Source organism: Zophobas morio, unplaced genomic scaffold (assembly GCF_036711695.1).
Source record: "Zophobas morio isolate AGI-343-1 ecotype UQ-CSIRO unplaced genomic scaffold, CSIRO_AGI_Zmor_V1 ptg000155l, whole genome shotgun sequence".
In the NCBI taxonomy this organism is placed as follows: Eukaryota; Metazoa; Arthropoda; class Insecta; order Coleoptera; family Tenebrionidae; genus Zophobas; species Zophobas morio.
In genome coordinates, this window is record NW_026972259.1 from 39878 (window position 1) to 110699 (window position 70822).

The 70822-nt window shown below is 30.5% G+C and overlaps 5 protein-coding genes and 3 long non-coding RNA genes across 13 annotated transcripts; 3 read left to right on the plus strand and 5 right to left on the minus strand.

Moving 5' to 3' along the window:
- Positions 1-5574: 5574 nt before the first annotated feature.
- On the minus strand, positions 5575-9921 carry LOC135145495 (uncharacterized). Of its 2 annotated transcripts, XR_010283463.1 has the most exons (10): positions 9769-9921; positions 9613-9703; positions 9475-9557; positions 8572-8698; positions 8082-8183; positions 7791-7864; positions 7292-7380; positions 6482-6593; positions 5889-5967; positions 5575-5805 (listed from the first exon to the last, which is right to left on the minus strand). It is a non-coding gene; the product is annotated as an uncharacterized LOC135145495 (long non-coding RNA). The 2 variants fall into 2 exon arrangements; XR_010283462.1 differs by having other exon boundaries at positions 9613-9921.
- A 14766-nt stretch (positions 9922-24687) lies between these two features.
- Positions 24688-27427, plus strand: LOC135145462 (sentrin-specific protease 1-like). Its single transcript, XM_064077567.1, has 8 exons — positions 24688-24709; positions 25291-25410; positions 25648-25713; positions 25843-25956; positions 26315-26452; positions 26731-26842; positions 26981-27096; positions 27254-27427. The coding sequence occupies exons 5-8, from the start codon at positions 26384-26386 to the stop codon at positions 27425-27427; spliced, it is 471 nt and encodes a 156-aa protein (XP_063933637.1). The 5' UTR covers positions 24688-24709; positions 25291-25410; positions 25648-25713; positions 25843-25956; positions 26315-26383.
- A 4571-nt stretch (positions 27428-31998) lies between these two features.
- Positions 31999-41291, plus strand: LOC135145504 (glucose-6-phosphate isomerase-like). Of its 3 annotated transcripts, XM_064077623.1 has the most exons (19): positions 31999-32140; positions 32408-32502; positions 32584-32653; positions 32715-32768; positions 32850-32932; positions 32986-33058; positions 33452-33500; positions 33825-33943; positions 33995-34095; positions 34177-34265; positions 34320-34382; positions 35620-35657; positions 36006-36071; positions 36690-36790; positions 38450-38546; positions 38600-38671; positions 38886-38991; positions 39158-39336; positions 41205-41291. In XM_064077623.1, exons 1-18 carry the CDS (start codon positions 32083-32085, stop codon positions 39333-39335), a joined length of 1512 nt encoding a protein of 503 aa, XP_063933693.1. In that variant the 5' UTR covers positions 31999-32082; the 3' UTR covers position 39336; positions 41205-41291. The 3 variants fall into 3 exon arrangements, with proteins under 3 accessions (XP_063933693.1, XP_063933694.1, XP_063933695.1); XM_064077624.1 differs by lacking the exon at positions 41205-41291 and having other exon boundaries at positions 38886-38986; positions 39158-39244; XM_064077625.1 differs by lacking the exons at positions 39158-39336; positions 41205-41291 and having other exon boundaries at positions 38753-38893.
- Positions 41292-43506: 2215 nt separating this feature from the next.
- Positions 43507-44611, minus strand: LOC135145512 (uncharacterized). The gene is made up of 3 exons (XR_010283472.1): positions 44520-44611; positions 44076-44468; positions 43507-43568 (listed from the first exon to the last, which is right to left on the minus strand). It is a non-coding gene; the product is annotated as an uncharacterized LOC135145512 (long non-coding RNA).
- Positions 44612-49767: 5156 nt separating this feature from the next.
- LOC135145463 (uncharacterized) lies at positions 49768-52822 on the minus strand. Its single transcript, XM_064077568.1, has 7 exons — positions 52619-52822; positions 52407-52564; positions 51529-51605; positions 50600-50634; positions 50448-50496; positions 50109-50210; positions 49768-49889 (listed from the first exon to the last, which is right to left on the minus strand). The coding sequence occupies exons 1-7, from the start codon at positions 52820-52822 to the stop codon at positions 49768-49770; spliced, it is 747 nt and encodes a 248-aa protein (XP_063933638.1).
- A 3477-nt stretch (positions 52823-56299) lies between these two features.
- Positions 56300-58756, plus strand: LOC135145498 (uncharacterized). Of its 3 annotated transcripts, none has more exons than XR_010283465.1 (6): positions 56300-56369; positions 56903-57000; positions 57169-57475; positions 57554-57698; positions 58448-58560; positions 58628-58756. It is a non-coding gene; the product is annotated as an uncharacterized LOC135145498 (long non-coding RNA). The 3 variants fall into 3 exon arrangements; XR_010283466.1 differs by having other exon boundaries at positions 57169-57453; XR_010283464.1 differs by having other exon boundaries at positions 57169-57698.
- A 163-nt stretch (positions 58757-58919) lies between these two features.
- Positions 58920-62924, minus strand: LOC135145492 (nuclear exosome regulator NRDE2-like). Its single transcript, XM_064077608.1, has 18 exons — positions 62887-62924; positions 62723-62805; positions 62533-62637; positions 62402-62477; positions 62217-62345; positions 61872-62163; positions 61698-61818; positions 61541-61643; positions 61430-61483; positions 61018-61354; positions 60844-60969; positions 60403-60788; positions 60209-60333; positions 59971-60084; positions 59802-59895; positions 59350-59414; positions 59089-59171; positions 58920-59031 (listed from the first exon to the last, which is right to left on the minus strand). The coding sequence occupies exons 3-18, from the start codon at positions 62575-62577 to the stop codon at positions 58920-58922; spliced, it is 2262 nt and encodes a 753-aa protein (XP_063933678.1). The 5' UTR covers positions 62578-62637; positions 62723-62805; positions 62887-62924.
- A 788-nt stretch (positions 62925-63712) lies between these two features.
- Positions 63713-64974, minus strand: LOC135145464 (uncharacterized). Its single transcript, XM_064077569.1, has 5 exons — positions 64899-64974; positions 64577-64805; positions 64408-64512; positions 64240-64354; positions 63713-64181 (listed from the first exon to the last, which is right to left on the minus strand). The coding sequence occupies exons 4-5, from the start codon at positions 64329-64331 to the stop codon at positions 63713-63715; spliced, it is 561 nt and encodes a 186-aa protein (XP_063933639.1). The 5' UTR covers positions 64332-64354; positions 64408-64512; positions 64577-64805; positions 64899-64974.
- Between the last annotated feature and the right edge of the window lie 5848 nt (positions 64975-70822).

The following is a 70822-nucleotide window of genomic DNA, read 5'->3' on the forward strand; positions in this document are numbered from 1 at the left end:
TATATACTTTCAATTGTACTTTCGATGCTATTAAAGTTTTTGTGCTCGTCATTAAATAATTTATGAACTACTAATAAGAAATTGTTCTTTTCGGATTCCGTAGCACATCCCTTATTGTTTTTAGGCTCTGAATTAAAATGCCCAAACTCTAAACGTTTTCGACGTCGTTCCATGATTTCCATTTTCCCAGACTTGACCATATCGCCCATAATAAGACCCAATTCCAATGGAATTAGCTCTGGAAATAATATAAGAATAGGAAGAAATGCAATATTAAACATTTCAAGTCCCAAAAAAGGTTCTGAACTAAGTCTGTTGGACTTAATCATAGCTGGCAGCTCCTTGAGGCTCTTTTCCCGGATTCCATTAGTTAATGTTTTAACCATATCCTTACTTGGTAAAGGCTCTCCAAAGTGTAATATGTTATTAGTATTTGCATTTTTCTTAGTAGAGTACTTTATTAAGTCATATTCGAGATCATTAGAATACCAGTTGCCTTCAATATCACTAGACAAAAAATGTGAAAGTAATTTCTTCCTTTTAGTGTCGTTTTTAGTTACATTAATAAACCATTTACTTAACTCAGACATATCTTTAAACTCGTGAAAAGGGGAGGAGTTACCGTTAAAGTAAAGGATAACATGGTTACTAGATGTACTTCTTATACAAAAGATATCTATAGCGAAGACTTCTTTGCTAGCATGGAATATTGAAATAAAGTTTCTGGGTTTACTTTTATATAGACCCAAAGGATAAACTTGAACGTCTTTAGATCCTAAAATAGCACTTATTGCTATTATCGCTCCTTTTTCGCTTAAACTTTTTTCTTTTACTTGATGGATTACAGCCTCTAAAGCAGCCTGACCCATGTAATGAGTATAATTTTCTGAATTTTTGTTCCAGTATTCCTGCATATATTCTAGATATACGGCGTGGAAGTCGATGGCATCAGCTATTGCTTTTATTCTCTCTACAGGGACATCCCACCAAGTTTTTGGTGTGAATTTTTTGGCATTGTTGGCTTTAAAAATTCCGGAATAAACGTAAATAGGGCTGTACGAAGAAATATTCTTACATGACGACAGGTCTGCAGATGACATTCTATCGAAATCAAAAGAAGGGGCCATATTTTTCATATAATTTAGGTGCATAAGAGGAAATGTAGGTCTACAAGCCCTATTTAACGCCTCAAATAAGTGGTGTCTGTTCCAACTATTTCTTAAAAGGCAGTGGGCTAAGTTTTCTGAATATGTAGTAATGTGTTTGAAAGATAGTTCAAAGGGGTCCGTTGCATAAATAATGCTCGAAAACTTGGCTTCGTAAGCGTCTATAGTTATATTTAGGAATTGTTTGATTTTTCCTTCTAATACATCCTTTGCTTTATCCAGTGGAGTCTTAAATAATTCAAATAGTGATACTATATATATAAAATACTTTAAAAACGACAATCCTGGTAATTGAATAACTTACCTCCCTGAGTACAAAGTAAAATACAGAGTGCTGCCTTCAGGTGTAATTTTAAGTGCTCTAAGTTAAATAAATAAGTAATGGTGCTAAAGCTAAAGATATTTTACAAGGTACTCATAGTGATGGTCTCCTGAAATAATTTATGGCTCGAGAAGTAAGCACTTTATGGGAGTGGCTAAACTCTTAAATACTACTTTATCTAAAAAAAATTTAATTGCATAATTATTAACTAACTTTATTCTATATATTTATAGGTGTGGCGGGAAAGTCTTTTATTAACTCTTGGCTGAAAAACAACTTTATTAATGATAACGGTTCAATAGTTATTAAAAATTCTTTAAGAGTAGCAAATTATAGTATGTGATAAAGTTTTAACTAGTATAGTATAGTGTTAAAGATTTATCTAATAAATTAGACACGTAATTCTTAACTTACTTAGTAATAACTAATTATGATTAAAAATAGGTTTTTTATAAGTGCATACCCTTTTTACTCTTCTAGATTTAAGATATGAACGAAACTTGGTAAAAGAACAAGAACATGCCACTTACCTTTGTATGAGCTACTCAGATCGTTGTACAGATTTTTACTTGGTTAAGATTTAAAAATAAGGTACTGCTGTGCACCTCAAATAAAATCACTTTTTAAATAGTTCATAACTTTGTGTATTTATGTCATAATAATAAAAACTAAAACATTGGGCAATGGAGAACCAAAATGGGTATAGTTAAATTTTTTAAATTGAAAAGGACCACCAAGGTATGTGCATATCTTAATATATTTATAATACATTATCGAAATGTCGAAAACATTTTCCTATTTAAACATTTGCAAAATCTACGTAATTATCTATTAGTGAATTTGGTTTGCCATTTTTTTGGGGCTGAGTACTGGCTTATACGATCGGTACGATAAACGCTCTTAACCAATTTTATTATCTTTATTTTTCCTCTTCAAGTTGAATTCACGGAAGCAGCCAATATTATTCTTCCTGAACGTGGATATTAGGATTTATGCCTGCCCGAAAAAAAAATATATTGGGGCTCGAACCTTCGCTATTTGGTCACGTTTGTGAAAACCAGTCTCCACGTGATACAAAAATTACAGCAAACTAATCTCTCACCACCCAATTATATTTTCATGTACCATAAACTGATTGAACTTGAAATTTTTATAAAAAGAAGGTACGAGCTTAGTAAATCCCCCTACGACAGACGCTTTTAAACCAAAAGAATTATGGGGTTAAAAGAGATCTTAATTTTTTCAACAAAACCTGGGAATACAAGCTTAAAAAAATTTAAAAACCTACATTTCTTTAAGGAAATTAGCAAAGGGTTGAAGAACAAAAATAAACCCTACCTAAACGCATGCATAATCCACTAAGTCACTCGTTATACTATGTCAGCGGCTACAATTCTCGCTGATGTGGTCAAAGGGACCTCTCCCAGCAAAGAGCAAGGCGCTTCTTATAACGAAAAAATGCTGTGCATCACATAACACCGTTAACTTATGACATCATCAACCCTTAAGAGCAGTGGTGCTCTCAGGTAAAATACCGGTTCACTACAATTTCTTAGCTGTCTTGGAGTCTAATTACGTGGTAGCGAATATTAAGGCCGCCATCCGGATGCTATGCTCCCCATTGTGAAGCAAAGTACAATTTCTTAGCGCAATGAGTGAAGGCTTTATGTGCTGTGCATTCAGCCGGTTATGACGTATACATCTCTTGCCTAAGTTTACGACTTATTGGAAATAATGTGGTCGCTTCAAGTGCTGTAAAATAAACTTCTACTCCTTTTAACAAACGTGCCGTGGTTTGTGCGTAATGACACTCCACCAAGAACTACAGCTTGAGTCGCTGGCCACAAACTTCAAGAAAGGATAACTGGACACTTTATCGTCTTTTAGAGGAAGGACTTATTTAAAATTGGGGACACCGCCCAATACCGCCGTCCTCTCGACGCAGTTTTAGCGTGAAGAACACACGTTAAGATAAAAATCACATACTCGTGGACAACTAAAAAACTGTTTGAGTGTATTCGAAGTTGTTAACTCGATCGAGCACTAAGAAACGCCAATTACAAATATATGAAAGGTAACAAGTCTTCCCTCATTTTTTGTTTGCTTCTTTTATTGCTTAATTCTACTGCTTTCGCTTACCTTATTACAATGAGGTACCGACTAGCATTACTTCCAGGTAAACCATTTGGCTTCCAGCTCCCTATTTGAAGTGGAGAGATCTAATCTTTCCATATTTGATTACAATTATTTTATACTATCACAGAAACGCAATTAGATCTAGCGTGCGTTTATTATATTTTCACTACCGCGATACAAATGAGGACTACGCAGACAGTGGAGCTTTTAAACCATACCGACGAATACAATTTCAAAATATAAACTTAAAGCGATATTTAATGAAAACTTAGATTATAATAAAACCTGGAGAAGAACAAATAAAAGTAGTTAACCTCCTCAGTATATCAAATACTAATAAATTCACCTATAACGATGGAAGTACAATACAATGATAACCTTACAGAAATTGTTGACCCATTAAGCAAGAACGATAATGATGAAAAATATGAAAAAATGCGTACCAATTTTTTAATTTCACGGACAGTATTAAACGAAGAAATAATTTAAATTAAAACATCAACTCACTCTGACATGAATAAGCTAAAAACAATTAAATATTTATTTGCGAATTCTTAATTAATTTCAAAGAGGTAAAACACACCAACGACAGAATATACAGTACTTGCCGACAGCCAGAAAGGAACTTAAAACATAGGATTTATTATAATTTCTCTTTTTGTTAAAAGTTAGGCCTTTGGTAATTAATAAAGTAAGAAGAACTGCACAAACTGGCGTATTAACCTAAAGGATCTAGTGCAATCCCTTTTTTTTTTAAGTATTTTTTGCACTCTTTAAATTAGTTTGCGGAGCGGACTTAAAGCGCTTTTCTTTGTACACTGCTTATAAACCAAAAGGCGTTAGTAAACCTTCTAGAATAGTTACTCTGATTACGCTGAATTTTTCTGATTTACTTTTAGTCTGAAGAGTCAAAGCTAAAATTTGGTGAATAAATGATTGTCCAGTTGAAAACTAACTTTTACGCATTAGACAAAAGTAACAGAAACCAAGGCCCTTTCGGTTTTTTGATAACTTAAGCATCGTGTTCGTAACAATTTTTTGGTTTGCGTGGCTCCTAATGTTTCTATATATTTCAAAACCATGGACGATGTCTTTTTCCCTTTGGTTTAAATAGTAATTAGCCTACATATGCATAAGTTTAACATTGATTAGATAGACGGTACCAGTTTATATAGATTGTAGCAAGTGACTTGATCCCTTCGTAATGCTTTTTTTAAAAACTTTATTTATCAATGAACTTGTTATATGCCCAAACAATTTAGAAACTTATAAACTTACTTTTGTGTTTTTATTGGAAACCAAAGGAAATGATTAATGGTTTCTTTATATTATTTATTAAGAGTCTAGAGCAATTACATTAAAAAATTTATTTGTACGGGCCTGTGACACAGATAAGGGTTAGGTTTTATAATTTTATCCATTAAATTAAACCTAAACCCTCCTAACTAATGAAACTTCGCCTATAAACTGGGATGATAAGCTTTTAAAGATTATTCTTAAACTAATAATTTTAACTTCAGAGCGAAATGACGATTCAAGAATAGGTTGTTTATAGTTAGGAAGGATGGCTGATTATAAAGGTCCTCGTAGTATTAATAATCTGCTTCAACAACTTAATATGAAATAGCTCCGTTTTAGTATTAACTGGTTAATCCCAACCCTTCTGCTTACTAGAAACAAAAGGTAATGTCATTAGTAGTTAGATATTCAAGTCCATTCTTAAAAGGAATACTAGAAAGGTTTTATATACAAGCTTAAATCTTTTGAACTGTTAATACATGCCTTTAATACAAGCATTACCGCCTAAAAAAAAAAGACATTAGTTTAGAGAACTAAGACCTGAATAAAAAAGTTTTTTAATTTGATAACAGGAGAGTCCTCCATTCACGTAACCATAGTAAAATTATCAGAGCTTTTTCTAAACTCCTTAAAGAATCTGTTAGGGCCTTTTTTTGATTCTGGACAATATTTAATGTAGAAAGTAGAGTAACAAGATTGAGGGGCAGGTAAACGCTTCCTTGAAAAAAACCCTTGTGAGTGTCTTCAAACTTTTAAGTCAAAAGCAAGGTCTATGTCCTCTACTAAGTAGATTTGATTCAACAGGTCAAATATTTTTTAACATATCAATGTATGAAGGTCTTAGCATTTTTTATTCTCTGGAGACAAGATAGTTAGCCCGTTCTACCAAAAAATAGGTTAGCAAACCATCAAGATGAGGCCCACTAAGTCTTATAGACAGAGGAGGGCCACAATGAATTTTTTACAAGGTTTACTTAGTCCCGTCTGTGCTGTTCGTAGTTCAGCACAATTTACAGGGATACGAGAAGAGTGAAAATCCTTGATCTGGTGTTCAGTTTTATTTTAAGAGTCACAACAACAGAGTTGAATATCTTGCATAGTTTGTCACACAACTCTACAGTAGATGGTGACAGTAAAAAGTCACCCCCAAAATTAGTCACTATACTCAAAGTATTAGCTATGGAAAAAAAAAATTAGAATTGGTAAATTTTTCAACGTACAGGCCACAGTAACAGTGCAACCCCATTACAAAAAAATAAGTAAATTACGAATACGTTATACGAGTGAATGTTTTAAGCGAAAAATTGACTAAACAGAGACAAGCAAAACAGATACTATGAACTGTGCAAACACAAATATTCAAAAAGAAAACACCTAGGACAGCAAATACTCATACACACACAAAAATTTAATAAACAAACGAACCAGTAATACCCTGTATAAGAGCCTCACCTTAAACACAAATGCCCTAAATTAAAAAACTCATCTACATATTTTTTGTGGAATTACGGGGCATATAGAAAAAGCTTGTATACTTAAACAAAAAGAGTTAAAAAACCTTAAGTACAACACGCAACTCTCTGAGGAAAACCACTTCAGAAACGAACACATTGAACTAATCCTCGATACCGCGGCGTATCTTCACTATGTGAACGACAAACAGTTCCTAACTATTGTATCACAGAGGAATAATAAAATTAATACAATAAATGACAACTTTAAAACTTATCACTCCGGCAATCTAGTTATACTAGACAAGGTAGAACCGTACTTAACACACAAATTAACATATGCTAACATCAGCAGGTAATATCAGTAGGTAAGTTAGATGAGCAAGGTTATACTGTTATTTCCTGGAACGACGAAGCAGTTATAAGAAAAAATAAGAAATTTATATTCAGAGCTAAGAAATAAGATGATCTTTACACCACCTTATACACAAGATATCACTATCTTAAAAAGCGCTTCACATTAACAACGAAGAGCATATCATCTACGGACGTAATAGTTATAAAAAACTTAAATGTATGTTCCCTAATATACAATCCTTCACGATTAAACGATAATTAAGTATACATGAAACTTGAAATGCATAAAAAACACACTAAACACTAGGAAGATTCAAACCCGGACAGTTACTTTAGATTCAAACATTAGAATAAAATATACATTCTCCCAAGGTTTACAAACACATCAACGCCGGCACAAACGCAAAATTCAAGTACGTAGCTATATCCACAAGGACAAAAGACGAAATCAAAAATAAGTTAATCGAAGGACCGGAAACCACAATTATTATTTTAAAACTAAAGCTTAACTTAATACAATAAATGAGACTCTCAAACAGAAAAGTAATTATTATAATTACCGTAATAAAGACGCCACAACACATGCTTAGCCAGAGAAGCATACCACGCCACGTAACAAGACCCCGATTCCAGTTTTCAACTGTCCAATCTGCATGCAGAATACGGGAGTGGAGCTAACGGAGATTCAGTACAAACAACTTCCATAAAGGTATAAAACGCAAACTCCTCACGAAATATATGGCACAAAAAAACAATCAGATCTAAGAAAGTACAAATCTCTGGGTTGCAGCGCACTAATACATAACTCTGAGCAACCTATATATCAGAAGGCCGGGCTTTTGAGGAGGTACTCCTATCAAAACCAATGGACTCTACAGAAGATGAACGCACATACTAAAACTTAAACAATTCATGAAATTAGATCGAAATAAAGTCATTTTTTAATGACACCTTTCCATTTAACAAAAATAAAATAGATCAAAACATATCCTCAATGAATCAATGTACTAAAAAGCGAAACGTCCAGAACAAAATGTACCAACATAAACCTGTGTATACCTATTATTGAAGAAACGCAAACTAAAAAAAGACTTTTCAGAGAAACACCGCAGGAGAACCGACAAAAAAGCAACCTGACGAAGACATTATTTTAGAGAAACTGATAGTAAAAAATACTTTTATTCTCCCTAAAGCTAAGACGATATCAGAATTTAAAAAAATATAAAATAATCAAGAATAGCAGAATGAATAACAGGAAATTACTACTAAATGTATAATACAAACCAAACTAAACAAAAAATTACCACTCCCCTAACATAAGAAATGAAAAAATTATTAAACAAAACAAACCTTTAAGATAAACACGAAGAAACAGATTGTTCCAGCGAAAGAACCTAAACACAGTAATCGCCTTGCCAACTGGACATAAAGAGAGAAGAAAACCAGGTATAGCTATTTAATAGAGACCATTATAAATATGAACAGCAACAAAAATTACGTTGAAGGCAACACGCAAAACCTTACCAACATAAGACAATATACATTTCAAACGTCATAACTGGAGTGCTTTAAGCAAACAAGTAAACAATAAACAATTTCAAATCATATTAAAGACATTTTAATGTAACTAATATAAAAGGAACTAATGATCCTACTCACTTTAATGAAAACAATAACATTTTAATAAACTCAGATAGAAAATTAACGTACGAACTCACAGACCTTCTAATAAACGAGAAGAATTTAAAACCAAAAACACAAGCAGCAAATGTTAAACAATTTATTGGAATCGAATTATGAAACAAACAAACAAATCAAAAGCAATTGAAATATTACCTACCATTACTTATTTAACACTCAAAGAAGCCAAAATCGCAGACAACGAGACAGATTACAAGCCGCCCAAAATGATTTAACCTCCATACTTCAACACAAAGTATTTATAATACAAAGAACCACGGACATACCTAAGCATAAAATTATTAATACTATATTATGGAAACTATACATTAAAAGTTAAAATTTATACAAAGCAAGTTTGACTGCTAGAGAATTTCAGCAGACCCAAGAAATAGACTATGAGTAAACTTATTCACCAGTGCTATCCTAGGACCCCTTATGATTACTACTAGCAAATATCAGAGGTTTACCAGTCAGGGCTGTTGATATTACAACAGCCTTTCTACACATAAACCTTTCCAAGTCGGTTTTCGTTTGTATATCTTAAGGACTCTACTTAATTAAGGATTACCTTGACGATAAACAGCGAAAACTACTAAGTTAGCTTTACGGAAAGAACACAAAGCGCGTTTTAAGACTCAGCTCGTCTTCTTAAAAGGAATTTATAGGAAATTTAGAATACAAAGTAAAATTGACGAACGTATATTTTACTAAATTGGAAAACATTGTGGTATAGACGTTAAAGTGGAAATCATAATTGATAGTCTTCTAAAAAACAACATAACAAAAGAATATAACATTAAAGATGACTTTGACACTTAAACTATACTCGAAATAATAATTTACCTTTAACAGAATAAAACTTTAAATAAATAATAAAAACTAAGTGAACAACTAACTCAATTATACAGCATAGATACCAACAAGAAATACAAAATTCCACAACCCACTAGGGTAAGTTACAACCAACATCAAGAAAAAAAATTATATAAACTAGGAATACTACAAACTCATCGACTTTAAAAAATTTAGCAGATAGCACAGGACCGGATATTTAGTATACCGCAACTATAATTGGGAGATTCGTGCGCAACAACAACGATGAACACCTAATAGTGACCAAAAAAAAGTCCTTGGTCACTTAATCTAAGCAAGAATACATTTTGAACCTTAAACAGCCCAAAAACTTTGACGGATGTACCTTAGTTGAAAGCTAAACAGAAGCCTCATGGGCAGACAACAATGACTTCCGTACACCAGGGAACACAGTTATTCACGTCAACAAATGTAGTCTTATACACGGGAATCAAACAAAGACAAAAGCTAAGCATACAAATCTTCATGCAAGGTAGCTTACAAGGCGTTAAAAGGTGAAAGTGGTTTTCGTTAACGGAAGTGAGATATCTTCGCTCTTTAAACCATAAAATTCAAGTAGAAACTCTATTTCTTTAGAAGGATTTCCATTAACTTACCCATGCTTGCAAATACACTCGGTTATATTGAAGCTATGAGAAAAACTTTACACAGCTATGCTAACACGGATGTATTAGGATTCACTTAGCCAAAGACATTACGAACTCGTTTTAAGGTAAAACCTTAAGTAAAAGACCCTTTTCAAGATTTGAAATCAGTTCAACAACGTCCAGTCTATTTAAGGATAAATTTTTAATCCTATCTCTCTCGATGGAACGAACAAACTCGTCTTTATGATAAAAGACAAGATACTGCAGAAACGGTATTAGGGTACATAATGAATAATAGTTCCTTTGCTATAGCTACGTTAGAATTAGTAAGAGAATACTACCACGCTGTACCTTGCTCATGGTTATAGAGATAGAAAGATCCCCCAGGGAAAGCACTATAAAAGAAGTAAATGGAAACAAACCTCTATGAAACAGTAATAAAGCTCTATCAGGGGTTCAAGGAAGCGATGCAAGGCAATAAATTGGCAGATGCTGTCCATTTTCTTAACCAAGCTTGACTAACTTTAAAATGAAAAGACTCTAGGCCTTTTAAGAGTAATTTTTTTAAGCAAATACTTAATGAAAGAAAGAAACCTAGTCTTCCTTTTTTTATGCTAAAAACATTTTCTTCAAATATGTGGCAATTTTCTCAAAATCTTGAACGACATTAGAATCAGTTCCATTCGCCCAAAATGGGATTAGAAGCAGAAATTATATGCACCTGTTAAGCTCTCTTTTCGTAGACTATAAAAACATTAATACAACAACGTTGCTTAGCGAGCCAATATATTTTAGGCTGGCTTAAGTGGATTCGGGCCTTATCCAGATCGGTTCTTATTAACTGAGCTCCTGATTACTGCTTATCGTGGAACGAGATTTTATTTTGCAGATTTACCTACATTGTTGGGGTTTTTGCGATATAGTATAGCATCATGTGCCTCTTACTTAGGATAAACAAGTTTCCAAGGGAGAGTCTTTTTAGATAAGTACACTTCAGGCGAGCTATGTCTTTTTACCATAAGACTAGGATTTAAAACCCAAAGCCGTTGACCTTGTCCACCTTTTATTTATTCTTATTTCGGGCTAACTTATTCCTATTCTCCTGTTAAAGTTTCCGAACTGGGAGAAACCTTTATAAATTAATCTGACCTAGGAACTCGCTTAGAATCCTTATTAAAATTCAATTCTAGAAGTCGAGATAACAACCTGGAGCCTATATGAATTGAAATTACCGGAAAAAGGAAAATTTTTCTAAACACCCCTGAGCTAAAGCCAAAAAACCAGTAAAAAATTATAAAATTAATATGGACTTACCTATAAATACGCCTCAATCAACTTTCACCTGAACAGATTTAGCATTTTACTATAATCACATTTCTAAAAAAGGATCGACTGATAAACCTTATCTAGATCCGTGCGTAAGCACCAGACATGTATCTCACCGTGTGGAATAAATGAAAAAGTCGGTAATAACAGCAAAACATAAATTTTTACTAGTAAATAACTTATTCCATATTAGATTTAGTAATATTTAATGAAGAAAATTTTAAAATCAAAAAAGGGTTCCTTTCCTTACTACAAATATTAAAAATTTTATTCCCCAGATAGATACCCAACAAAAAATATAAATTCTTAACAAAAGCTTTTTCGAAGTCTTCGCCGAAAGAGGAAAGCTGGTTACCTTCTAAATTTCTGTAGAATAAAAAAGGAATGGAAAATTTCTTATCGATGCAACACTGAAAACAAACTATAGTACCTTTGCTTGGGTTTCATAGAGATCCGGCTGATCTTTATACTAAGTATCGTTGTCTTCTTCTAAGTTACTCAGGAGGGGACTATAATCCAAAGCTATCCTAAAACTCACCAGAACAATTCTAGTGTCCTTTACGGGGTACAGCTCAGTTTAATGACACTATTTTATATATAATTAAACTATTGAAAATACATGTATATGAGATACGCGATTTTACGCTCGTCTCTATGAACAACCTTTTATGTGATCACAGTACTTCTATCTTAGCTTAGTGCGGGTGTGCTCGGCGCGCTGCGACCACAGCGATGTTGGCTAATTGGGTCCTCATTTAAAGCTTCCTTAGCTGCCTAGGTGCTACATAGCGTATTGTGATGCTGATGGTTTATACCTTGAGGACCTCGCGATAGTTTGGTACCCATTTTAGTAAAGTAAAGCAAAAGTAAGCGTATTTATCCTAGGCTACTATCGTAAAGAGTCCGAAAAAGATCGGACTATAAATAAATCCAAGCTTTAGCACGGTAGTTTCAGCGACTGCATGGAGGGGCCCTGGCACTACCTGCTTTCATGGTCTTGTTCCAACACAAAACAGGAGGAGTAGTTTCTACGTATAAAGTAGGAACTAACAAACATTGTACTAGTTAACAACCCTCTCCTTTTCTTAAGGTCTTTTGTGTCCAGCTAAAACATCAACTGTGCTTTAGTTTGCTTCATTTAAGAAAAGCACTACAAATCAAGCTTTTGTGGTTATGGTTCTTGCGCTTTGAATGAAGGATTCCGTGTTAACTTAGATCTAGGAGAGCTTAAAATTGTCTAGTGGCCGGGTCGAAAGACCTGTTCTTAATAATGGAATGGTATAACCGGAAGTAAACAGTGGACCTTTGTTGGGCTCTACCTATGGTCTTTACAGGTAGTTTTATGGCTACAGTTTAGAGTTGTATTCTGTAAGGACGCCGGTGGGGAATTGTTCCTCTGCTATTGATTATATACTAGTTTATGCTGTCTACTAAATCGTATTCTTCTTGGACAACAGCTAGTTAGTTCTTTTGACTTTGGGGAGTACTAGGCTAAGTTAGGCAAATCTGTGTATTATTTTGTTAATAGTTTTGCGGTAAAAGCGAGGAATGTGGCCCTTACATCAGTCCAGTTAAGAGGCTTGCATAAGGAGTGACACAGCAAGCAATGCTATTTGCAGCGATTCTAAATGCTTCCGAACTAACTTGACAGTGATTCTAAAATATTAATGCTATCTTACTATATTTGAGAGGTGCTCTCGGAGTTGGAGAGATTAAGCTTAGTTTTGACTAAAACTTCCTGGGCGTCTCGTTATGGCTATCTGAAGAGTACTTACTTCTTATATATGGTAGCTTCTTAGTATAGTACAGGTAAATAATAGTAGTATATAGTGTGGTTTCCTAGTAAATATATATAAAAGTCATTAGCCACCTTCCGCGTAGAGGTTTGTTAAGTTTTATAACTTTTTGTTGGTAAGCCTTAATACAATAATTTAAAGAATCAATTTTTTATTAACATAGGCCTTCAAAAGCCAAACTGCAATGGTGATATGCTGCCCTAATTAAATGAGTAAAAGTTAAGCAAAGCTGCGGGGCGCAAAAACCTTATAATGATAATTTTCCTTTGATAAAACCGTTTACCGGTTATGGCATTCACTCCACGAATTTTTTGTACTAAATTTTTATTTCCTTAGCATTTTTTTTTAATTTTTTTAGCGTGTTGTTTATAAAAATTGTGTAAGGGTTTAAAAAAAATAATAAAATTTAAATTTCACACACGTATATGAGATAAAATTCCACTAAGCTAATTTTTTAAAAAAGCAACACCTAAAAATTATATATATATAATCTTCTATAAATGTATGAAGTTAGCTATAGGCATGAGACTCGTCAGAAAAAAATTTTAACAACCTGCTAATAACTCGTTTGTTTGCAATATTTGAAGCTTTTTCAAATAAGGTCTTCCAAATTATATTTGGGTATTCAATTCAAATAAACTAAAAGGGGGCTAAGGGAATTCATAAAGCTACGTAGAAGGTCGGGTTCGTAAGAGTGTTAAAGGATTTTCTTATAGTGCCCGTGTCTTCTCATCTATTCGTTTTATCTAAAGCCCAAGTAATTAAGGAAATACATCTTTAGAGAGAACTAAAAAAGCGCTCCAAAAAATAATAAAAAGAAATGAGGTTGTTATCAAAACAAATCATATGAAACTAATAGTTAACTAATTTTAAAGCTACTCGTAAAAGACTAAAAATCCTTAGTGATTCCGAACTAACGTGTAGGCACTTCTATTATAATAAAATTTTTAGGAGAAAAAGGAATCAAAGTAGCTAGTAAAAAAAAAAATTATTTGCCTAAAAACTTTTTTTACTATTATATAGTATACTTATTAACTTCCTTTAAAATAAACCAGTTCCAAGACTTGAAATATCTCTTTGAATTTAACAAAATTTACAAAAGCTTTTTTTTAAGAAAATATTTGGAGTTAAGTTCCTCTATAAAGATCGTTTAACTTTCCTCTCCAAGGCCTTATATCACAAAAAAGAACAGGGAAATTTTAATAAAACTCCGTCTGAAAAGAGCGAGAGTATTGCCATAACGCAACTTAGGAACCGCTCTTCAACTATAGCGTTATCGTCTTGAAAATGGCAAAGAAATAAAAACAATACATTTAGTAAGTTACAATCAACATTTTGGTAATACTATTTTGGCAAAACGTACATAGGCACCTAAAAAACTCTGCATAGACTACAGATTCTTTACTAAAAAAAATGGGTACTGTAGGTGCTTATCATATGTGGTAATAAAAATATCCTTCTTTTTCATTTACACGATAGTTATCACTAATTACTTATTGAAAGTTGAATGAACGAAGTTACATTATAAATTGCTCTGAAAGAGGTTAGCATGCAGAAAATTAATGGCCACTACTAAAATTTTTTTTTGTCTACAAAAGCTTTATGCGTGAAGCAGATCTCTTATTGGCTCCCTACGTCTCTGTGTTGATTTTTAAGTGAGGCGTTATTATTGGTGATATGCGGTTCCATATCCTTTACAAAAGGCTCACTTTATAAATTAATAGTTTTAGTAAATAGACTAGTATTAAATATTTTTAGGAGTTAAACAGTAATACTTATAATATCAGTAAAAAATATTCTTAATTAAATAAGAGATTGCAAGTATATCCTCCTCAATGGTACAAACAAAACGAAGTACTTATAACAATATTATAAATTTTCTTTTAAATTTTTACGCTTAAACCTTTTCTTATTTCCCTGTACGAATTACTGAAGTCGTTTTGCACCTATTTTCTAATTTTTTTTATTTATACAATTAATATTTTGGCGTGCACCTTACTCCAGAAGGACTACATTGTTTAGATTAATCATTTTTGTTATGAACTAAAATGAACCACATGTAGCAATATTTGATTTCCTAACGGGCAATTTTTGAAAACCATAGGATAATTATTAACATGGCAAAATCAAGCTTTCGGGGCCTGAAACATCTTTTTTTATAATTATTGTTATGAGTTTAGACGATTTCTGGCTGTTAAAATTTTCACTTATAAGTAGGGTTCTACCTTAACTTTATGACGCCCAAGTTACTTTGAAATAATCACAAAAATTTTCCAAGTACAACCTTGAGTTATTAGCTTATTCTATTTGTTTTTAAATTAAAGTTATAAAATCAATTCGTTACATGTGGTTAATTTTAGTCTTCATTATTATATATATAAATTTTAGAGGTGCGGCCTAAGTGAATAGCCCTCTCTTGCTTATAAGATGTAGTACTAAAAAATTAAGGTACATGACCGTGCATTAATCATAAAAATATAATTAGAAAAGTGCAACCACTTGAGTAGCTCTTAAAAGAAAAAAAAAAAGAAAGGTTTAATGTTAGATTTCGTTAGGAAGAATAGCTTGTATAAATTTTATTGATAAGTTGTATAAACTATATTTTCTTTAGAATATTTATGAAAACATTCTTTTCTTATGACAATAATTTTCATTAAATACCTTAAAATGGGTCTAATATTTAATAGTATTTTATTACACTTGAACTTTTTAACATTTTAAAAGGAATTTTCTTATAGTACTTTTATTCCCATCAAACTGCTGTCATTAAAACAAGTCGCCGTTTTTTTAATAAAAAAATTCTTAAAACTCTCCTAGACATTAACTTGATAAATTTTTAACTTTTTTACAAGTACTTACGAATTAAATTTAAAACCAAATTATCAAGTTATGTAAATGATTAAATTTATTAATATAATAATAATATTAATAATCTAGCAGCCCCTTTAACTGTCTATCTCTTCAAGTCCCACTTGAAAGTCGTTGCTATGGGTACGTGGTATTAACTGTGTGCTCTACCACAAAAACTATTATTTATATTTTTTTTAAATTAGAGCCTCGGAAACTTAATCTTAAGTCAGTACTTTGCATTTTACTTTGTCTTCACGGAGGTAAGTTATTTAATTACCATAATATTTGTTTATAAACTATTTTATATATACAGTATCGCTATTTGAATTATTTAAGACTCCACTGGATAAAGCAAAATCTGTATTAGAAGAATTAATTAAACTTTCCCTTGATGTAAATATTGATGCTTACGAAGCCAAACTAGCAAGAATTGTTTATGCAACGGACCCCTTTGAATTAACTTTTAAGCACTTAATCACATATTACGAAACCTTGGCTCACTGCCTTTTAAGAAATAATTGGGATACTCATAAAATATTTGAGACGCTAAAAAATGATTGCAAATCTAATTTTCCTCATCTTCATTTAAATAATATGAAAAATATGACCCCTTCTTTTGATTTCGATAGAATGTCATCTGCAAACCTGTCGTCATGTAAGAATATTTCTTCGTACAGCCCTATTTACGTTTATTCCGGAATTTTTAAAGCTAACAATGCCAAAAAATTCACACCAAAAACTTGGTGGGATGTCCCTGTAGAGAGAATAAAAGCAATAGCTGATGCCATCGACTTCCACGCCGTATATCTAGAATATATACAGGAATACTGGAACAAAAATTCAGAAAATTATACTCATTACATGGGTCAGGCTGCTTTAGAGGCTGTAATCCATCAAGTAAAAGAAAAAAGTTTAAGCGAAAAAGGAGCAATAATAGCAATAAGTGCTATTTTAGGATCTAAAGACGTTCAAGTTTATCCTTTGGGTCTATATAAAAGTAAACCCAGAAACTTTATTTCAGTATTCCATGCTAGCAAAGAAGTCTTCGCTATAGATATCTTTTGTATAAGAAATACATCTAGTAACCATGTTATCCTTTACTTTAACGGTAACTCCTCCCCTTTTCACGAGTTTAAAGATATGTCTGAGTTAAGTAAATGGTTTATTAATGTAACTAATAACGAAACTAAAAGAAAGAAATTACTTTCACATTTTTTGTCTAGTGATATTGAAGGCAACTGGTATTCTAATGATCTCGAATATGACTTAATAAAGTACTCTACTAAGAAAAATGCAAATACTAATAACATATTACACTTTGGAGAGCCTTTACCAAGTAAGGATATGGTTAAAACATTAACTAATGGAATCCGGGAAAAGAGCCTCAAGGAGCTGCCAGCTATGGTTAAGTCCAACAGACTTAGTTCAGAACCTTTTTTGGGACTTGAAATGTTTAATATTGCATTTCTTCCTATTCTTATATTATTTCCAGAGCTAATTCCATTGGAATTGGGTCTTATTATGGGCGACATGGTCAAGTCTGAGAAACGGAAATCATGGAACGACGTCGAAAACGTTTAGAGTTTGGGCATTTTAATTCAGAGCCTAAAAACTATAAGAAATTTGCTACGGAATCCGAGAAGGCTGTTTTTCTAAACACCATTAAAAAGATTTTTGGAGATGAGCACGAAAACTTTAATAACATTAAAAGCAAAATTGTAGATCTGTATGTGAATTAAATAAAGTTTAGCTCGTTCTTAATAACAATCTTTGACTTTACTTCATTTATACTTTCAAATAATTATCGTAATATTTTCTGCACATTCTATAGCGTATACTTTCGAGACGGGTTCGTACTATTTGTCACAAGAAAAAAAAAAATTCATGGTTCCACAAATTTTTAAGTCCCTCTATATCTAAATCCTAAAAATTAAACTTTGTAAACAATTTTATATAAGATTTACCTTCCGTAAGGGTTCTCTAGTCATTCGCCCTTTTTGATAAAACTTCTGTTACTAAGTTCCGGCTATTATGAGGGGACGTCAAATGGATAAGTTAAAAAATGAAGTTAACAAGTGTTATTAAAATAAGAAGGTTCTCTATAAAAACCATTCTAGTTGTTCAACTTAATTTTAAAAAGCTTACTTAGTTAATTAAATTTTTCATAGTATGGACTAAGCCGTCAAAATTTCAAGGGTAATAATTCAATGGAGTATCACTTAGTTATAAGGAAGGAAACTAAATTTCACTATGCGCTTGGTGGTGGAAAGTTAAGGTCAGTAACCAAAGTTGTATGGTAATTTATCTACCAAACAGGTGAGTAGCACAAGTGATAGAGCATTGTCGCAGAGCCTCAAGGTCGCGGGTACCATTCCCGTCGGTGACAACTCGCACTTTTTTTCTAGTCTGGTGGCTACGTGTACAACTTCCTTAAACAAAAATTCTAATAGGGTGAAGTATTATTGTGGTAGTTATCTTTCACGAAAAAAACCTTGTTTTCATTCTCGCAAGGTTCTTCCACTAAAAAATGATAAATACGAAAATATTAACTTCTAAATAGTGTAAATGAGGAATGATACAATTTGTCAAACTGGTAATATTTGTAAATAGCGACATGTTTAAAAAAGTGTATAGAGTGCTAAACAGAGAAGAATGAGAAAGTTACGAAGTGTAAGAATAGAATTTGAGCGTTAACAATGAATTTTGACTCATTTTTACGAAAAGAAGTGTTTATCTATATAAAAAGTTATACTAAGAGCGGAACAGAGTAGTATTCAACAAAAGATGCAGGAGGCCAATTTTGAAATTTAGTGTCTTGCCATAAAGGAACCAATGTTAGAAGACCATATTAAATGGGTTTTAGAAAGATTGTTATGATATACCAGCCAGCTAAATTTTGTCTTGTATGATTATTATAACATTAATATAAAGTTAAGAAGCAGTGCAGTTTAATACGAATATGAGTGATTATCCAGAGTAGAATTAATTATGAATGGTATCAAGAAGGAGCAGAATGTGTTGGTTAAAGGTCTTTGGACAAATGGCGCGTTGTCAACTAATATATACGTTTCTTAACAAAAAATTAATAAACCCCAGAGCAGCAAACCGCAAATACTTCGCCACCTAGCTTATACCAAAGGGTTTTATGTTCCCCCAGGATTATTTATAGCGAATAAAAAGGATTTTTCTTCCACTGTGCAGATCACAATCGACAACCGTACCATTTAAATAAACTAATGATCTCTATTAAGTATCAGAGAGACATAAAGATAGTAAATGCCGGCCTCCAGAAATGTTGTCGTACAACGTGCCCTTCCGCACGCAGGAGCTTGTTTTGTTTTCTCCGCAGAAGTGCCAATGTCAAAAGAATTTAGTATACCTAACCAGCAGATGCGGAGGGCGCACGCACATATCATAGAGGCGCAGTTTATTGCGCAGGGACGATGTCCTTTTTGCACACAGCAGCGGGTAGAGCGCGTGGATTGCTACTTTGCCCTTAGCTGCAATGAATTCTACATGTTACCGCCAAGTTAATCGCTCGTCGAAGATGACGCCAAAACCTGCTAGCGGTTGTTTAAGTGTAGGTTTCGATGGGATATATCTCTTTTTACTGGTAGTTGAATTGTTATTATCATGTGCAGACACCCCTTTAGCTTGCAAATTGCTCTCCTAGGCATTTTGCATTTAGAAACCGGATTTTAGCAAACTTGACACAATTATATTTGCGAGGTGTAACATTTATCGGTTTGTTTTAATGATGGGCAGCAAGAAAAACTGGCCAAGTATACTATATTCTCATGAGGGTTTAAAAATAATGAAAAATATATCCAGTATATTTCACAATAAAAATATATTATTCTTACCTCTTACTCTCACTTAAACCAATGGTAAAAAAGCTCCGTTTTAAACATATCTTCTGTTTCTATTTATTTCATTAAGTTTAAAGCCTGGTTCTCAAAATTTATAAAGTAATATATCTAACCAAAAGCTTAGTTAATATATATATATATTGGTAAGAAAATTATGTTACTATAAATACGTAAAACCCTGTAAAAAATTTTTAAGCTGATATACATAATAGGAAACAAAAAACAAATATGGCTACATAATTTTGCATTTAACTTGGTAATATTTATATGGAAGTTATTTAATTAACAAATTTACCCTGCGTTTAAATTCTGTTTACGTTATCATGATGCCAAGTGTTGTGGTTACCCTTAAGAATGATTAAACTGAGTACACTGTATTACTATTACAAATTATTTTCGCAAATTAAAACATGAAAATAAGATATTTTTAAATAGATATGCCAAGTACCCTCAATACGCCATTGTTACCGGTGTTATTGCAGCGACGCTAACCTCAGGATTAATTATAGGAATCAGGTTAAATTTTCGTGTTATATTTAGTAAGCTTATACCTATCTCACCTTATCTTTTACAACTCATATGAGCTTTTTAAATTTTAATTTTACGTTTTTCCTGATATTAGGGAGGTTTATTATGGTCCATGGACAAAAAGTAATCAATTTCCGTATCAAGAGGTTGAACCAGGTAATTTATTAATTTTATATATGGATAGGTCCGAGTGCTCTATGAAGTGATCATAAATTCGATAGTTATAAGAATATTTTTTATAAGTCCACAAATGAAAATTTTAAAAAATTTATGGTGAATGAAATATTACATTGTAGAAGAATGCACCAAACTAGTTGATGGAAAGAAACGCTTCGGAAGTTTAAAAACCGTAGAACCCCCAAAAGAATTTAATAAATAAATTTATAGTATATAATTTTTTTAAACGCCGCCAATGAACTAAAAAAAACTATAAAAAAGGTACTTTATTAACTTCTCTAATTAACAATTATATAGCTTAAAGATAATTAATAAACATGTATATATAATTATAACGTTGCAAGTTGACTAGTTAGAGTAAAAGCTTTTCAATTAACAGTAGAAGCAAATTATTATAATCCAATTGAATGTTACTTTTGCACTATACTCTTTAGTCTATGTAAAATATTAAAGCTTTAGATATTGCAAAAAATAGTACAAAGAAAACAAAAAAATTTAACAAAAAATTATTTGCTCCGATCAAATCTTTATAAGTATAAGTCCCCCCTCACAGCACGGAAGATGGTCAACTGTAATGGACGTTAGGAGAACAAAATCATAATTTAAAATTACTTATTGATAAGTATTCTGTCGAAACTTGTTTAGTATTCTTTATTAATTAATTAAATATAGGCATTTTTCGTTCCTCTTACTATCTTCTTTTGCTTTCCTTGCGTGTGCTAAGGGCCTTAGATATAAGGCTGATTGGTTTTGATATCTTACTAAGAGTGAAGTTGTTTGAGTTTAGAGGGCTACTTCTAAAGGCGTGCACGACATTTAAGACACCATTTAAAACACGATAAAAAAAACAAATAGAAAAACTAAAATAAAAGTATATTACAAAAAACATATTGTATTATACATTAAATATAAAGTACACAACCATAAAACAAACAAAACAAACAAAAATTACAACCCCTCTAAATTTTCACTGGAAAATGGTCCGTGATTAATCCAATCAGAATTCAGAGAAGTAACCAATAAAAATACAAGAAAAGAGATATAACTTAACACAAAAAATTTAATTTGACCTCCCTTATTAATTGGTCACAACTAAACAGTAAAATTTTATCTGGTTTATTGTAGATATGGAAGCGTATTCCGACCTTCTGTAAAGGGTATAAATAAAGACCGAAACTGGTCGATAAAGGCATCTATGATTTTAATATACCTCATTTATACATTTCTTTATACATAAATGTTGATAAGGATCTAGCACAAGTGTTGCTTTTTTTTGTAAATTAATTATAGAGTTTAGTCTCGTGAGTGAAAGATTAAAGAGTTTGTTTTATTCTATTTTAATTGGAATGAAGAATTTTTTAACTCTCTTTAAGGTGCTTTAAGTTTTAAGCTTTTCCCCTTCATTGTTTTGTTCAAATTAATTTACTTTTACTTTTACCCGCGTGAATATATGCACTAGACCAGCTACTGACTAGCTTTTGTTTCATCTACTCTCTTTAAGACCTTTTCCCTCTATTCTGTTCTAATCTTGTCAATTTTTTTTAACTTGTAAATTATCTGTTATTGACACTTTTCTTATGGTTATACAATGTTCTTTCATCTTCATAATAGTAACAAACCTTTGTTTGGTTTTAGCACTGAGGTTATAGCGAAGTAATATCTAGCAAGAAAAAGATGAATTGTGAGTGCACTATTAAGATAGTAATTATATAGATATACGCAGTATATAACATAATACCTTTGTTATACTATAATTTATAGCCCTCTCCAACAAAGTTAATAATGCTTTTTTAAAAGGCTATGACGAAGCCCCCCATAAAAAAACCATGACTAACTTAACTGAGTAAAACGGCAACTGCAGATTCAGGAAACTAAAAAGTGCAGACAACTGAAGAATTAGCTTTTTTATTTTTTAATATTTTATTTTTTCACGAGATACTACAGTGAAGTTTAGGCATTAAAAATTAGAGTTATTATAACTGTTGCCACTTAATACTATTTTAAATCTTGTATAATTTCAAGGTAGTTCCTGGGTTATTGTAAAAGTACTTCTCAAAGTTCTTATTTAATCTATTAAAAGCGCTTTATACGATTATTTGCCGTTTTCACTGTACACCCGTTTCAAGCATTAAGAGTTTCATTTTCAGCCAAATCTGCGTCATGAAAAACTAGGTTTAAGTAGGTAATACTTATATTCAGCAGGTGGGCAACTAATATATTTTAATAATAACTAGAACCACCATTAAATTTAAGATTGGTGCATTACATTTTATTTTCAAAATAATATTGACTTTTGATCTATATTCCCATATGGTATAAAGGAAGGGTACTTCAAGCAAGAAAGTTTTCGATGAGGCTAATATTATGAAGAACTTAGGGCACGTTGCATGCGCTTCTGTACATGCAGCCTACCCGACTTCCCACCGCGCCTTAAGTGGACGCTTAAGAGGGAAGATAATCATGTATTTAAAAGGGATCAAATCCTTAAACAGCCCCATATATTATATTTCCTCTTTTTTTTTTATTTTTCTGTAAGGTTGCTTTTGATGCTCCTGAAAAGTCTATGAATATCGAATAAAACGAATATAGTGCGTTAAGCTTTTTGATCACCACATCTATAATATATCAATGCACAAAGAGTATATTACATTTTTTTTGGAATATATAATTCTCGAGGGCTTCCGGCTTTAAGTTCTACAGTGGTACGAGTTTGGCTTACAGGCTAAAACCAAGCGAGTATATTATTAGAATTTATGAGAGGGAGGTTTAATACGCAACCATCAAACACCGAAAAAAGAGAGTCGTGTCAGTATGAATCGAACCCACGGCCTTGAGTTTGCGCTTCAATGCTCTTAACCGCTAAGCTACGACAACTTTTGATCCCGGTATGATGGTTTACGTATCTAAACTTTTTATAGTAAGCTCTTTTAAAAAACATATATTTAATGATCGCACGAAATTCAGAATTTTCCAATGCACTGAAATTGCTTGAGGCGTTCATTTTGACGGGCTGCTGTCAAGCCTACAAACGAAATAGTGATTAAGAATTTTTTGAGTAAACCCGACAAAGGATAAAATTAAGCGATGCCTATGGTATTGAGTATAATGGTTGCGTATCTACATAAGACCAAGATTATATCACTCCACCCTTATATATAGTAAAAGAAATATTTTCTTAAATACTTTATTAGCTCGCACTCGAATCCAAACTGCCACTACCTTATTTTATGATGTACAATAAAACTAGTGTTCAAACATGAGAGTATATGCATCCAGTGACAGTTAAAAATATAATATATAGCAATTTATCGTAACTGTATTGACATATAAAAGAAGGCAAACGTTAAAGCTGTGATCCCATTTAGAGTTCCGAAGAAGTCAAAACTAATATTATTTTTATTAAATGGTCAATGCAGATCCAATTAACATTAAAAATGTGGTTTATTTAACTGTCATGCGTACAATTTGTGATAGCAGTGATGTTTAAAGGGCTAATTTTTCAAGATAATATCTACTTGCACTCATTTTATATATAAAAAAATGATAGTATGTGTGGTGTTAATGTTTATAATTACCATAGCAATATTAAGCGTTAGATAGAGGCCTCACTTATAAAATATTCCATCTTAACATTACATCTACTTGATATAGCTTCCATTTATCGTTGAATTTTGCGTAATATATGTGCAATGACTCTATCATTTAAGCGATTGCATAAAGAGAAACCTGAAAACTTAGTGACTTTTGTGGGAAAATCACCTAACGCTAATTTTTTTATCGTATTGAAATTTTATTTATATATGTTATATATACTTATCTTTTTTTTTGTTTTTTACCTAAAAAATTTGTTTCTTAACTAACCAAAAAATAGAACCTTAGTAAACTGCCTCAACCACATTACAAAGCTGCAGTCTTGTCGAATTGCTCTGAATCGCATAAACGTGTCATATCTACACCAGTACAATTCTCACTGAAAAGGTCTTGTTTATCCCGAGGTAAATATTTAGTGCTATAAAAATTTTTTCCAATTTTTTTTTTATATCTTAAGGGTTGCCTTCTGATGAAAGGAAATTTTTCAGAATACAAGAAAGACTCCGAAATGAAGATCTAAATAATTTACAAAAGCGTTTTCAAAGAAGTGCTTCTCTTATTTCTTATAATAACAGTAGTGTGTTAAATAATAAAAACTTCTTAAAAAATAATAAACTTCCAAAGAAATTTTGTACCAAAGTTTCTGCTTTTAATGAAGGTTTGATGAACACTTCATTTACTGCTGGAACGAACAACAGGTTTTTATTTAATATTACAAAAGAAATTAAGTTAAATTCTTTAAGTATAATTTTTCTAAAAATAGTTTTTGTGAAAAATTAATTTTAACAACGTATGTACTTAATTTTTTATTATTATTATTCTAAGCTTTTCACTTTTGAATAAATGATAATTTCAATATAATATAATATAATTGGCCTTAATTTAAAATTTACTTAATTTATCACTATATTCTATTTTAACTTATGATTCCTATCTTATTATAGAAATATATTTTTTTATAAAAAAACTAATTTTAATTTAATTTTTTATATATTTACTAATTAAATATTTCGCACTTACTAAGGTCGCTAAAATTTAGAACTAAATTATTAAAAATAATATTTTGTTATTGATTTAATCTTCGTTGCATATTAATTAAAGATCCTTACGGTTATATGCACTAAAGTATGTAAGAAAGTTTTTATTAGTACATAATTTACTATAAATTATAAATAAAGTTGTATATTATTTTTTTACTGCATTTTAAATTATTGTATGTTTTATAATTTTTAAATGAGTTAATAATGAATATTATTCTTACTAAAGTTTATCTTTAAAGGACGACTTTACGAAGACGTATAAAGAAAAAATTGAATCGTTAAAGATTGAATCGGAACAACTTGAACTCGAATTATTGAAAAAATTTCGAGATGTTGAAATCTCAGAAAGAGAAACTTTGGTAATATTTTTTTATATTATACATATATTATTATTTCTTTATATGCTGATTTTTTTTAGTATTTTTATGAATAAAGAAAAACAATCAAAACATTATTTTTAATTTACAAAAGAAAGTAATGATAAAATACGAGTAATGAACGAATAGCTGTTATAAAAGTAATCTCGAGTTTCTGCTTGATGGCGTTTCGTTCACGTGGTCTTTACAACAATAAATACTTTTTATTATTATATTTAGAAATCTTTAGGCGAATATAAAGTTGTCAGTCCCGTTCAAACTTTTACTGCAGAAGAGCAAAAACAAGTTTGTTATTATTTTTATATTTATTATTTTATTTTTTTATTTTTAGTTTATTCTCTATTTTTATAATATTTACTTTTTATTTTTTTATTATTATTATGGTTTAGTTATAAATAATAATATTATGAATAGTTAAAGAAAGCCTTTCTGGCTGTGCCAGGCACTTTACTTGTAGAAGGTTTTAATCAAGAACTTTATGCTGAAGACATTATAAAGCTGAAAGGAACGAATTGGCTTAATGATGAAGTAAAAAAGTCTTATGTTACTCGTATAACATCAAAAATTTCATATAAAATAGAATTTTGCAGGAATAATAATAATCATTATAATAATAGTTTTAACGATAATACCGCAAAGTGGGTCATATTTTTTACTTATAATGTAGCGAATAATTTGTGTTACAACGATTATCAACTGTTTCATTAGAAATGTTATTATTTTTAATTACGCTTTTAGTATTTTATAGAATAACTGTAGAATTAATATCATCTTTATCTTTTTTTAATAATTACAATTACTATCGCCGCTTATTATCATTACTATAATTGTTATTATTATTACAATATGAAAATATATACTTAGTAATAAATAACTTTTATTGAAGATTATCAATTTTTATGCTGCTCTTATTGTGAAGCGCTCCGAAGAATTTCCGTTTCTTCCGAAAGTGCACATGTTTAATACGTTTTTTTATCCACTATTGGTTAAGGGCTATCATAAAGTCCGCCGCTGGACGCGGAAGGTTTTTTTTTATAGAGGCACTGAACGGAAAAAATAAAAAAAACATTTTTATTAATATAAGAAAGGCATAAACTATTTATATCGTATTTTTAATAACAGTATTATGTATTTATTGTAGTAAATAAATATAGAACAACTTACAACAACTATAAAATAAATAGTATATGGATTTTATATTATAGTAAATATCTTGAAGTATAAATATTGTATTTCCAGCCCTATAATAGTATTTTCATTGAAACTTTTTCATTTGCTTTTATGTAAATTATTAATTTTTAGTTAAAAATATTCGAACTGGATATATTGCTGGCGCCTATTCATTTAGTAAATCATTGGTGTTTGGTCAGTGTGGATTTTAAAAGAAAAATAATAGCCTATCACGATTCGCTTGGTTTTAAATTTTATTATTTATTATTATTATTATTATTATTATTATTATTATTATTATTATTATTATTATTATTATTATTATTATTATTATTATTATTATTATTATTATTATTAGTATTATTATTATGTTGTATAAAAGGCGGGTCGAACCGGCGAATTCTACATCTCTTCAAGCAGTACTTACAAGAGGAGCACATGGACAAGTTAAACTCACCTTTTGATACGTCTAATTGGAAGCTGCATTCTTTGAAAAATGTCACTAAATTTTTTAAAAGTTCTATTATAATTTGATCGTGCGAATAACATTTTCTACTAATTTTTATTTATATGTTTATAAAAATTATAAATACTCATAAATTTTGTATGTAATCAAAGTTTTCTATTATAGTTTTTTTGACTCACTATACTTCAGACAATCCCTTTACAAACCAATGGGGCGGACTGCGGCGTGTTTACATGTGTTTACGCAGAGTGCATATCTCGAAGTGCTTTTTTCGACTTCTCTCAGGACGATATGCCTTATTTTCGCAAACGATTGGCTATAGAAATACTCAATAAACGTCTTTGCATGCCACAAACTCCATAAATTATAAATAAAAACTCATTTATTTTTGTTGAAAAGAATCAGAAGCTATTTGCTTCATTACAGCATTTAATCATAATTATAAATTTTGATTCGTAAAGCGCTAAACTCACGAATCATATATAGTCCTGTTTAGACCTTGTTAAAGCTGGAAGTCAATTCTTGTAATTTTGAGAATCCAACAATTCTAGTAATCGAAATAAGTAATGCTTCAGCTTCACATTTCTTTTTTTTAAAATAATAAACCGTTTTTGGGCGTTTTCTATTTTCCACCTCAATTGTCCAATATGAACTGCTGCCTGATAAAGAATAGCTATTTTGGATGGACAAAAACTTTTATCATGTATAGCATAAGAGGATGGCCACAGTGTTAATGATAGTTTTTCATACAGCTCATTTAAATCGTCCCTCCTCTTGCGTTCTAGCAAGTTATGCAAACAGCGCTTATAGTCCTTTATATAAAGATCTACACTACTGCTCTTGCTCGGTTCATGGCTTTTTGAATGAAACTCTGAGCAGGCCATCCTGTTCCCTGCTTTAGAAGGCCTACCTCTCTTTCTTCTTTCCCATCCGAATAGTTGAAAAGCTTCAGTTATTACATTGCCATCTCTTACCATATCCAACATCGGGGCTATCTCTCCTCCTATCTTGTAAATAAAACTATTTCTACTATTGCCGATGTCGTCAAAACTATTATCACTGGTTATCGCCTCTTCGGTTTTGTTATCCTCGCCTGATATAAAACTTTTTACACTGTACTCTTCATCCAGAGGTAGCTTAGTGCACGGGCTGCTACCTCTTAGTAACGTATTAACTTGGTTTTTGAATCTTATACCTTGGGATAGTTCTTGGGGTTTCCCATGAAAATCGCCTAGTTTTTTTAAATTAGAAGGGAACTGGTCGTTGGAAGACGAAGGACTTCCGCCAGCTTCGGGTTCACGAACGTTACCTGAGGGCAGCTCAGTTATACTTCTAAAATTGTCTCCTGATGAATAAGGTATAAAGTTGTCATGAGCGTTGCCTCCATGATCGTAAACGTTTGGGGCACTAACTGTATCAGATATATAGTGTTTTAAGGTTTTGACGTGCGCGCTCGGTGAAAAGGTGGTGTTAAGAGAGGATGTTGGTCGAAGCACACTGTATGTTTTTAAACGTAGCTCAGAAGTTCTATAGTTTTCATTAAATGGGTAAGAAACAGGCCTTTTGAAAAATGTTGATGACATGTTATTATTAACAGCCGGGGGAGAAATAATTGATTTCTTGGCCTCTAACGCTTTATAATTGGGAGAGTGAGTATCTGCAACCGTAAAAGGGGTTACCACACGTCTATGCTTATCTAAACAGAATTTGCACAAGGGTTGATAGAATTCTTTTTGAGAAGCAGAATCTTTACCTAAAAAAGAAGTTAGTTTTAGACAGCTGCACTTTTCTTTTTTATTTTCCACCTGGTTAGCTGTATCCAATAAAGATGTAAAATTATAAGGCACCGGTGCGGAAAGTGGACGTCTGTTCATACCACTAATTCTAAGTCCATGACTGACGTTGTCTGAAAAAGTTGTTTTTAGGCAGTTATGCGGTTTACTTTCGTTAGAGATATTAGGTAATACTGGCTTTATGGCAGAAGAGAAAGGATGTGAACTTTGTAAACAGGGAAATTGTTCAGGGTTAGATCTATCAGAAGGGTTTTTTGAAGTGTTTGCGAAATTAGTTCTGCAGCACTCGTCTCTGTAATCATGATATTCTTTGCAACACCCGCCTCCAGGGAAAGTGGAGCTTTGCATTCTTATTATGAAAGTGAATACAGTAGGGAATCTTCTTTTAGGGAAGAGCAGTATTATTCGTGGATATTAACTTATTTTAAAGTGTCACAGCGAGTTATAGCTAAACTTCAACTTATTTCTTATATTTTAGAAGAGTTGAGGAGCTAAATAAAAATTTGACTTCTTAATCCTGATGCCTAATACTTAACTGTTTAAGTAGCAAATTTGCAGGGAACCTATACCACTAACCCTAGCGTTTTTAGAATTAACTTTCTTAAAAACCTTGCTAAGTGGTTTTGGTGCCAACACCACTGATTAAGAAGTTTAAGAAGACAACTGAGTTGATCGCATACGGCGTACATAAGATATTTATTTTGTATTCCATAGACATGGCATGTTGCAATTAATGTAAAATGGCAAATGAGCATAAAATGCTAAACTAATAACCTAATAAAAAGTTAATTACTTAGGATTGGTTTATATTAAACGCTAATTTACTTAAGAACAAACAAGAAAAACAGATATGAAGTATGTCGTTGATGAAAGTAGATATACCAACTAAGAATTATAAATTTTATAACCTATATCATTGGTAACAAACTTATATTACTTACTATTAACTGATCTAATATATGGGCAGGCTATATATCAAGCTTATTTGTAATAAGCAAGAAATTCAAAGAGCAGTAATTAAGTAGTAACATAGTAAGTATTACGTTTATTTAAGCGAAAGATAGAAGAGGGCAATGACGTAATTTTATTTTTTAATAGCATACTACCGTCAAGTAAAAGCCAACTTAGAGCTTCTTGCCCATCGTCCCCTCAACAGTACCGCCTTACCATATTGGAAGTGTAATATAGTACAGGTAAAGTACAGGTTTTTTTGCTTGGTGCCTAAATAAATACAAATAATATTATAAAAAATGTTATACGTGGATTCAGTAGTTCGCGTACTTAAAGTATACTGCCGTTGGCCTAAAAAAAATTAACACTAATTGATGCAAGTGAACTTCTTGAGAAACATCCAACCAACAGCTTTCATAAAGTTTTGCCGTGTTACTGATGGCCTACAACCTAAACATATAATAATGCCAACAGACTACATCTACATGAAAACTATATTTGTAAAATTTTAGAAATTTTTAAAAATTAATAGATAAAGCATATTTCACTTTTAATATTTTGCTTAAACAAACACTTTAAAAAAAAGAGTAAATGATTAACTTCGGTTGATTAAAAAAGTTAAACAACAGAAATTTTTATTAGGTAGATTGTAATATCTACATGCTTTAAAACTAAACATTTTAGGTTTCAGGACTTTTAAAATTACTTAATTTTTTCAACTGAACTTTTTATTTTGTGAACACTTAAAATTAGGCACTACAGTTGCTTTATAAATATTCATATAAAAGTTGGCTTATATTTACTTATAGTTTCCATGTTTATTGCTAAAAGTTTAATATTTATTTACTAATACCAATAATTTTTAATTAATCGCAGCGTAACTGGTCAGAAGTGTTGGTCTATATTACAATAACTGTTAACTAGTAATTACATTGATATAAATATTACCTAGCAGACCTAAATCTTTTTAAACTAAATCTTTAAATTAAAAAAATGCTGTTTGAAAAGTATATTTACTATAAATTATATCTATAACCCTCTTTAGAAAGGTTAATGCAAATAATCTGGAGCGTTTTTTATAGGTCATGTTATAACTATTAACTATACCGTGAGGCTATTAAGTATTTCACTAGGGTAAGACTACTATTACCTTTCTTGGCTTACTTAAATAATGAAAATTTATTTTTATAAATAATTAAGTATTTATATTAACTGCATTTTAGCTGAATTAAATGTTTTTGTGGTAAAACAGATATAAACAATTATTTTATTGGTTAATAGAGTTTGCGTGCTCACATATGTACTTTTTACAATTTTTAAACCTTTTCAATGTATTTTAACCTATCGCAAGGAAGTATTTAGAACTTTTTATAGAGTTATCCTCTCCTAGTTTCTTTGCTTAAAGGGGCCTGTAATGTAACGCCCATAAATCAATAGAAAGAAGTAACAGGAATCGCATGACGGTTGACATTTTTAATTAAAATTAACTTTAAAAAGAAAATAGTGGTTTATTATCAATTACTTTTCGGTATGGTATGGTTGAATATAGTACACGATTTCACGTGTTGCTGTTAACCTATTCTAATTAGTTCTACTTTACTTCCATAGTACAATAGTAAATAGTTTTTTTTTAATGGTCTCTTGAGATAGTATTATTTGTATGCTTTATTATGCTGTCATTATACTACCGTAATACTTAAGATGTTCGATGGGTACATGTCATTTTATAATGTGACTCAGCTTGTCGAAAAATGTGCTAAATCGCCTTTTTAAAAAGAGTCGAGTTTACAAGGAATATCATATCATTGTCACATCAACTTATAAAACAAGAAACAAGAATTTGCACCAGACAGCTCAAGAAGTATCCCCACCGAGCCCGAAAGGTCGATAGGCTTGACTTCTGAATAATATGTAATAATCCTTTACTGCATGCGTAGTATTAATTTAAATAAGCTTTGAGCCTGCACTTTGGATTATCAAAGGCAAGCAAGCATAGCTAATAGGGGACTAGTTATTTAAGATGGGAGTTACCTAAAAATGGCTTTAAGATCAAAAGAACCGCGCACTACCCTGCAAAATCGCATCATTGTAAACATTAACTTTGTGAGAGGTCTAGTAAAGTTTAGATAGATTTTGTCCTTGTGCTTTTTTCGTAGATGCTTAGTAATTTTAACTACTTGCCGTCATAACAAAAAACTCGAGACAAGTTATTCAGCTCACTTTATATCTATTTAGAAGATTTATCTGGACATATTTGAGTTATTTAAGTAAACAATGTCACTGGAAAACTTAAAAGCTTGGAAAAATTTGCAGAGGCACTTCACTGAGGCGGGTAATATCTACAACGCTCGTTTGTTTTAATAGCTATTTTATGATTACCTTTTATAATGTACTTTAACTTAAGAATTTAAAAATGATTCTATTTTACTAATAAAAACAATTCTCCGAAATTATTTAAAATTATATTTTTAAAACTTGCAATGAAATAATAATAAGGTAAATTATTTTTATACATTAAAATATCAAAGTTAAGCGAGAAAAGAACTTATTTTATATGTTTTAATTATACTTATAACCATGATATAATATTATAATTCAGGATCCAAATTAAATTTCCGTGATCTTTGTAAGCGTTCAGGGCGTTTTAATAAATACTCACTTGTGTTTTCTATCTCAAGCGAAGAAGAAATATTAGTAACTTGTCTTTCTAATATTATAACTTTTACTTTATAATATCAAATTTATCACTAACACAAACGTACCTACTTTTTAAAGGTTGACTTTTCTAAAAATATTGTTAACGAGGAAACTATGAGTTTACTATACGAATTAGCTCGAGAATCTGGTTAATTTCTATACGGTCATAATATTTTCTTTAGAATATATGTGATTTTTTTTAAATAAAGCACTCGAGATAAAACGGGATGAAATGTTTAGAGGAGAAAAAATTAATTTTACAGGTAAAGAAATATTGTTATTGCTGTAAAATTAATTTATAAATAACTTTTTCGTAAAAATCTAAACTATTTTGAAATTATTAGAACAGCGTTCAGTTTTGCATACTGCCTTAAGAAACCTCAGTAACGATCCGGTTTATGTAGATGGAGTTAACGTTATGCCGAAGGCGAGTATACTATTATGTTTATATTTATTTATTTATTTACTTAAAATTGAAAGATCAATGAAACATTGAATAGAATGAGTACGTTTGTAAATGCTGTGCGTAATGGCCAGAAACGCGGCTACACCGGTTAAAGATTATTACAATAAATATTTATGAAATTAAGAGTACTTTTTCTTGGAAGTTTTATTTATTGCGTAACTTTTTCATATTTTTTTGGCGTAAAATTGACTTCTAATCAATTGTTCAAGTAATTTTTTATAAAATCTTGTAATAAATATTATATAAGTTTACTTTAAAAGTTTTCTTTAAAATTTTTTGTAACTCTGGAAATCCTTTTTTAACATGAAAATGTCACTATTATTTTATAAACTTTTAAAGATTTCCAAAATTTAAATTAATTCTTATATAGAATTTTGTTTTTTTTTACTTTCTTTTTGTTATAATAATTATTTTTTTCTAATAATATTTCACTACACTCTACGTATTCTTAATAAAACTTTTGTTTTTATATAAAAAAAGGGAAATACTTTACTGACATTGTTAACATCGGCATTGGAGGCTCTGATTTGTATGAAAAATATGTTCATTTATAAGTCAACTTTTATTTACCTTTTTTATACTTTTATTTTTATAATTTATAAAATTAAAAATATTTTATTATAGATACTAGAAAATTATTTTTCTTAAGTTTAGCCAATAAATTTAAAAAGAAACCAATAAAAAATTATAAACTTCATAAACTTTCTTAATGATTTTTTTCAATTTAGCACAACAATTATACTGTACTTGAGCAACTGTTTTAGCCAATAAGATAATCCTTTTGGAATTACATATTATTTATTATCTTCAATAGGTATTTTTTATGTCATAAAAAAATTTACTATTAAAATAGAGGACCTCATATGGTGACGGAAGCTCTTAAGCCGTACGGCAGTAAAGATATTGCCGTCCATTTCGTTTCTAATATTGATGGAACGCATATTTCAGAAACATTGAAAAAGTTGAATCACGGTATCTTCCTTTTATGATGCTTAATAATAATAATAATAATAATGTATTTAGAGACTGTATTATTCTGTATTTCTTCCAAAACTTTCAAAACGCAGGAAACCATGACCAACGCCCACACTGCGAGAAACTGGTTTTTAAAATCCGCTGAAAATGTTGGGCTCATTATTTTATATAATATTATTATTTACATGTTGTCTTATAACTATGATCCCATAACTTTTCTATACTTCTAGGAAAAGTATATATCCAATCACTTTATTGCTATTTCCACTAATGAAGAAGAAGCAAAAAAGTTTGGTGTCCAATCGGAAAATATTTTTTGGTTTGACACTTTTTATTAGAGAATGCTACTAATAATTAAGTTTTTATTGGTTAGTTTTTGGGATTGGGTGGGAGGCCGATATTCGCTCTGGTCTTCCATTGGGATCTCCATTGCTTTGTTAGATATTTTCATATATTCACTATTTTTTAATTATAGGTTCATTAATTATATTTAGTCGAATAATAAGACTGTATTATTGTCAATGTATATCATATTTACAAAATTATAGTACTTTAAATATTTTCTTTGACTCCCTTCACGAGTATTAAAAACTAAGATTATTGCTTTTGGTAAACCAGTCAGTAAGGGAGGTACACCAGTATAAAGTTAGTATAAACGAGAGCCCTTGCCTCCCATTGATGCCGGCTTTATATAAATTGTCATGCACTTTGCAACTCCTTTTTGTAATTAAACGGTACTGCTCGTTTATTTGCTGGTTGCTTTCTTAATTAGTAATGTATATCCGTTATTTATATATAAAATCATTAAACACTACACTAAATTTATAGTAGAGAAAATAGTTATAGTTTTTAGTGTATTAAAAATATTTCAACTATGTAGGCTCGATTATTTTTTTTGGCTATTGGTCCGAGCCTATTATATGTACTTGTAATGAAAAGCAGATTAAAAACAGCCCAACAAATAGTTTATATAATAATTTAAGGAAACTTTGCTGACGTGTGTGGAATTAGGCTTTATTTTCGCTTGTTTATTGGTTAATAACATTAATTAAGCCAATTAAAAAAATGTCAAGTTATTTCGTTGTATACAATGCTTATATATATTTTTTAAATATTAAAATATAATTAAAATCATTGCAGCTAATAAAAAAGGATATAGCAATTATTATGATTATTTTTGTAAATAAATTTTTTAAAAGTTATAAATTTATATAAAAGTATTACTTACTATCATTAAATTATATGAAACATGAAAACTGAGTAAATAAAACTTCCTGATTGGCACTTTTTTTTTTTTCTAAATTTTTTAGAAAATTCACAACGGATTCAGTAAAAAAAAGCATAACACTTTTTATTATACAAAAGAATTTTCTAGCAAAAGTTGTTACGATAAAAATATGTATTATTAAAAAGTAAATAAAACTTTTTATACTAAAGAAACAAAATTACTATAACTATGAAAAAAGTATTGCTTTCATAACACACGTTTATGAATATTTATAATATCAAGAAAGTTTGACTTATGTTATAATTACTATGCTTTGCTATTCTTTACTTTAACTATAACAAAAATAGTATTTATTATTAAAAGTTGTTAATATATATTTTGATTCCACAAAATATCTGTAAGGAAAATATAAAGCGCTATTGGTTTTTATTTATTTATTTTTCAGGTATATCGGAATGGACAACTTCATTGCTTTGCTTGAAGGTTTCTTCAAGTTCATTATTTTTAGTTGCACCCCAGTTTTTTTTATTTTTCTTCATTTTTTTTATAGAACAAATATATTTTTAGTGAGTTTTGTTCCACAATTTTTACTCTCATCGTATTCCATCTTTTTGTATATCATTTATATCACTATATTATGTTTTCATATATATAAATTCTACTTTTACTTTGTTACTTGTGGTAAAAAAAAATATAGAAGAGTTAAGAAACAATACTTCATTATTTACTTTTATTTTTATTTAGTCTTTATTTTTTTATGAAAGTTTCTTATTTATAAGAAGCAAATGCTTATCATAAATACATGTGCTTAGAGTTTACATAAATATTTAGGAGCCCATTTGCTTGACTTGCACTTTAAAAATATGCCATTGGAGGAGAATATACCAGTGACTTTGGGTAATTGTTGTGAGCTATTAACTTTTATGAATAGCTTTTGACGACTTTTTATTGGTTGTTAATACTAACTTTTTCTGAATATGGGCCTCTAAATATTTTCCTTGGTTGGTTTTAACAAAATGGTGCATGTTATTATCATAAACTTTAGTGACAATTACTATAATAGGGGTTTTTCCCCATTAATTCCGTGTTGTTGGGTATTCCTAAAATAAATTGCACTGACTACTGTTTAAAGCTTAATTAAATAGTAGTAAAGTTAAGCAATGGGCGCCGCTTTGCTGTTCCAATCAGACTATATCAATATTCATAATATAATATTATGATGTTGGGCTCCCTTTGTCGTTACTGCATAATTAATAATAATAGAAACCAGTAATGATTTGTACTTTATTAAATAGATAATATACATATTACTGGCTCATAATATTTTTCTTAATAATTAGTGCTAATTTGCTGCATTCATATTGTAAGCTTTTGTCTTATTATTAGAAATCGTTGTTTTTGTTGTCATTATAAATATTTTCTTTATATAGTCATTAATTTACTCTTGTTTAATTATTTTGCTCGTCTTTTCATTATATCCCTTTACAAATTTTTTGTTTCATTCGTGAAATTTAGGATTACTTGGAATTTGGTACAACAATTTTTTTGGTGCCCAAAGTTACGCTGTTCTTCCTTATGATCAGTATTTGCACCGCTTTCCCGCTTATTTGCAACAAGTAGTTTTTGCTTATGCCTAAAATTTTTTTTTAGTATATCATTTTTGCTAATTTTATTCCCTTCACTATTTTTTTATTTTTTTTAGTCATTAAATTATTTATTAAGCCACTTTCACGATTTTTTGTATAATTTTTACTTCTGTTATTACTTTTATATATTTTTCATTTTATTTTTATGTACTTTTTCAGTTATTATAGCTTATATATATATTTTTTAAAATAATTTTTTACTAACACTTTCATTATAATATTTTACTTATTAGTTATTTTTATGGAAGGCAATAACTATTTATATAGCAATACTTACCAATTCATTATTTTAACGCTTCCCTCGTAATATTATTTACTTTTCCTATTTATAGTTTTGTATAATAGATAGTTCTAAGTTTGCATAAATAATTGTTTGCTTCGTACTACTTTCTATTTTTTTTAATTACTATTTTTTATATTAAAAGTTTCTATTAATATTTATATATATAAAAAACTATATTTTTTATTTTAGTAAATTGTTTTTAATTTTCCTTTAATTATTTTTATAGATAATTATTAATTTATATATTTCATTATTTAAAAAATTTTATATAATTATATTCTTAACTTTTTTATTATCAATAACTTTTATTTTTTATAATGCTACAAGCTTTTCATATCGTCAACGTTTTATTAATTCTGGTTATTAAATTATTTGTAATAATTACTTTTTTTTATTGGTTAGTATTAATTTTTCTTATTTCCTTTTTTATCGTTTTATAACTGCCTTTACTGTTTTATTTATATAATTATTATTTAATGTTAATTGTTAATTCATATGAACTAAACTCTTTAAATGTGATTGGTTATTTTTTTATAATATTACATTTTCTGATTTTTTAAAGTTTATTTAGTTATTTTTTATTCATGTTAATTTCTGATTGGTTAATTATTTTTTTGTTACGACTTATTCGTCATTTACTTTAATGCGACTGGTTAATAAAAGAGTAATTCATAATTTATTTCATTTTCATTCCTTTTTATTTTTTTGAGAGTAATATTTTTCAATGATGCGATTAAAAATAACGAATCGTTACTTTTTTTAAGTAAACTTTTTTAGTTTTTCCGTTTTATTATATGTTCAATCATTTTTCCATTTTTTCGGTTTTTAATAATTTATTCTCTTTAAGTCGAAAAATTTTTACTGTTTTCACTATTTTTTTCTTTAAAATATATTTATAGAAATATTTTAATAGCAATTTATTAAATTATGATTGGTTTATTATTCATAATTACATAAAAAAAATTATTAAATTGCAAAAGTATATTATAAACTAAAATTTATATTACGATTTCTTGATTTATATTTTTTTATGTTTTTATATTATTTGCATGTTTTTTTCTTTTCTTCGTTGTTAACTTTTATGAACTCAAAACTTTTATAGTTCTATTAATACTTTCCATATTTTTGTAAAAAACCTTCCATAGTTTCTTATTCGGTTATTTATCTACTTTAAGCTTAATAATATTATAAACATTTTTTAATGAAACTCCTCTATTGGTTGTTTCTTGAATGTATCTATTAAAAGTTTGTTTTGTATTATTTTTTTCTTTTAACTTTTTACTATTTCTTTTAAAAAACTGATTTTTACGAATAATATTATAAACTATTAATTATGATAAACTCAGGTGGATATGGAATCGAACGGGAAAAGTGCGGACAGGGAAGGGCAGTTCGTTAATTATTCTACAGGTCCCATCATCTGGGGAGAACCAGGAACAAACGGTTCACTATTTTTTATAGGTATTTATATCATGTAATATTTATTTACTGTATAGGACAACACGCCTTTTATCAACTGCTACATCAGGGAACTAAATTAGTCCCTTGCGATTTTTTGCTTCCAATTGGTCTTTCTTTTTTTAAACAATTCTATTGGCTTTCCTCTTATCAATATGACCAATCGGGTTTTTTACTATTAAACTGCAAAGACCTCACTATATTTTGCCAACATATAAGCTATTTTGTATCTGAAAAATCATTAAAATTTGTTTAAGCTCATTGGTTTTTTAACCAATCACACGACGAGACTTTCAATCAGAAACTTTTATTCCCCTATACTAGTTTCTCATAACCCTATTGGCCACGGAAGACATCACGACATATTAGCATCCAATTGCATTGCACAAACAGAAGCATTAATGAAGGGAAAATCAGAAGAAATTGTTAAGTCCGTCTATTATTATTATTTTTTATTTTTTCTTATTCGCTTTAGTTTTTGTTCCATTAATTTAAAAGATTTAATTATTATTTAATGAATTTTTCTTTTAAATAAACATTTTTACTTTTACAATTATTATTCTATTTTACTTTTTATAATATTTTTATTTTATTAGAAAAGAGCTTGAAAAACAAAAAAGCGAAGCGCTTGCTAACAAACTTCTTCCGCATAAAATTTTCGCAGGCAACAAGCCAAGCAATTCATTATTTTTTACGAAACTGACTCCTCGTGTCCTTGGCGCGTTAATTGCTATCTATGAAATGAAAATCTTTACACAAGGCAATTTTTTTTAATGTATAACACTTGTATATAAATATTATAAGAAAAAAGGTTTATGAATATATAAAAGTTTAAGAATTACTACTTTATAAATGTGTAATAATAAAATATAAATAGTTATATTTTTTCTGTTATATGAAATATACAGAACCTAATAACATAAACGTATAACAGTAATGACATCTATGAAGAACTGTCTAGAATATATAAAATACTGAAACGCTTAAACTTATATTAAAATATTATATTTTATGAAATATTATAAACTTTTTTTAAAACTTTTTGTTAAAAATTAATGATTTTTTATTTAGGTGAACTATATAAATTATTTTATTAAATACTGGCAAACCTTTTTTTAAAAATCTAAAAGTATTTTCTTTATATTACTAAACTTTCTATAAAAATACACTTTTTGTAAAGAATACATCTCGATATTATTTACCAAACTTTTCTCGTTATAGTCTTCATTATTATTAATATTAAAACTTTTATAGGATATTTTTGTAGTAAATGTAATATTGTATTATAATTAAACTTTTTATAAAACTTTATTTAAAATATTAATCCCCTATTTTTATTGTTTTCGTAAAATGGTATCTAGTAAATCCTTTCGTAAAACTTTTATTTATATAAATTAATAAAAAGTTTGCTTGTTAAAGTTAATCTACTTTTTACTATATAAAAACCTTTCTTAATATTACTTTTTTAGTATATTATAATATTATCTTTATATCTTTTATATAAAAAACTTTTAAAGCTGTTGATATTTCAATAAATAAACTTTTTTATTTAAAAAAAATATGTGTGTTGGAATAAAACTTCTTAGTTACATACTTTGCTATAAAATAAACTCTTATAAGATTTATTAGCGAAGAACAAAAATATTATATTTGAACTTGACTTGTTACTAATTTTCAAAAGATATTTTTTTTGTTTACTTTTAATTATTTTTTATTTACGTGTATATCAATATATAATATTATATAGTGAAGTATTATTAATTACTTTCCATTATTAAAAAAAAATAATAAGTTTAATTTTTCTGGTACAGTAATATTAATAAGTACAAGTTTTAGAAAAACACCAGTTTAATATTGTTTAAGTAAAATAGTAACCATAGTCATAAGTAAAAAACAATAAAGGGAGAGAAAAGAAAAGTACGTTGTAGTACTAATTATGCAATCAATTTAGTGAAATACACGAAGCAATGTATTTCACGTTTGCAAGGCGACCTTTTTAGGCAATCTTCCTGTTAATAGTCAGAAGTATTTTTTGATAGGCTTATCCAATAGCTCGTCTGGCAGTAATGCTGAACAAATATAGAATAATGAATACTTTTTTATGGCTTTTTTTCCAAAAAAAACAATAACAGCAAACTTTATATAATAATAATAAATATTAATACTAACAAGTAAAGAATGAAATAATATTAAATAATAAATTCATGATAATAATTGTAAATTTTAAATTAATAAATAATAATAAATTAATAAAGTGCCGACACCCCAAAAGATTTTTATTTATCATAATTTTTTTTGAAAGTAGAATTTTTTTTTTAATAAGAAAAAGGCTTGTTATTCATTTGTCTTTGAATTATTTTTATTACGCGTATATCAGAAATTGTACGGACTTTTCTTTTCTTTTTACTACCAGTAAAAAACGTGCTTGAAAAAGTGTAAACTTAAAATATGAAAAAAATGTTATAATCGAAATAAAGTTGGCGGTGGTAGAGATGTTCTTGGCTGGTGAAAAATGTAAAATGCAATTAACTCATTGGTCAGATTGTTTTAGGTGGAGTTTGATTGGTGGAACCGATAAAAAAGTTTTATGTGGCAATTGCCATTTTAGTGATTTGTGAATATACGAAATGACTTTTTTTAAAGGGATCATCTGGAATATAAATTCTTTTGACCAATGGGGAGTCGAACTTGGAAAAGACCTGGCGACTGCGGTTTTGTCAGAGCTTTCAGGTTTTTTCAGGAATCTAATATTTCTATTATAATTTTGTTAGTGACTTACAAAAAAGAAATAAGGAAGTAGATTGCTTTCTTATATATTTACTACTTTTTTCGTTTATAAATAGTTATATACTTATTTTTATTATATTATAATAGAAAAAAAAATTGTCAGTTCACACGATGAGTCTACTAACGGATTGATGAATTATTATATAAAATGGAATGCTAAATTGTCTAAATAATTTTAATAAACACTCTTTTCCGTTCACAATTAAAAATTAAAAATAATAACAGTATTGTTATTTAGAAAATGCTGAGAAAATAAAATGTTGGCTACAAAAGTAACTTTGCACAAAGAAATTCTCTTCACTTAGTATGCCATTGCGCTACTATGAGCGAATTAATTACTGGTAGACAAAAAAAGAACTCAATTTTTATTAGAGGTATGTCAAGTAAATAGAAATTTGGCAAAAAGAGATTATTAATCTCATAGCACTACAACAAATATTTTAAATATAAACAAGAATAATAAGAACGCATTAAATAGAAAGTTGGATCTAACTCAAAATGCACAGATGTTTTTGTTACTACTACTACTACAAAGTTTTTACTTTAAAGAATAAAATTAAGGAACATTATTTTTACTAACTAAAGGCAAAGTACATAAAAGAATTACTAAAAGGTCATCCAAAAAAAAAATTTCCTAACAATTTTCCAATAAATAATTAGTGGTTAAATGACTGTTACAAAAGGAAAAATAATTTTTCTTAACGCTTCGAGACGATCTTGATTGGTCGAAAGATACATACGGGCTTCAGCAATGATTTTGATTTACCGGGCAGCTGAAAAGTCGATAATGAAATAGATAAACAATTAAATACGCTGCAACTATTTTTCATTATTTTATCAACGTAATATTGAAACCGCCTAAATAGTGCTTTTTACTAAAAAAATGTTTGATCCATAATAGGTGGAAGTAATTATATACGATCATAGAATATTTAATGCTTGTCTTAGTAATATTAGCTCTAAATGTCGGGAGATATATGAGGATTTCAAAGAAGAATCGTCTCCTGTCAGCTCCTAAAAAGTTAGATAGAGTGAAAAGGCGCTGTTCATTCTAATATTGTAGATACCCGATTATTAATTTTTTTTCGCACCACGGGAGTTATTCTTTTGTTCGTTCTTTATAGGAGGATTCTACGTAATGTGCTCTGTTAAACCCGTCCACCATAACTTAGAAGCAAATAAGACAGTGAGTCTCACACTTTCTCACAGCTCATTAGTGTGTCAGCTTCCCCAAAAGTGTTGGGCTTCTGTTAAATATTCGAGATACACTACTTACGGGAAACCATGAACGAATAGGGCCTAGTTAGACGCTGTTTATTGCTCTGACGGTTTAAATAATTATGGCTCTCTACACGTTTGTGCTCTTGGATAAAAGATAACAAGTCTTGCTGCTGTGGTTGTTACTTCGTACAAATCCAAGAGGGGCTGGCTACGTTAAAGTAGTTAATCACCGTTAAGCGGTTTTACAAGTTATAGAAACTATTTAGTAAGGGTAATAATAATGATTATAATAAACTTTTAAATAAGTTGTATGAATAAAATAAAAAGGCTAGTGCTAACTATACATCTTATCAACTTCCTAACAGAAAACGATAGAAGTGCTAAAATAAACAAGTTATTAGGTTTGCTAACTATATAAAAAGAATTCTTAAAGAACTGCAAGGTTTCTTTCTGAATATTTTTTTTCTTAACAAAAAATAAATTTATTATCGAGGCAAATACTTTTACAAAAATACTATTTAACCGCTTCTTTGGTAAGCACTTCATACTTCCGAACAAAAATTAATAATTAATTACAAACCATCAAAATATTAGTCATTCACAAAATCTTATTAAAAAATACAGAAAATACAAGCTATTCATTCTTGTTACAACGGAATTAAGGAGATAAATTGAACTTGCTTAAAACTAACCACTACAAAAAGCTAAACGAATTTTAAAATTATAGATTATTATAACTAACAAAATATTGGCGATCTTAGTGGGATGTTGACTGTGTGATCAATTTGGGATCTTCGCTTTGTATTGTACACTCTGAAGGCTGGTAATAACTAGACTCTAAGGTTACTGTGAAGCCTTACTGAAAAAATATTTAAAGAGAATAAGTAAAATATAAAGTATAATAAAAAAGACAATAGTTTATTTGTGTTTATTATTTTTATAAACGACGATTGGTTGCAGATCGAGAACTTCCAAGCACTTAACATAACGCTCCATCGACTATTGTGATAAAAAATTATTATATCTAGTTATACTTCTCATATTTTAATTATAAACAATAGAAAAGTTTCCAATTAAACATCAAATAATAAAAGCAATTAAAATTCAGCATTATATTAAATATTTACAATTAATTAGTAAATTTTTTTTTCCATATTCGATTCCCAAGCAGTTTAATATACACAAAATTATTATATTTATAAATATTTATGAATTTATTAATTTTGAAATTTTTAATTTATTTTTAAGCTTTTTAACATCGAGAGTTTTCATACAAATGAAACAATTATAAAATTAATTAATATATATATATATATAATTATAAAATTATATAAATCTACTATAACAAAATTACAATTTAACAAGTATTACAACACCAATTAAAAACATTCTTATGAATAATTTTAATACTTTACATACACAGTTATAGAAAAATAATTATAATAGCAAATAGTAAAGAATGCTTCTAAAAACAAAGTTTATAGTAAAAAGTACATAAAAAGTTACTTGAGCGCGAAGGTAAAGCAGCATCCTACGTCGCTGGTGAATTATTATATCCAACTTTCTTTTAGTTTGATGATCGTGTTTGTGAATCTGAAGATGACGAAGTCTCGAGGAGATGCGGACTGTCATGGCAGCAACTATTTACAATAATAGTAATAGTAATAAATAAACAAGCGGGCTGTTGGGGGCGCAACGCTAATGACAAATACAAACACAACAATAACAGGGTAATAAAGTTTCATAGTAATACTATTAAAAAGTAAGAATATAATAAGTAATCTATATTAACGTAACTTTGGCTCTCGGGCGAGCCCGTGTCCGCTACATTCTTAACCAGAAGTTTTCGTTTTTCTAAAATTTCATAACTAGTTTGAACTTTAGAAGATGCATTTTGCACTAAATAAAATATTATTATATTTATTATTACTTATAATCATGTAAACAAACCCGAAAGAAAAGTTAATAAATTTTCATCTTGAGAAATTTCCTCTCGGACGTTATCTAAGCTTGGCGGCACTGCATCATCTTTAATTGTTCGTGGTGGCTGCATTTTATAATGTTAACAAAATTAGTAGCATAATAATTTATATTTTTTTAATTAAATATTTAATAAAATTATGTTAAAATAAAAATATATATATAAATAATAAAAGAATTAAAAAATTAAAAGAAAAATTAAACATAGTAAATGAAGTATTAAGCATGTATTGTTAAATACAAAATATTGTTAAACATAAAAATAATAGAGGAATCAATCATAGTAAATAAAGTAGATAACATTATTTATAATACATAATATACAAGATTTTGTTTAAAGAAATTTAAATTAAAATAAATATCGTAAGTTTTTAATTAATCATTAAAACAATTATTTTCTTAAGGAGCGATCATCTTAGTAAACCCTAGTAATCGAAGTGCTTTTAACCTTCGTGTTAGCCCCACGCCCCAATAAATGTAGTTTTTTTAAGCACAAAATAAAACTATAAAGAAAAAAAAATAAAATGTACAGTATTTTTGGTAAACTGTCAATTATCAATAACTAATAATAAAAACTTAAATTTATTGTAGAAAAAAAATATAAAGCGGAAAACGGCAGTGACCAAAAAAAAGTTTTCTACATAAAAAATATCTAAAATCTTACAACCGAAAACGATCTAAAAATGATATTATTCTATTAATCACGTGCTTTCATAGACATAAAAGTTCTTATTTCTTTCTAAAAGCCCAAAATATATACAAATCTAAAAAAGCTAGAAAACTTATAGTTTTATTATATAAGTTTTCACCTTCAAAGCTCTTAATATAATATACCAATTTTATGGCCTTTAAGTGATAAAAAGGGTTTAATTTCTCCTTAATTAACTTTTTTTGCGACTTTGATAAACTTTTATCTTTCAATTCCTTCTTTGTAACTAAGACATATTTTAACCTTAACTTTATAAAATAATAAGAGACAGCTAGGGGGAACCTTTCGGTAGATATCCAAACAAGACCGGTTCGTTTAAGTTCCTCGAAAAAATCTTAATCGATGAAACTGCAGGCATGGAACTCACTATGGCATAAGAAAATGTAGAGAGCTCATATAGGCGGAAATAAAACAGTTTACATTTTTAAAAATTACTAAAGAGAAAGACTCAAATTTCATAAATAGTGGTAGTAAGTTATGGTATAAAAATTGCATAATATAGCTATAATTTTCATAAAAGTCAAGGTTTTGAAAAAAAAATTATCTAAAATATAGAAAAGGCGAACAAAATTTAAAAGTTTTAACCAACATTTCTTATTATCAGGACTTTGCTTAATAAACATTTAAAAGCATTTGTTATCTCTGATCAATAATATAAGAATAATGTTATATACTATCAAAATGACTTATTGATAATAAGGAACTCTTAAATATAAATACTCAATATACCTTTGCCAAAAAATTTTGTAAGCATTTCAGCAAGGCCCCTATGGTTATCTCAAAATTATTAATTGCGATTTTTAAGTTAATTCTTTTTAAGCTTTTAGTTAAGGAAATTAAAACTATAAAAATATCGCTTTAAATTAAGCGTCACCAGGTTTAAACCTTTCTTCCTTTAACTACTGAAGAAATATTGCTACACCTTTTTTTTTGAAAGTAACTCCTTGTTTGGGTGGATTTTAGTTTTTGGTGCTCGATCGAGTCAACAAAATCGGATTATATCGAGCTTTAATTTTTTAGGTTGCTAATAATTGCATGTTTAACAAAAATATTTAGAAAGAGAATAAAATTATTATTATTAGAGATTGGTTATTGTTATCCTATTTAAAAAAAGTCTAAAACCAAAACACCAAATTAAGAAATATATGTTCCTAAAGTTGCAAGCAGTACAAAGTATCAAGTTAAATACTTAAAGCCAGCATAACGAGCTCAAGAGTTGTCCATTGTCCCGCATACTTAAAGATCGTGGGTGTTTTCGTATTTAACCTAGCCTTCATAAGTTTTAATAGAAAGGTGCTTACCGTTTTTCTAAATTACTTTTGTGAGCTAAGGGCTCCCTTCGTTCTGGCGAGGAGCTCATAGTCGGGGGGTGCCTGACTGGCAGTGGAGCTGGCCGGTGCCTCCAGGTGGCCTGGGGTTTTGTGCCTAAGGCGCCTCTCCCGGTGATGTGTTTAGCGGTTTTCCACCATACTAGACCGATTGGCGGGGGCCCGGGCCCGTCTTCACCGCTTTCACAGTCCTTCGGAACAGTCATTATGGCTCTATTAAGGGCTACACTGGTGGGCACAAGCGCCCCAAACCCTGAAGAAGAGGGGATTCAGATAAGCGACTTAAGGTCTCAAGGAGAGAGGCCCGTAGTATGTAAACTGGGCTTTTTGACGGAATGTTAAGTTTATATAATTCTTATGCATACAATAGATTCCTTTTTTTATATTTATGAGTGGCTGTCAAGTTTTTTAAACAACATTCCGAAAACAAAGCTAATATACTTTTGATTTTGATTTCTTATGAAAGTCTTTTATTTCCCAGTTTACTGGTGCACTAGGCCACCGTCAAACTCCCTATCAAGCTATATCTTAAAGCATTACTGATTTTATTACTGTAAGCGTTGTAACACCCATAGACCTTTCATTCTTAGAAAAAGCATTTACGTAACCCAAAAGAAGTATTGTTCGGCAAAGTTAACAAAATATTTTTGAGTTGCCCTACAGAAGTATCGCTGCAAAATCCGAATATCTACAAATCGTTTTTCAACGCCGTACGCGCTGCCTAGACCCTGCAGAGGGTTCCCACATGTTCATATTTTTCCGTTTCTCTTTTCAATTCCAGCTGAATTGCATACTTGTATTTAGAAATCTTAGAGCTGCACTTCACTCGTAGTTGTTGTTAAACTAAGAATTTTCTCCCACTTTTTTATATCTTCCAATAGATCCTTAATATATATTACCGCCCACAGAAGTGGTGCTTTCTTTTAAAGTCACTTTGGTTAAATCTATCCGCATAACTTTCGAATTTTTAAGTAAAAGGAAAGCAAAAAGACTATAACCGAGAACCATTTTTTGTCCAATATTGTACATCTTTATCGACTTAAGTGGATCCTAAATTTTTTTCATAAATTTAAAAATTTACTATTTTTAAGGAGTCCTACTATATAGCCAAAAAGGAACTATAAAATAATAATTTTTACGTGGCTAGTCATAAATATTACTTTGCTGTAATTTTTTTAAAGTAAACTTAAAAGCTAAAAAAAGACAGTTTTGATAAAATTAGCCTTAGTTATATTTTAGAGCAATCAGACTATACAGCTCATACAGCTATGAAATCAATAAATATAATACTAAAAATTTAATATTTCAACAACTTTAGCATAAAAACGTGGAAAAGCATCTCAAGGTGTATCAAATACACGCTGCAATTAAATAAAGGGACTTTTTGCATTAAAATTTATTTAAAGATCCTTATATAAAAAGTAAACAGGTGACTAGCTATAAAGAACTTTCGCTATGTTATAAATTAAAAGCTTTTTCAACCACTTTTGAGATAATATTTACTACAAGTTTTTATGTTACTTACTATTAAACAACTCTGAAACAGTTGTGTGGAAAGAACGAGGCTCTTCTTTATAGGTGATTAGTTTCAGCTGGTCGCTATTGTGGTTAAAGCGTTCAACAATAGAATTTATGAGACCTACAAACTCCTCAAAAATGGATTCCGAGTTGAGGGTTCCTAAAAAAATATAAAATAGGATACTATTGTGCTACATGGACATAAGAGTAGGTAGGCAATATTATTTTCCAATGTATAAAAAGTAATAATGGTCAGTACATTATCTTGCTCAATTGAATATAAAATATTACACAAGCTAGAACTTCATGATTAATAAAATAATAAGAATAAAGGAATCAATCAAGTTATCGCGAAATATATAAAGTACCCTCTTTAAACATTTCATTTGTATTTGGTACATCTACATTATTGTCATTATTACTATTACTACTACAGTAGTTAATATTATAGTCATTATTATTATTCGTATTAAAATGTGAAGTAGTATAGTCGTCAGTAAAGCCCCGTATGTCTTCAGAAAACTTTAATGAAAGCGTATCTAAAATTCTGTCCAACTCTTTTTTCGTTTCATGTAGTAATAGTTTCACTTTTTCAAGGCAACACCTGTCCTGGACCGGCTCTTCTTTTATTTTTTCTCGAGACTTCAAATTTTGAGAATAATTATTATACGAAAGATTGAGTACCTCAACGAACTCTCGCATAAGCGCCTCCCTGTGTCTTAGCAAATTCTGCAGAAACAAAATTTTCTTTTGACAATTTGGTGAGAGTTCTGGTATAGAAGGAACTTCTCTATCATAATTTGTACAGACCGTCAGTGTAGCGTTAACATTCATTAATTTTTCTTCGTTCATAGTATGATGAAGTAAAACATTCTCTTCAAAATGATTGGGTGGCTTCATATTGGTGTCCGTCAATTGTTCTTGCTGGAGGGAAAGAGCCCCCTCACAATTAGTGCTCTTCCCTTCAGAAGGCTTTTGGGTGACTTGAACCGCCTTGCAAAGGTTTCTGTCGGTTAAAGACTCTTCACTATAATTATTGTTAGAGTCTACCATAGCTGTATAAATACGAAGTCTAAGTGACGATGAGTATTACATAACTTATTTATTTACCAAAAACTTTATTGGTGCCGTCTAGTATCGGTTCACAAGTTTGTTTAATAAGTTTCTGATTGGTTATTGAATTTTCATTAAAAATCGGATTAAACTGTTCACCTGATTCCTCCTTAATTCTCTTGTTTAGCTCCCCGTTACTGATCTCTAAATATTTATTGACTATTTTTTCTTTTTCATCAGAAATTACATTTATCGTTTCATTATTTTCATTTGATTCTTCTCCTTGCTTATGGGTGCTAAAGCCCTCAGTAGAACTTGGAGCCACTACTGTTAACGAACTATTTTCCGTTTTTTTGATGGATTGGGAAGATAAAGTTTCACTACTTTTTATACAATCAGGGTCGAGCCAGCATCCTATTCGATGATGGAACTTGCGTTGTGTCTCTGAGCATTTCGTAGACTTTGTTAAAAAAGACAATAATGAGGGCAACGCGCTTTTCTTTGCCGCAACTTGCACGACTTGTTTGAAAAGAACCTCCAACTGCTTCAGCTCCTCCTGTTGGTCATGTAATAACCAAAAATTTATATTTAAAAAAAACTTATTGGCGCATTATAAGAAGTTTATCGTAATTGCCTCAAAGACGTTGATTAGCACGAGAAATTCCACACATACGTCCAGTTTGTATGCCAACTTTTCTTTCTCCTTAATAACAGAAAAGTTAACACTGTGGCCTATAAAAATTCGTTAAATTTCCTTGATATAATCTTATTAAGCCAATCAAGTTAGTTGTTTCATTCTTTATAATGATAATAATTATTATCCAAAGCATTTTCATACTTTTCCATTACTATAACAAATTAATAATGGATCTTGTTCAACTCTACTATCATGTTTACTATTAACGTATTAAACGCGTTTTCATAGTTTCATTATTTTTATAGTCAACCAACCGGGACAAAAAGAGAAGTCGGTCGTCGCGACATATCGCACATAACAAAAAGGAAACGGACAGCCGCATTTTTCCAAAAAAATAATATTGAACCATTTAAATCCTATAAATATATCGAGTTCAGCTTAATATTAATAGAAAATAATAATAAAGGTATAATGTATAATATAGAAAAGTAAACCGCAAAGAAGATAATATTATTATTTATAAAAATATGAAAGTAAACTAAAGGAATATTATAGTAATGAATAAATAAGAAATAAAAACGAAAGAATACATAATATTAAAAAATAATATCCGGAAAAGTTTTGTATAATAAGAGTAGTAACTATTTAGGAACCTTGACAGCGAATTCCATACAAAATTTTATCACAAATCACATCTTTTACCTAAAAATAAAATTTAATTTATAATTTTTTTAAGTATTCTCTCTAATAAATAAGGCACGAACGTAACTTAAAAGAAACCCATTATTATTATATATTTGTCTACCTGTACAACAGTTGTCCCCTGCCGAGAAGCAGAACCTATGGAAATATAAGCATTGTAAAAACAATAATATTAGCAACCAAACAGAAGATGTTATAATGGAATAATAAAGTTAGAAAAAGAAAAAAACTTTCTGTAAGCTTTATATATTAAAAAAAATTTTGAAGGTAATATGAAAAATAAGTTACTTTTATATGTACAGGTATTTATCGAACTATAGGAAATATTATAATACCCCGTAGAACCGTCGGTGCTTTTTGTTATTAATAATAATTTTCTCAATATTTTAGTAATAAGCAAATTTGTTTTATTTATTATAAAATTGCAATCTACAAAAAAAAGTTGTTAAAAGGCATGAAAATATATCCTTTCTGTAATGATTTGTTAAGTTTTTAATATTGTACAAATAGAAGAAGTTAATGTTTATGTTAGAATGGAAATATTATAATCGTAAGAAAAACTAAACGTTATTTACTTTGCTATTAAAATATTATAAACTTTATATATATTTTATAACAGTATAAAATTCTACTGTTTCATCTCTCGAAGCGAAAAGATGCAACAATAATAAAAATAAAGTTCGAGTTTTTCTATGCCTTAAAAGAAGCTTAAGCAACATATTTTTCATACTAAAAAGAACCAATTATAATTAAGATTCATAACGTGCCTAAAGTCAACTAAAATAAGGAGTTTTGTTATATTTTATATAAACAGAAAATAACTTGGAAAGATTTCTTGCCCTTTAAAGAGTGGTATAAAAATATAAAAGAAAAAATAAGAAAGTTCGTAAAATTAATAAAATATATATATATAAAGTAAACCAATTATAATATAATTTAATAACTAATCAGTGCTTTTTCTTTCCTTCAAAGAATAAAATTTAAATCATTATTAAATTGTATAATAATAATAATAGAGAAGCGCTTATTTACGCCGTGATTCCAGACGTTTAGTAATTTTAGAAGGTGAGCATGGTACTTCGAAATTGTTCAATCTATAATATTCATTTCTGTAATTAATAAAACAATAAGTAAAATTAATATACTCAAGTAAAAAGAATCACACCAATAAAGATGCACAGTTTGAATTAAGAGGTAAATTAATAATCACTTTTTTCGGGTATATATACAATTAACTCGCTAACAACAGAGTAAACTCTTTTTTCATATTATGTGCGCTGAAGAAGGCTGAAGCGAGTTTTAGAAGAGTTTAAAATTTCTCTATAAAATTTATACAGTAGCTCCAGTGGTTAAAGAGGGGCCTTCTGGGCTCATAAAAAGAAAAAGTTTACTAAAGTTGTCTTTCATTGATTATTGAGTTGCACACAAAACCAGATTAAACTAAAGTTTTTTCTATAAATAAATTATTTAAATAATCATCTATAAAAAATTTATAGAACACAAATTCAATATATTGCTTCAAACATAGATATATAATGATTTATAATATTATACATATTTAAAGCAGGGAAGTACATATTTATTAGTGTTTTTAAAAAGGATACTTATAATTCTTAAAAAAGTTAATAAAGAAAAAAAATGAAGCGCACTAAATTATAATTAACTACTCTCATAAAAATTGGTACATGGATATAGTTCAACGAAATTAAAAAAAAAAAATTAAACAGAAATTTAATAAATCATAATAAAATTTCGTATAACGCTACCGATACTACTAAGCAAGAAGCGAAAACTTTAAAAAGGTATAAAAAACGCATATTAAACTACGAGTACAAAAGCGAAAGAGTGCACTGTGGCAATTAACTTCTTTAATAGTAAAATAAGAAAACTTCTGCTTAAGTAATAGGGACCTTATTTCACTGAGGGGCTTCCCTTGGTATTTTACACACATCCAGCCATCACACGATTGTCTTGAAGGGGTGTCCCTTCGAATGCAGTATATAGCAAAAGCAGAAACAGATCGAAAGTTCATAACTTTATCGTTATCGGTGAGATCAATGCTGGAATCCTGATAACAAAATTTTAAAAGGATAAAGTTCTGTACAGTTATATAACGAGGAACTTCTTTCAGATCAGCAGTATATAAACTATTGCGATAGTCGAAAGTAACACTTCTTAAAGATGGAGAGATTAATTTGGCTTCCATTAGTTCCTTTAAACCAGCTTTACAAGTATTGCTTTTCCCTTTTGCTTCGGGTGCTCCAGCGGACGAAAGTGCGCTGGCAGCATTGGTCGTACTCTCAACTTCAGAAGTTTTTTGAGCCATAATCACTCTTATTTCTTTCTGAAAAAAATTATAATTATTAAAAGGTATATTATTAAATAGTTATAGAAAATATTTTTATAAAAGCAAATGCTAAATAAAACCGAGCAAGATGTTACTTAAACGGGAAAAAAAAAGAGGAATAACGAAAGTCGTAAAAATGGGAGTTACCTTAAAAAAAGGTGAAAATAAAGTGAAAAGGGAGTTACTTATAAAGTTTGGCCGAGGTAAAAATATGTATCAAAATATTTCCAAAAACGTGATTACTATACTATAAGGGTTGAAGGCAGTAAAGGTTTAAAGCTGATGTCAGCTGAACTTAGTAGATTCAAAAATTTAAAAACACTTGTTCTAGATGTAATATCTAATATGGCTCTAAATAACTTCAATTTAACTAAATATATTTTCTATTGAGTCGTTCGTCTTGATGCCTCAGTGGAAATCAAGTTTTCGTTTTTTTAAGAGCGACGTCGATAACAAGCCGAATGAAGTTTTCCCACTTATTACTGCTGAGTACATATATATTAGGGCTTCTCTTTAATAATTAGTAATTATATAATTTTTGCATTTAAATAATATTGTTAAGAGCCACTTTAAATTTTCATGCGCAGGTAAATATATATTGAGCTAATATTAGGAACTTTGAAAGGTTAACGCATCTTTTTATAATCATAAAGTTGTGACAGCAAAAATATACTAAAAAAAAGCCATCTTTTAATACGAAAGCTGGTATAATGCTAAACTAAAGGCGGCCGACCCCTTCATAACAGAAAAACACCGTTTAACTATTGGGGACGCAGAGAGTTTTCTTAGACCCCACCCATAACAAGGTGAACGTTTTCTTCTACCCTTTTACAACAGCCGACTAAGATATAACTTTATTATATGTGAGCTAAAAGTCTTCTTTCTAAGCTAAAAAATTGGTACTATGCCCTCTTTCTGTCTGAATATAGCACATCATTGTCAATTAATTATTATATATTAAACCTCACTATTCTAAATAACTCGATGTACAACGCAAAACAAAATTTGTTAGTCAACGGGTCTACTCATAAGTTTTTGACGTTAAAATTGAAATAAAGTAATAATAGACCACTAAGCTTGTTGGTGAGCAACCTATTCTTGACTTTAGTTTCATCTTTTTTTGGGGAGGACACTTTGCGGAGAAGAAATATTGTAAGAAAAGTAAAAAACCAACTAAGATTTACAAACTTCGCCTCGGAGACACTAAGCTGTTGTTAAAGAATAAAAAACTAGTTTAAAAGGTTGTAAGGCCGTATAAATAGCATAGAAAGAAATAGGACGAGTGAGTTAATTTCATAGCCTGCTAGCGGCGGGTAAAAAGATATTATCTGCCAGATTTTATTAGCAGACGACTAGATTAACAGGCACAGTTGAAACTGCAGAATGGGCCGTTGAAGAGAAGAATTTAAGGTAAGATTATAAGGTTTTTATTGGTTATATATATTAATACTCTTCCTGTCTCCGGTTTGGTAGTAAATTTTAACCACTTTATTTAGATAAGTTATTAAAGGTAAAAAAAGATAGTGATATTTACTTTTAACGAATTATTAAGCGTTATAAGTAATTAAAAACCTTCTACGGGATGCTTCTGTAAACCTCAAGCTTGTAAAAAATCAATAAGCATGATTATTGGGGGGTATAAAAATGAATCGACTAAAGTTTAGACTAACATTTTAATTGTAAACTTGAAGGTTCGATAAATAAATATAAAATATAGCTTTAACAAATACTTATGGACATTTTTAAACTTATTAATATTTCAACTCACTGGGATAGTGTACCCTCTTAAACCGATAAACAAACCTAGAGAACCAAATAAACGGTGTAAAAGCCACTTCTCTTTACAATTTTGACCTGTGCCTAACAGGTTCAATTTTCACGAGTATATACTCCCGTGTGAAATTATAAGTCATCTAAATTTTTTTCAGATTTCGCAATTTCAAGAACAGAAGACACAGGACACAAAAATACTACAAAGCATTGCCAAAGTTTATCACTCACAAACGGAGCTTAAATGGTTGAATCGCCTTTTTGACGTGAAACTTTGAAACTTTGAAAAAAACCAAATTAGGAAGTTATCTTACGCTAAGTTAACAAAATCAAATAAAAAATATAATTTTGTAGAAACGGTTATATCAGCTATGATATTAATTTATACTTGGGTAAAATGTAATAATGGGCCAAAAACTGGTTAATAAAATTAGCTTTTTCGCAATTATTTTTACTTTTAAGTACTTATAAAATAAACTTTTTATTATAGCTTTACTATTTCTTTAGAAACTCCTTGCTATCAGTCAGACATTAGAACTGAAAATTGTTAAATAAAGGCGACCCAGGAACTCCAAGAAACGGAGCAAAATATACAGTTTTTTATTCAAGTTTTTTTTTTAATAAAAGTCTCTTCAATAAGTTATTACATCCTGGTAGTTTCTTTAATAGAAATAGAAGTTAAGTAGGGAGCTTATACGAATAAGAAAATTAATAAAAGTTCTGAAACCGATGTAGAGGCGAGTGTACATTACCAACTTCTCGCGAGTAGGTTAATATTGAACAGCCGTATGCCAGTATAAAACAATCAAAACTTGCAAATATTATTAAAGAATTAATCTTACTTAACTGAATAACCTTGTTAAAAATTTTTGAGTTCGGAAGTGAAGATAACGACAGTAAAGATATAAATTAACAAAAAAGGGGGATCCATACTATGTTATATTTTTTGAACCTAGTACTACCCGTTCCAAAGATTACAAAATGCTTGCACGTAACTTTATGTGTGTCACCCCTGTAAACACTTTTTATGTTTTGTCCCTTTTGTAGCTTCGTTTAAATGGAAACTTAATGTTATCATTTCACTTAGTTGTCCATTAACTTCCTGACTACATTCTGAACTAAAGCTTCACTAACTTTATTAAATAATTTTTCAGATTTTAATACCATGACAACTTATTAAAAGATCTAGACGAAAAATATGCTAGTATAGTTGATAAAGCTCTAGCATATATCCTTCGTGAATATCAGAAGATGTAGCCTTCTATTTAGAAAGTACTTTCCATTATAAAATGCGTGGTTAAAGGTTAAAGCTATATTTTTCTTAAAAAAAACTAAGTTGGGTTGTATTTAGAAAAATTGACTCCTTTGTGTTCGCTAACTAGACTTGTTTTGTTAGAAGTTTGGCTTTATTGTGTTGTTGTTTGAGCTAATTAACTTAAATAATAATCTTTGCGATGAGTAGTGCCATCGCCTCTAAAAGCGAATTTAAATTTAATACGCCTAAGAGATCATGTGAATCCTTTGATGAAATATTGGGTGCGATCATGCTAAGTTGGCTTGTACACTACTTCTATTAGAGTTAGTAAGACCCTCTGAAAACGAGGGAAGCAAGAGCTGGTTAATAGGAGGTGATCCAGCACCTACGCTCCTTCCGTAGCTGCGGGGGTGGCTTTCGGTTTGCACTTGTATTAGCTAGGTACACACTCGGATGGTTTTTCTGCCTGTTCGAGTCTGTGTGCTGGCCTTTCAGTATTAAGTAGCAGTACTATATATATAACACAACCATTTAAATAACTAGAAACGTATAAAATCAGATTGCTTTATTATAAAACTTTAAGTTTGTAACTTAAATCTCTTAGTATTCTGTTATTTATAATGTAAGAAGTACCCTTTATGCGGCGTACTACTGTTTTTTTGTAAATTCATAGAACGTTACTACTCTTAATCGTAGTTATTTTTATTAGGATTATAAAGTAAAAAGTGTGCTTAAATCTAGTATTAGTTACTAAAGATTAGACTATGTCCACTTTAATTCGCCAAAAATATTTTGAAATATTTCGGCTCAATTACGGGGAGTGTAGGTTCTCTAGTGACGCTTAAGTTAAGTTTTAGCTGAAACTGACAAGTCTTTCCCTTTAGGGGGATATAAAAGATTCGATTAGTTGATATATACACGTATAATTATTTTTTTTAACTTTAAAATATTTAAAATTATTGTTTTTTCTAAAATAATATATAAATTTGTTGCCAAAAAGCCTTTTAAACGTTTTTTATTTTTTTAATCTTTAGTTTAAAGGGGAGCAAATATTTTTGGACTTGGGGCTTTGTGAAAGAAAAAAAGGTGTTATGTTACGAAACGTATTCTTTGATCTCAATACCATAAAGTGGTATTTTGAATATAAAATTAATTTCTTATAATTTTATAATTTAAACGTTTCACTTCATATCTTTCCCACAACAAATACAATTTTTTTTTTGTACTGGCACAGTAAGTTCCTCTTTTAGAATTTTACAGGCTCAATATTTCACCATTGTTACTTCTTTTTACAATTTAGACTTTCACCACGCCATAAGGTGGACGCTCATTTAGGAAGCTGGATGTCAGCAGAAAAATAAACAACTTGTGTAGACACAGACCGAAAACAGGAAACAGTCGAAGAACAAAAAACTCTAACTTTTGCCTTTTTTGCCTTTTTTGCCATATTCTTGTGTTTTATTAACGAGTCTATTTTTCAAGTTACCTGCTACATACATAAGGCGAGGGTCTTAAGTGTCTAATGTTAGTAGGCTTAGCTCGTCTTTCGCCCATGCACTTCATTTCTAGAATCATGGAAAACTGTGTATATTAAACTATTATCTTTAGTATTTCGTTATTTTATACAGGTTAACTCTTCGAATTTAATATTAAAACTTTTAATGGGGACAATCGTGTCATTGTAGCCCTCCACTTGGAAGCACACGCCCCATTTGTGTTACCTCTTTTAGACTCAGCCTTCTCTTATTAGAACTATCCTCAGACTAAGCTTTTTTTTACGTAAACCGCAAGGATACTACTGTTTTGAGCTCACAAGGCGCTTTTAAAAAGGTAATAGGGCCCAAAAAAACCTACGTTTCTATTCAAGAATTATTAACGAAGGTTTAAATTAACAATCCTTGCGTATTGTGTTCGCAAAACGTATAAGACAGTTTATTTACCTTAGCTGAAGAAAAGTACTTCTGTGTCAGCCTAGTCTATAGTACTAGTACCTTTTCTAGTATCTACCTAGCTATTCTGGCTTGTCTACGGCCATTAGTGCCTTTTCGCGGCGCTGGTGGCTGTTGATACTAGTGTACTTTCCATATGCTATGATAGATACTAGGTACTAGTACTATATATATTACCGCGCCGCTCCCGAATATGCTAACCCTTCCTCGTTACAGAGTTACGGTTATAGTGGCTTTCTTATTCACCGTAAACTATAGTAGTGTGCCTTGTAACTTAGTAGCTTTTGTCAATAATCTGATAGTGAAACAATCCAACAAGTAAATAGTCGATTATATTTGTGTTTTATTGTTAGATTTTTTTAGAAGCCGTCATCATGTTATAAGTTAGTCATTATATTATTTTAACATTTAATTTTATAATTTATTATAACATATTGTAGAATTTATTTCATTATATTTAAAATTTTGTATTGTATTATGTTATATTTTTTTTATTCATTATTTTAATAGTTTAAATTTCATTTTTATGATTTGTATAAATTTAGTATATTTATTTCATTTTTATTTCATTGTTAATATGTTTGTTATTATTAATGTCTACTGACAGAACTTATCAATATTTTTGTAAAGAATTTTTATTAAAGTACATGATGCCCTTACTCGCTTGAGGATTTTCGAGAGAAAATTACAAACCTCGAAAAGGCTATTACTAATTATAAAATTAGGAGTGCTAATTTAAAGAGGTTTACGCTATTAGAAGCTTAACATTCCAATTTCAAGTTTAATAAGTAATTTAATCTGTTTATGAAGATGCGTTCCAGAATAAAGGGAAGAAGAGTGAGCCACACAGAACAGACCGGATGGTGGCTGAGCATATGCTTCGCTTAACAGCCATCAATGAAACAAGTGTGTTCTCATATATGTTTAAAAGCTAAAGTCGCTCCAAATGTTGTACAAACACTTTATAATAAATTGTATTAATAGCACTGCTATTAAAAAAGCAGTTCGTTAATGGAATAAATAAGTAACAAACAAGCTCCATATAAATAGTAAAATAAGAAGCTTTATAATCAGTACTAAATAATTTTTAAAAGATTTTTTTTCAGCTAAGAATCTTTAACTCCTCGAGCGGTGTACGAACACGTAACTCTTTTTCTTGCATCAAATCTAATAACCGAACCCAGTCGCTAGTAAATTTGATGCCGAGCATATATCTAATATAAAGATAATCGTCCGTAATAGTTTAATAAAAACAAAAGAAAAGTGGTTACAAGTGCTTCGAAGTAGGGCAGCACTGCAAGGCTCGATAAACAATGCCTTCGATCTGCTTACAGTCATAACTCTCATATTGTTTCTAGAATAAAAAATGGTATAAATACATCATAAAAATAACAATAAATAGAACCTGTATTCAAAAACGAACAAAAAATTAGCAGTGCTAAATAATTTCAGTGTTAAATTAAAAAATAAGCAAGATAAATTTGCATCCATTAGAAAAAGGTTATAGAAAGCTTCGAAGAGAGCAAACTTACAAAGAGATCGAGGTTGCTTAACTCGGTAGTTACACTATAAGAAATATAAAGCGCCCAAAGAAAACCTGCTACGGCATAGTAAAGATGTTTATTATATCTATAATAGAATATATTTTTTTTAAAATATTTTATAAGGATTACGAATAAGTATAAAACAATAACAAAATAAGGACAATTGGAAACTGTAAATGAGATTAAATAATAAGTTAATAAGTTATTTACAAGTAAAAAATCTTTTTTTAAAAAAAGTAATCCTTTAAAGCACAACTTGTATAAATTAAATTATAAACCGTTAAAAAAAAATAAAAAGTTGATATACAATTAAATATTAGAACTCGCGGCTATAAAGTACGAATTAACGACAATAGTCGAAGCAAATTAACTTAATAAAACGAATAAATATTATTAAATAGAAGTAATAAGAAATATAACAATTAAATTTTAAACGAGACTTGAATGCTTTAAGGTAGAATCGTTGGCAAACTCCTCAAATATGGAAATGAGAGTGGAACTTTGGGGATTCTGAATAGAAAACTGAATTTCGTTCTGTTCATATATTGAAACGTAAAAGCTTTATAACAATTTCTGCAAGGCTTAATAACTAAAAAAAATTTAAAGTACCAAAAGAGAGAAAAAGTAAAGAGAAACTCCAGAAACTTTTATGGGTGACACAAGCTTATTAGTATTCAGTGGATGTTCACTTCGTAAGTTTGAAAAAAACCGTCGCGAACAAATCTTATAAATTATAGTTAGTTTTATATAATATTATTATTTTTACAGTTAATGAAAACGCCTAAAAAGTTGATAAATTATTAAGAAAAATATATAATCTAAAAAATATTATAACAAGAAAAGCTACCATCGAATGACTTCTTTTTTGGAGATAAACGTATACGGAAAGCAAGTAGGTATTGCAGGGGAAAATTGGAATGACCTCCTCCAGCAGTGTTCTTAAGTTTCGGATTTCAAAAAAAGTTTCCTCCACTTAATGAAAAAATAATATTCAAATTCAATAGTGTTAGATATTTACTGAAAAAGGAAGACAAAAAAAACCGTAATAAAGGGACATGTGGACAAAAGAACATATGACCATCTCCACTGAGCCTTCGCGCTCCCCACGTGACATAAAAGGGCAACTGCTGAAGTCAGAGTGGACATGCGTGTGACATGGGAGTGCTCGTTCGGAAGAAGAGCGCTCATTAGGTAGTCGCTCGTTCATGAACGCGTGGAAGTGGCTGTGCAGGGTCGCAAAGGACTCCGTTAGGAGAATCAGTAAGAAACTGCAAAGGCGGAGAAAGTCAAAGTGTTGATGAGTGGAGGAGTTTAGAAGGTCGCCGTATTTCTTATTGGCCCTTAAGCATTTCAGCTTCTCAAAACCTAATGCATCTTCTTTACTGATACTTTTTTCCTCTAATACAATAAAAACTTCTGGAGAGGCTCTAATAATATGATAACCATTAATATATAAATCAGCACTTAAAGAGATTAAATAACTTGTCTTCAGCGAGCAAATACAAGAGGCGAATAGCAATATTCACTTTTTTTAAAGAAAGCAAATACCAACAATGAACCCAGGCAAGTAAGAAATACTCATCATTAGAGAATCGGAGAGGAAAAAACCTGATATGGGTTGTTCAAAGACAATAAAAATAATGAGGCAGCATTTACATTTGCAGAACAGAAAAGGTGACTTTGACAGCATCTTTGTGGCGCCCACCACGACGCTGCAGGGTCACGTAAAGCGCCCAAAGTCTGAGCAGGCCAGATGGGCAGCCGCCAAGCGCAGAGAGTGCTGCCAAGTGACTTCTAACAACCCCCGCGGCGGCGCGATAACCTCGAAGGGTAGAATCCACAGGAATATGTAGCATGATGTGCGCCAGCCGGAGGTCCACAGAAGACGGATAGCGACCAATTGCACTTTCAAGTATGGCCAACGCCATGTCATGTGCTCCTTGAGGAGCGGGAGCTGCCCAATGGCGGTGCCACCCGCACATGTAGTCGTATTCTGAGAGTAATAAAAAAATATTCTTAAGCTAATGGGGTGCAAAGGACTTTCGTATCACAAGTATAAGCACAATACCGAAGTGAGTAAAAGCAATATTAGCTTGAGAGGAGGGACGCTTCCCCAACAATTCTAATATCATAAAAAACATTGAAACACGTGGTAAGTGGGATCGTGAGTTCAGTATACCCAGATGTTTAGCGTGAGACAAAGCAGAGAGTAAGGGTGCGGTAAAAAGGGTGGCGTGCTGTAAAGACAAACTTTTGTAGTGGTCAGCCAGCGAGCCTGAACACTTTATAAACAGTACTTCACCGGTGAACTCCAGTTAGTATACAAAAGAACATACGCGAGAGTAGGTTGGAATATTGGAGCCAAGAAAAACAACAAAATTCAAGAGAACTTCAATCTTGGATTGTTCATAAGTAATTTTAAATAAATAATCTGCAATGTCGTCAAAAAACACAACTCTATCATTAAATAATAATAAGAAAAAGTTTATAAACTTCCACTCTAAAGAAACCTGGAAAGATCGGCGGGATACTCGTCGTCCTCTGCTTCGTGCTGGTGACTTTTCCGCCACGGTAAAAACTCAACGTCTTCTCTGTTGAGCTCAACAAATAAGAATTTCTCCTTCTCCCCCTTTCCGGCGAGGTCGGCCTCAAGAACGTCAAAGAAGGTTGGGCCGCACGTGCTTTCCTCATTCTTCACACCTTTCAGCCAGCCATCCCACCCAACGCTACGGGGTTCTCCTATGCGCGGGGCCTGCGAATCCCAAAAAGGTTCGAAGAACTCCGGCGTCTGAACGAGGCTTTCTTTAAAAGAAAAAGAAAGCACAGAATAAGGGCAGTATGAACCAATGAAGTACCGGTTTCCGTCGGAGAAAATACGGAGAATTCGGTAAGCGCCTGCAACGTCGATATGCCCAACTCGGTATGACCAGACGAGCAATGGAGGCTTAACGCCTTGAAAAGTACGGAAAGGATTACACGTTCTCCTATAACCCCAAGTTGGCGACTAATTATTACTAACAGATACGCGGTAAAAGCGCACCTTCCAAACCACTAATCTCGGAGCTGGCGGAACTCATGTAAGAGGATGAGAAAAACTCCTTTTCAGTTTTATCTCTCTTATAAAAAAAATAAGAAGAGTAATAGCATTTATAATAAGGAAGAGATATATACCACGGAAATCAAGCAGGCTAAACATTTGCTATACAAACTTCTCATGGAGGGGAACGAAACTTTTGCTATCAAGTGAGCGCGATATTGCAAATAGGCCTGCCAAACCTGAAGAGAAGCGGTAATAAAACTCATAAAAGATACGGCCAAGCACGTGGTCTGTGGTAAACATCAATAAAAAGAATGTGTTTACCTGAAGGTTCCCAGAAAAGCAGTGGATGGCCGACTCCCACTGACTCTCGATAAAATCAGAGTCAAAATAATTCTCTCCAATTTCTAAATTACAATACGAAGAATGAAATTGTAGTTGTTTTTCCATTATAAATGAACTATAAAAAGCTAACAACAGTACAATACATTTATTTTCGAGAGCTGCGCAAGACGAAAAAGTCACGAGGTCTCTCAACATTCATAAAGATCACAAAAAAGTGTAGTATTTTTCAAAAAGATAATTTATAGCGGAGTTCAAGTATTTAGTATGCATCTCATCTTAAAAAAAAAACTCCGTAATAAAAAAATAACTTTCATATAAAACAAACTCGTAGTGATAAGTAAAAATTTAAATGCAAATATTGGCTATAAAACTTAAATGGTAAGTACTATTTTTATTATCCCTATTCTTATCGTTATGTTCCAAAAAATCTTTTTTTACTTATAAAATTATAATTAATAGCTCAATAAATAGTAGTCTCTACCAAAAAAATAAACTAATTGCAAAAACAAACTTCCGAAAAGATATACAATGGCATAATCACAAAAGACTCGTTTTCAAAAAAATTATAGGCCAGCAAGTTGGTTAATGCTTATAAACGTAAAATAATATACTAATTTTTTTTAAAAAAGATCTCCAACTCGATTAAAAGTTGTTGCTTCAAAAAAACGAATGCGTCAACATAAAAATTAATTAACGCTAACATTACAGGAAACAAAAATATAAAAACAGAAAATTTCGATAAACTAATATCTATTAAAACAGTACTTGTTTGAAATTGAAAGTGTATTTACAGCAAAGTTTACAAAAGTCAACAAAAAGGTTACTTAAATATAACAGAGTAAGCGAAACATTTTGGGGATTATAATTTAAAGCCTTTTCCAACAAAGAAATTTGTTTTTCCCGCTTTATACAAGAAAAAATAATTGACGTTAGAATTTATAAAAAAAGTTATTTAATTGGAAAGGAAATTCATCGAAGCCTAATAAAAATGTAAATAACTATAACATAGTTTAGTTTAGCGGTGAACGGAGTCACCAATAAATATAAATAAGTATATAAAGCACACAGGAATACAATATTCTTAATATCACGTGAAGTGAGCAGGGAGGTGTCCTTAGCTTTTAAAACTGTACCAGCTTCCCTATTTAGATTCTGGTTATGCTTATAAAAGATTTCCTGAGCTTCCACAAGTGATATCCATGAAGCAACGTTGAATGGATCTTCTTTGGTTTTCTTGTTATATTCTGTTAATAAATCTAATTGTTCTTTTTCCACAGGCACAGTCTCGTTAGAGGTCAACTTTGAGGACAATAAACTTAAAGACGAAGTTTCTTCTCCACCTCCGTAAATTCGGAGGTTTCCTTGATAATCAGATAAACTTTTTAACTTAGAAGAAACTTTAACCAACTTTTCGTAATAACGGGCTGTTGCAGTTCTTCTAGTAAATTATAATAGCTATAAAATAACAAAAGTTAAACAGTTTTCAGTGTAATAACTTTCTTAAAGGTGCCGAAAAGTCGTCATAAATTTCATATAAAACATGCTTTCCTTTAGTTTTACTAACACTTTGCAAAGCTATAGGTTCCATTCTTATATATACAGGAATTTTCGCTGTGTTTATAAAAACATGAAAATTATTAAAAGCAAAGAAACTGTAAAAATACTTCCGATATTTTCATATATTTCATTATTAATATCTCCTTGCTTATCAGTGATGACAGTAAAAATAACTCTTGACTTGTTTTTGTACGGATTTGAACCATTTTCCCCTGCACAAATTATATATTTTAACTAAAGTTATATTTGTTGTATATATAAACTGGTTATAAGTACAATAATCGCAAGTCAAAATTTTTGAATTGAACTTTTCTTTTGTGTCAAGTTTTAAACTTTCTATATTATTAGTCTCCTCAAAGTGGATTATCTTGTTTTCTTCTTTTTTTAATTTCCGCTTGTTTCTTTTCTTGCTGCTTGTCTTTAGTCTAATACTAAGAGGAGAAGACTTTCTTTCCTTAATAGATTTCTTCCTCTTTTTACGTTTTTGGGAGTCAAAAACATTTTTCTGAAAATTATAGAGTATACATATAATAAAAAAAGATAAAGAGTTAAGGTAGATATATGTAAAAACATAAAGGATAGTTACAGGACTACATACATGGCCCTTATAACTTTCGTTAATCAGCCAACTAGTTTCAGAGACCTCATCTCTAGTGGGAAAAGACTGATCAAAGCCAGCAAAGAGTGGCATAATATAGGAATGTTACAAAACTTAAATTCGGTTTTAGCCTAAATTTGTCGCAGAAATCGCTCGGATAGGTCCCACGCGTGGCTACCTTTTTTGGTTCTCTAATTTCTAATGACCTCCCCGCCCCTCCTTCAGTTCGTTGAAGACCTTAGGTGTAAAGTTTTTTCTTGTAGCACAAAATTAGCTTTCTTAATGGGAGAGCGCGTGAAGGGTTCGAGAAATAAACGCCAATATTTATCTAATAGGATTTCTTTAAACTTGGATGATTTTCTTTGGATGGTTATTTGAATGCTTCATTTTAAAATTGTTTGAACTCAATACATCAAAAATAATTTTTTGTTCCCTTAAAGCAAACGTCCACTTTTTGGTGTGGTAGATAATCTAATGAGTAGTTATGATATTGATGTAACTAACAACCGCCAGGTCATCTCCTGCTGTCTAGGACCCCTTGTTTCGTACGTTAAGGATTAGATCAAGACGGGCTGATTGGCAATACGGGCGCCTAACCCCACATTGTCAAAGACAAAGAGCTAGTAAGCAATGTAAACTTACGACAAAAACGTTATTAATACAATAAATGGTCACTTTAAACCTTACCAGAGTTGATAGTTAAAGTGCTAGTAGGCAAGCTTAATAAAAAAGGTTGTACTATTTTCTTCCAAGATAACCAAATTTTTTAAAACAAACATTGTAGCGCAGGGAACTAAAAGAGGAGTTTAAACACGAGGAAAATTATAAGACCCAGGGAGGTTATATGCTTTGAGGCCGTGTTTCCTTCTAAAAACAGAAACTTATTTCAAACTACATCTATTCTTTCGGACACAAAGGATACTACCTACCAGACTGCTTTTACTATGAACCCCGAAGTAAATACAAAACCTAACACCGAAACTAAAAACGTTATTATTGCCATCATCTGAACTAAACAAAAAAACATTAGCTTATTCAGAAGAATATGTTATATATACTAAGAAATCTTCCTTAATAATGCAAACAATATAAAGGAAGACAAAAAAACACCCTGGGTTTAGATCAACCTCAATCAAGTGCGATAGCAAAGGACGGTGTTGAAATTTCTAGTAAAATTAAAGTTCAGATCACTAAATAACAAATTTTAAAAAAGCAAATATATACTATATTGAACAAGAAAACCTTGTAAGAAACGGTCGGATAAAATTAAATTTTATGATGGTTAGAATAAAAAATTATTAGCAGACACAAAAAGCTTCAAATATGAGGAAGAAATCAAGCGCAAACAAGAAAACCTGTTAGGTCAATTTCGGTTAAGAAATCTATAAAAAAGACCATTAAATTTTTAAGAATAATCAGTGGGTCCGCCGCTAAATAACAAATATAATAAACTAGTTACCCAACATCACGCGAGGTATAAACCTTTAAAACTGGTCGGATAAAATTAAAATTTATTAAGATGACATTATGATTACAAATATATTATCATACTTAAAATAAATTGAAAATGAGAAGAAAAAGACTGCGTACAAGAAATGTTACTAGATAATGTAGATTTGCCTCACAATGAGATTAACGAACAGGATGATGCAAGCAAAAGACCCTCTGAAAGTGTTGCGAACAACGTGTCCAGTTTATTGAATGCTTTATCTACTTACAATACTTTAACATATTCTGAAACATTGCAGTCAGCAACAAAAAAAATTTTAATTTAGCAGCTAACAACCAACTCACATCAACATAAGAGCATAATGGTCGCGAGATAATTAATATGGATTGTATTTCTAACGAATAAATAACTAAATACGCGGAGTTAATATAAATTTGATAGCCAGAGGCTTTCAGCAAATTCCTGATGCTAATAATTAAGCACTTTTTTCTAGTGTAACCGAATCTTCTTTTAGACTACTATAAAATCTAAAATTAGTCATACAGCAGACTTGACGATGGCATTTTACAAACTATATGGCAAAAACCTGTATTTGTACATATACCACAAAGAATACATCAATTTAAATTAAATTACCCTATCCTCACCATCCTCAATAAAGACTTCTTACGGAACAATACTTAACAAAAATATGCATTTAAAATAATGCTGCTTTTCACGGTCTTAAATAGTCAGCAAGAGTTTTCTACCCAGATTCCTCTACAAGCCTTAAAAGTATCGCTATAGTCAAAGTTGATTGGATGCATATATTATAGGAATAACTTCAGACAATTGTAGGCAAACCCCAGAGTGTTGCGAATTAACATTGGGTGACAAGGATAACGCCATCCTGTTAAATCAGAGCTATAACAATTAACAACTTTTATTAAAACATATTGATAAGAAAAAATATTTTAAAACTACCTTTGTCAATTAACACAAAGCTAAAACCACAATTGGATGGGTGTGTCTAATGCAATCTTCTACAGTTTTAGACGTAAGATCATGTAACACTTCTATGATTAGTCATTTCCTACATCGCAACGGTGAAGGACACATAAATGCAGGTTTTAGTTGTTAATGTATCTTAATCTTACCACAACTTTTTCTAGTATTAAATTCTTAAGATTACCATAAATGTAAGGCATTAGCAGAATGCTACTGTGACTCTTCATAGACAGATCCCTATGTCTATGAGGTAACCACGGGGTATATCATTCTGTTAATTGCACCCTGTTCAACGGTCCTATAATCTAAACAAAACAAGGATTAGTAATTCTTAATGCGAAGCTGAATGTATGCCATAAGCAAGTCATTCCCTAACGCGTTTGCGATTAAAAATACAATGAACGGGACCAATTCCCTGCTAACGATATTGATATAAAGATCTCTACAAATGACGGAGCGGTCAAGAACATAGTAAAAGGCGATGCACCTTACAAATGAATAAGATATTGATATAGCATATACTTACGTAAGGGCGTTATGCAAAAGAAGAGCATGAGATAACGACATTGCAGAAATATTTGCTCACTATTATCGTTACATAAGCGTAACGTCATTATAAATATTTTTTTTAAAGAACGGGTTAACATAGAGTTGTAATAAATCCACGCGAGCAAGTGAAAAGTCGTACATTATTATAATTTTTATAGCTTTGTGAAGTTAAGAAAAGATATGAAGTTTAACCGTAAAAAATTAGAGAAGAAAGATGTAAGTTTGCTATGCACTCAGTTAAGTATTTAGTAAGGAGCTCACATGTCCAGGTTAAGATGAACAAACTCCGCTTTAAAGCTTCTTGTTGAAGTCAACTCTGATAAATCACGTGTTCATGTCACATGCATGTAACACGTGCTTCGTGCAAGTGCTTATACTGCATGATTTAATCACATGACATATCACGTGTTGCTTCCTATCCCTTATTTAGAATTACTGTCCCGAAGGTATTGACACCTTCCTCTATGAAGCAGTAAGTAGATTGCTCTTTGCCATTGTTCGACCCTTGTATTTCTTCGCCTTTTAGTATCTCCAAAATTTCCGTCATCAAATATGACGGTGTAAGTGGCCTTCCCCTCTACATCTTGAATACTCTGCACCGCGACTGAGAACCACTTTGGTTTCCACCTCTTACTAGGAAAACCATGTAGTACATCTACCCTGGATCCTATTCGTACCTCTTTCTACCTCTTTGTGGCTTTCATTTTCCCCAGCGAAATTCCTTTTTCTCCTTAAGTGGGATCAGAATTACTATTTTATCCTCACCACATAGGTTTCTCACGCTAACCAGGTTCGCTGACGCAGTAGGTACAAAGAGAGCCTTTATATTTTAGAACACCTAAGGCTGGGGTATGACCCTTTATGCCTATGACTTTCATTGGTGGGTCGGAAATCTTTCATAAGCCTAATTGATGTCGTTAGGTTTGTGATAACCGGCATCCGAATCGAAGTTAATTTTACTTGAGCCATTATGAACTTGAGGGCTCTCGCTTGAGAATCTTCTTTCATTATCTCAATTTCTGCACCGTCTTGCAATATGTCAGCTTTTCCCATTTGAAACATTTGAATTTTTCGTAAGCTATGGCTTAATAGTATTATCACTTGTCATACTATTGCTAGCTCCCTCTTCCTTCTTCTTAAGGAGGGCTCAGAAAAGATTGCGCTCAAGGCTACATCTTCATGCGCCATATATTGAGCTGTGATCTCCTACGAGGTCCTACGAAATTGCAAAGACCACGGCTCCCTCTGAGCTTAATTTAGATCCAGAACAATTACTAATTAAATAATACATTCTGCTTAAAAGAGACATTCCATTATTTGAAAGGGCTCCCAGAAATCTAGCAAACTTTATTTTTTCTCTAATTCTTGCACCCTCTTATATATATTTAGTCTTGAAGCTTAAGAGATTACCGCGGTCCACTAATGACCTGACGTCTTCAATAATTAATTTCTTTATGTTCGCAAACTCCTTTTCTAAAGCCAGTGGCATGCCCCCCTGAGAACATTAAACTTGTAGTACCCAGCATTCCATAAAAAATGGCTTCATAAGGCTACCCAACTTGTCGAAATCGTGCACATCCCAAACGATATTCATTGAACTCGGGTGAACGTTAAAAAATAGTAGTGTGCAATGACAATAAGAGTTTCCTTTTACCGCAACGCTTAGTATCAGTAATTGCTTCAATAGCATCTATACTGATCAGGTAGGATTCTAAGTAAATACTACAGATTGCCCTGCAGAACGCACAGTCCTCAACAGGCGCTTTAATTAACGTACCACAAAAGCTGGAGCGCCGCTTTGAAAGGACATAATCGTAAATTGAGTTCGTCTGTTAATTTGTTAAAATAAATGGGAGAATGTATAAACGAATAGAAATGTACACACGAACACTAAAAGATAAAAACAAAAGAGCAAAAAAATCACGAAAGAGTATTTTTTCAAAAGTTAGTGTTTACTTTAAAATTTAATAAGGTTTTTCAGCATTTTTTAAATTCTTTTACATCATAAACAAACAACAAAAATGTTCATATTTAAAATATGGGTTTGCATTAGATGTTCCAAAGCTATTTTCGCTCTTTTAGTTTAGCAGGGACTATTTAGAGGAAGACCGGAAAAAATTATGGTAAAAAACCCATGGCTAGTTTTTGCGACGAATCAACTAAAGAACTTCAGGATGATTGATATAAAATACTATTAGGTTAGTGTAAACCGATTTGTTTCCCTCTTTAATAAATTTTAACTAAAAGTGGGTTAATCGCATGTTATTACGAGTCTAAACCTTAGTAAATCATTATAGATTAATTACAAATAATTTTAAAGAAAATTACGTCCGCTTTAACAAATTATTGTAGTTTCTCAATGTTATAAATAGTTTTTTTGAGTATTTTATCTATAATAAAAAGTGATGTGCCTGAAGGAGCGAGCGTGGAAAATCTATATATTTGCGTATTACCAAATTTGGTTAGAAAAATTTGTAGGGGTATACGAACCAATAATTTCTAACAGAGCTCCTTCTTGTCTGTTAACTATACTTTTTTAAGCTGCTTGCCGGCTCATCCTGATTTTCTGAGGCTTATTATAATACGTTTATAAAATAAATGCCGCGGTCTAGTTTAGAGTACAATAAGGAAAATAATTATTTTTTTATAGAATTGGACAATGCAGGAGTCAACCCTGTAAACACGATTAAACGTAAAGACTAATATAATATTAGTTTTATAAACTGTGCAGTCAAGTTTGACTATAGTATATTATATAGCGGGCTGCGGAACTCTAACAATAGCAGCAGCCTATCGCTGTTGCATTGCAATAAATGCGCAGCCTCTTGGCAACATTAAGTTTAACCGCTTCTAAAATTAAGTGTATGGATACTTCAATGGAGCAGCGCTGATATCAATAAATTAAATATTACTTACTAGATACTTTCTTATTAACTCA

What these genes read in the sequence shown, in the direction of transcription:
- LOC135145462 (XM_064077567.1), top strand. Translation starts at nt 26,384, where the DNA reads ATGTTTAATACGTTTTTTTATCCACTATTGGTTAAGGGCTATCATAAA. An exon ending in TCCGCCGCTGGACGCGGAAG is followed by an intron (nt 26,453 to 26,730) that starts GTTTTTTTTTAT and finishes ATTAATTTTTAG; the next exon opens with TTAAAAATATTCGAACTGGA. An exon ending in AGCCTATCACGATTCGCTTG is followed by an intron (nt 26,843 to 26,980) that starts GTTTTAAATTTT and finishes GTTGTATAAAAG; the next exon opens with GCGGGTCGAACCGGCGAATT.
- LOC135145504 (XM_064077623.1), top strand. Translation starts at nt 32,083, where the DNA reads ATGTCACTGGAAAACTTAAAAGCTTGGAAAAATTTGCAGAGGCACTTC. An exon ending in CAATCGGAAAATATTTTTTG is followed by an intron (nt 34,266 to 34,319) that starts GTTTGACACTTT and finishes TTTATTGGTTAG; the next exon opens with TTTTTGGGATTGGGTGGGAG. An exon ending in AAATCAGAAGAAATTGTTAA is followed by an intron (nt 38,992 to 39,157) that starts GTCCGTCTATTA and finishes TTATTTTATTAG; the next exon opens with AAAAGAGCTTGAAAAACAAA.
- LOC135145463 (XM_064077568.1), bottom strand. Translation starts at nt 52,822, where the DNA reads ATGGCTCAAAAAACTTCTGAAGTTGAGAGTACGACCAATGCTGCCAGC. An exon ending in AGGGGACAACTGTTGTACAG is followed by an intron (nt 50,497 to 50,599) that starts GTAGACAAATAT and finishes TTTTATTTTTAG; the next exon opens with GTAAAAGATGTGATTTGTGA. An exon ending in GTATGGAATTCGCTGTCAAG is followed by an intron (nt 50,211 to 50,447) that starts GTTCCTAAATAG and finishes ATATATTTATAG; the next exon opens with GATTTAAATGGTTCAATATT.
- LOC135145492 (XM_064077608.1), bottom strand. Translation starts at nt 62,577, where the DNA reads ATGAGAAGTTTGTATAGCAAATGTTTAGCCTGCTTGATTTCCGTG. An exon ending in CCACATGTCCCTTTATTACG is followed by an intron (nt 60,334 to 60,402) that starts GTTTTTTTTGTC and finishes TTTTTCATTAAG; the next exon opens with TGGAGGAAACTTTTTTTGAA. An exon ending in TTTACTTTTTCTCTCTTTTG is followed by an intron (nt 59,896 to 59,970) that starts GTACTTTAAATT and finishes ATATATGAACAG; the next exon opens with AACGAAATTCAGTTTTCTAT.
- LOC135145464 (XM_064077569.1), bottom strand. Translation starts at nt 64,331, where the DNA reads ATGGAACCTATAGCTTTGCAAAGTGTTAGTAAAACTAAAGGAAAGCAT. An exon ending in TTTTCGGCACCTTTAAGAAA is followed by an intron (nt 64,182 to 64,239) that starts GTTATTACACTG and finishes ATAATTTACTAG; the next exon opens with AAGAACTGCAACAGCCCGTT.